This window comes from Mustelus asterias, chromosome 4 (genome assembly GCF_964213995.1).
Source record: "Mustelus asterias chromosome 4, sMusAst1.hap1.1, whole genome shotgun sequence".
Taxonomy (NCBI): Eukaryota; Metazoa; Chordata; class Chondrichthyes; order Carcharhiniformes; family Triakidae; genus Mustelus; species Mustelus asterias.
Genome location: NC_135804.1, coordinates 104,915,654 through 104,987,742, shown reverse-complemented (window position 1 = coordinate 104,987,742; position 72,089 = coordinate 104,915,654). Strand labels below are relative to the sequence as shown.

Sequence of the window (72,089 nt, the reverse complement as noted above, 5' to 3'; positions counted from 1 at the left end):
TTGTTGTCATGTTGCTGTTTGTGGGAGGATGAAATGTAGCAGATGAACTGCTGCATTTCCAACACGGCAGTCAATGACTGTTCTTCATTGGCTGTAAAGTACTTTGAGACATTCAGTGGTCGTGAAAAGATATATATAAATGCAAACCTTTCTCTCTAGTTCCAAAGTACCAAATCATCTTGCAATGAATGCACACTATGCGTTAAAAAAAAACAATCTGTGAATAAGGTTGATGGCATAGGGCATGAGGTGAACATCACTTTAGTTGACTGAGCTAATGTAAATAATGAAACCTGCACTAAATTTACGTATTCCACCTTCCTAATAAATTGTGAATGGATATCTTTTCTTTCAATTATGAAGAGAAGAATTGCTTTTAGAATTATCACTCATGTTATTTCATGCCATTCAAAGTCATACACAAAAGCAGCTTTCAGGCTAATATTTTCACCACACAAATTAATCGCAATAACTGGGGAGTGGGAAAGAAAATTGGGCTGTGCAGTGCCCATTTTTAAGTGCTGCGTGGTTACCTAATAAGTCAAAACATTAGGTCCAAGATGGAGTGCACAGGGTGCCAGTATAGTAGAGGGATTTGTATATGCACACCTAATGACTGATGGCAACATGGCAGCTCATTGCGTGAATATGTGCATTAATACCAGTATTACCATTTTCAAACTGCACATTCCAACCAGTTCTCCATCTTAACCTTGCACGGCTTAATGAATCCCACCAGTTATTTAAGAATCATGAGCAACTTAGGTCACTTTCTGATTATTTCTTTGGGGTGCTGGTGAAATTGTTTGTATTTTTGGAACTTTTCTATATTTTGCTGAAATTTGAACGGCCTCGAGGGCTGATTGGTGTTGAAATATTTTTCTCGTCATTTAAAATCTTGTGCAGAAACAAGTGTTGCTTCCAGACTTGAGTAACTTGGCAGGGCTTCCTCTCGGAATTAAAAATGACTGGGGAAAGAAGAAAGGTCTTGCAAAACAGGAATGAGTGGGGAGAGGGACTCTCAGAGGGAGGCCATATACTTAGATGGTCATGAGGTAATTTACTTTCCTCAGATTCAACGAAAGCCAATGCATGAGACATCTTCATAAAAGAAAGATAATTGCTAGACGCACATCTGTAGCCTCAAAGCAAGGCAAGGACCATCTTGCCTGTAGCTGTCAAGCTGACCGTAGCTCTTTTATGAACCTGGCTCCTTTCAGCCTACTCCCAAGAGTGAAAAGCAATTGTTAAAGAGCTAATCAAAGTTAATGAAACTTATCTTAATTGACCATGCTAAATGAATTAATTTGTACTGGGTCAGGCCATGTTCCAGTAATGCCTGATACGGATAGGCCATTACTTCCTGGCTCCCTGGAGTCACTGTTGGAGAAGGTGGTGAAGATGCCCTGGGGAATCCCTCTAGGAAGTTCATGCATAAGAATTTACTTTTGTATTAAAAGGCTAACTTAACCAGGACGATTTCACTGGGCTGGGAACCATCCGAAGAAGCGATTTAATTCGCTAACGTCTGATTGTTCTGCCAGGTTTACACTCATAGGCTGGGGTTTTCTTGCCTCCCCACGGCATCTTTCTCAGGGAAGCCGGTGGCGCGTTTGACCTGCAGCGGAGGTGTACTGTTGGCGGGACGAGAAGATCCCACCAGTGTAAACAGACAGAAAGTTCTGGCCATAGTTATCGTGAAAGAGTTAGAAGGGCAAAATGCACTTGCATCTTCAGAGCAACTATTTTAAAGACGTAGGCCAAGCCCTGCAGTGGTCGCACACCTGGCCTCCCAGAGGATCCCCTGCACCTTTCCTCTTCCTACGCACCCTCCTGCCTCCCCCACCCCACCCCCACCACCTGCCAACTCGACATCTCTCATGGCATAGCTGAAGGCATGAAAATGGGGCATGCACTCCTTTTAGACTTCACTGCTGGAGCCTTTTAGTCTCTCAGGTCTGAGTCAGGAAGGTCAGGCAAGATTGGGGGGGTGGGGGGGGCTTTAGATTTCAAGTGAAGTTAAGTCACAATACTCAGGAAGTTACAGGCCATTATTTTGGAGTAGTGTGAACATCTTTGCTACTGAAACCTAGAGCAGTTCAAATTTTATGGTTGGAGTATTTGTGACAGTAAATAATACACAAAGTAAGCTTCTTTGTCATATTTTTGGAATTTATCCCATACCTGTTGCAAGAGGAAGATATGCAATTATATTTTACCTAACTGTGAACATGATTTTTTTTTTGTTTTTGATGAAAAACCATTCATTCTCTATGTAGTTCAGTATCTTGTTGTATGTAATGAAAATTAATGTTAAAATTAGTCAAACTTTAGAGAGGACAGAAGGGAAAGATGAACACATTTGACTACAATGTCTTCCTAATAAATTAAGTGTAGAACTTGTAGTGCCACAATTTCTGCACACAAGTCCTGAAGATGTCTATATAATACTGTGTGTAGTGCTATTTCCTGCACAGTTACTGGAATTCTGTATTGAAGAGTTGTGGAAGCAATAAAGATGCTCATTATTGAATGGAAGCAAGTAATTGATGCAACAAGTCACCTGACCTGAGGAAACCGTGTTTGGTGTTTTGCAAAGATTTGCTTTTTAAATTTCTGAGGGAGAGGAGTTTCAAGTATTGTATATAATTATTTCTACATTAGGCCCATAAAGTTGTATCTAAATACCCTGGAGTTAATATAAAATTTTTATGTTTAGCCAGAATTTTGATTTTAAAATTTTTAGTTCTACATTTGGACTGAATGTGTTCCGATGGCATCAAATAAATCTGTCAGCAACCAAAAGGTGGTTCTGCCCATTATGTTATAATCCAGACTCTTCATACTGAGATGTAAAACTCTTTACGAATCTCAGTGCTGATACAACACCCAACTTTTAAAACTCAAATCTGGAATTGGTCAAAACTGCGTAATTCCTTCTTTGTTCAATCTTAGCAATGTTATGCATTTTGGATCCTGACCTGTCATTATAGTTCTCCAATGAACAATCACCAGATCTTTGTTAGTGATATTGGTGTCAGCTCAAAGGTTGTGACATTTGTGCTTCTAGACAAATCAACATATGCAGCCAATTTTTTCAATTAAATACAGCAGCCATAGTGACATTACTCAGCATCTTCAGGCAAAACAAAAACATAAGGATGCTGAATGTAGTAAATGTGCTACTTCAGATATGTGTTTGAATTTTTTAGGAAGCAAAACACAGAAGCTGATCAAATACATGCAAGTCAGGAGATGTTCACAGTGCGCCATGGATATAATTTCAGATTTAGTGATTATACCTCTCATTTAAATTTTTAAAAACTTATCCAACCAAAGCCTTCATCTGCATGCATAAAATGAGAAAATAATTTGCAACGTGTTAGCTCATAATAAACAAGAACAGTAGTATGATTTAGAGAAAAGCTTGTTTATTACACAAATGTGTATGCATCAAACAAAAGGATTAAAAGCTATTCCCTGTTCTTGTGCACTATTTTCTTCCAACTAGTGAGGTAGTTTTCTTCTCTACTAGACAAAACTTGTGATATGCAGTGCAAATTTCTACATCAATTAATTGAGAAATATTCTTAGAAAGAAAAACTTGTTGGGCTTTGTGCAGACAACATCAATGCAAACTTTGGGTGCTAAGTGCACTGGGAAAAAGAATGTATGACAAAAGTTGCAAGTCAAACTATAGAAAAAAGATCCTTTTGTTTTAATAGTGTTCACATTTATAACTGCCTGCAAACAGCAACTGACTGTCTTTCAAATGACTTGGAATCCTTTGCCATGAAAGTTTATGAATATTTTTACATTTACATTGTTCACGTTATCAGGAACCAGGTAGTTTTAAATCTATATTTGCGGCTATTAGAAATAGGGCATAACTTTAAGTAAGTTTAATTTTATGGTTCTGTACTTGAATGGGTTAATGACTTCTGTTTGCTATGATAATGAGAATTTGTGACAGGAAAGCAAACAGAGTTTAAAGGAAACCAGATTGTTGCTTAGCAACCAGAAGCCATCTAGGTTAGAAAGTGATTTTGAGTTTAGTTTTAAGCTAGATCCAGGCAGAGCTGGACAGGATCAGAGAGTTTGGAAAAAACAGACTTCGCAAAAGAAAATCCGGAAACCAGGGAGTTGGAACAAAAAGCATGTCTCAGACAGACAACTACGTTAAAGAAACACAGAACAATTGGGTGAAGCTAAAGTGAAAAGTAGAGAAAGTGCTCTGAGTTAAATAGATATCTGCAAAAAACAGATTTAAAGTGAGAGAAGCTAGATATCAGGTAAATCAAAAGTTTGGTGACATTTTAATACAGCCTGTGGAACAGTGGTGTTCTGTTGGCCTGGCTGAGAGTTTGTATGATGCTTGAATGCATGTGGCAAGGCAAAGGAATACCAAGAGGAAAGATTGAAGACATGGAAGTGGATCCTTGATGAAGGCCTCCAAGGGAAAGCATGATTTGGGAGAAGATTCCAAGACGTGTTTTTTGAGAATGAAGTTTGGAAACATTCATGTGGAAGTCAGAGTTCCAGCAGGATCAGTTGGCCCATGGTGTGATAATCATCTGGGGGATATGATGGAAATCCACAGAAGTTATATTGGGTGGCATCTGCCACTTGGTTTCAGAGTGTGGTGTGCCTGACCACATTTCACCTATGTGTTTACGTGGACTGTGTGCCTATTGATACCTTGTGCAATCCTATTAAATCTGTGTACATCTGTAAAGATATAGGTGAGGTGAAGGAGTAGTGTATATTAGTTAATATTTTCTTGTTTAATGTTTTATTTTTCTCTTAAAAGTTAATTGGCAGTCCTGTGACTGTTCATCCAGGTCTCGAAACAGAAAATAAAAGTTACAACCTATCGAGCCAGGGTTCCACTCTGGGATCTGATTGTTCCAAACCCAGCTGATATTACTAGACGATGTCGAGAAACTAAAACTTCTGCCAAGTTGTCGACCTAGCATGTTTTAAATGGCAGATGGAGTTCAATCCTGATAAATGCGAAGTGATGCATTTTGGTGGGAATAATGTAAGGAGGAGCTACACGATAAATGGAAGAACCATAAAGGGTGTAGAGACGCAGAGGGACCTGGGTGTGCAAGTCCACAGATCTTTGAAGGTGACGTCACAGGTGGAGAAGGTGGTGAAGAAGGCATATGGCATGCTTGCCTTTATAGGACGGGGCATAGAGTATAAAAGTTGGGGTCTGATGTTGCAGATGTATAGAACGTTGGTTCGGCCGCATTTGGAATACTGCGTCCAGTTCTGGTCGCCACACTACCAGAAGGACGTGGAGGCTTTGGAGAGAGTACAGAGGAGGTTTACCAGGATGTTGCCTGGTATGGAGGGGCTTGGTTATGAGGAGAGATTGGGGAAACTGGGGTTGTTCTCCTTGGAAAGACGGAGGATGAGGGGAGACTTAATAGAGGTGTATAAAATTATGAAAGGCATAGATAGGGTGAACGGTGGGAAGCTTTTTCCCGGGTCGGTGGTGACGTTCACGAGGGGTCATAGGTTCAAGGTGAAGGGGGGGAGGTTTAACACAGATATCAGAAGGACATATTTTACACAGAGGGTCGTGGGGGCCTGGAATGTGTTGCCGGGCAAGGTGGTGGAGGCGGACACACTGGGAACGTTTAAGACTTATCTAGACAGCTATATGAACGGAGTGGGAATGGAGGGATACAAAAGAGTGGTCTAGTTTGGACCAGGGAGCGGCGCGGGCTAATTGTTCCTTGTTTCTCGTGGAAGTGGAAATGACTAGGGTTGGGAAGCATTTTCCGATCAGGGCCATTGTGATCTCCTGGACTCGTTTCGATCGCCTCGGGGTCGGAGAGGAATTTCCCAGATTTTTTTTTCCCCATATTGGCCCTGGGGTTTTTCACTCTGGGTTTTCGCCTCTCCCTGGAGATCACATGGTCTGGAATGGGGGGGTGGGGGTGAGTTAATAGGTTGTAATGAACAAAGCATCGTAGCTGTGGGGGACAGCTCGGTGGATAGGATATTGGTATGTAGATAGGCTGGAAAATTGGGCGGGGATTCAGGATTCAATCCTGGACCGGGGAGCGGCGCGGGCTTGGAGGGCCGAAGGGCCTGTTCCTGTGCTGTTTTGTTCTTTGTAAATGGGAAGAGCACAGTAGCATGTGATTCCCCTCTCAGTATTGGACAGAAAGATTTTTGATGGACTCAAGGCATGTTTTCTCACTCCAAAACAAATGCCCAACATTGTTGAAGAAAGTCTTCAATGAGTGACCCTTTCATGTAATTGATTTTCTTTTGCTGCTAAGTGAAATAGTAGAGGCAATTGATAATTATACAATAGCAACTATCCTGAAAGTCAATCTACCCATAAGACTTAATACCTATGGTATCCTACCTACCACCCTAGGAGTACAATGAAAGAACCCGATTGATCAAGGTGGAACTCCATAATCAGAATTGGAAATTATATTATGGGACATATCCAAAGATCCAATTCGTAAAGAAGCTGGCTGAGTGAGATCTATAAAATCACAAAGCAACTCATTAGAGTAAATACAATGCATAGTCTTCTCAACCTCCCAAAGATGGTTATTGTTCACGGTTTCTTTCATTGTAGAAAATGGCTTTTTTGTGTGCACGGAGTTACACTTATCCTAATACATGTACATTCTTGTGTTTCTTCTCACATGCACCACATTCCCGGGTGTCAGCAAGAGAATCTTCTCTAATTAATACACATTGAGGTCATAAGCAAGATGGCCTATTCTGAGAAATCATGCATCCCTCATGCCAAATGAGGGAGAAGATTTCAAAATCTATCTTGTTGGAATTTGGCAGCCCCTGCCATATATCAAACTCCAAACATGTGATTTGCTTATCTGAACAGAGTGATTATCAAGGATGATTAGCACAAGCAGTACTCTTGTTGTAAAATACTCCAAACACTACCACTGTTCCCTGAAATTTATTCCACGTCTCTCTAAAGCTAACTCATTACTAGAATGTGCTATGTGTCTGTATGTTAATGCGACTAAAGAGTGCAATAAAAAGGTGCAAAAAGGAAGTCAAGGAATCTTAATAAAAATACAACGATGAACAGGATCATTGTTAATTATACAATAGCAACTATCCTGAATGGCCCAAGCAAGGGACTGAATTATAGAGTATTAAAGATCTCTTGACTTAGTAAATGCATTATACAGTGTCCACGTGCATTATTTTTAATTTTAAGAGTTGGTTTAAGTATTAAACATACATAAATCAATATTTTAAAGGTATAATTCGATCCCCTGAAGGTCCATTACTCAATTTATATAAAATGTAAAATATTAAGAGATGGTTAGATAGCAAAGTAACTAATAGTTCAGCAACTAATAGTGGAATAACATACTTCAGGGTTTGAGGAAGAATTTAAATTTCTCTCTCTAGTAACTCAGGGACTAAAGGCGGGGTTTTATGCACTCGCTCATTCCTGAACTGTAAAATCCTGCTCGAGGTCAACGGATCTTCCCATGCTCCATCCCTTGCCCGCTCCGATTTTCGTGATGAGCGGGATGCTAAATTCCAGCCTATATTAACAAAGCCTCATAAACGAAGGAAACCTCCAGTTTCAGTACTTGTTCTGTGCTGTATTAGTAATTCCATTTGCAGTGATGGTAGCTGTCTGAAAGTTTACTCCTGTATATCTCAATGGCCTCTTCTTTCACCTTGCTGAGGACAAATGCAAAGCACTCAGTAGCTCAGCCTTCATTTAGGTCTCTAATTGCCTTCTTCTATCCCCTTCAAACTCTTCTCCTATAGGCATCTGAATAGCAAAACCTTTGGATTCCCAATTATGTTAGCTGCCTGTCTCGTACTCTCTTTGTTCCCCTTACTTCATTTCTTGTTTTCTCCCTAAACTTTATACATTCAGCCAGGATCTCACATGTATTATCAACCTAACATCTGATGTACTTCCCCTTTTCTGTTTCATATTACTGCCTATTTCTTCCACCATTCAGAAAGTTCTAGCTTTGGTTGCCCTATCTTCCCTCCTCATGAAAATGTACCTCAGTTGTTGCCAAACCATCTCCTCTGTAAATGCAGTCCACTGTTTGATTACAGTTTGCCTGTCACTCTTTGATTCCAATTTGCCAGAGACATTCATTCTCCTCCCATTGAAATTGACCCTGTCCCAATTACGTATTCTTACTGTAGACTGCTCCTTGTCCTTTTCCCTCGACAAAGCAGAAATTCTCACACATAAATTGCTCGATCTTTGTGAGCGAACACTAATTTGCTGCTGAGCACAAAATCCAAACAAATGTACATGTGAAAAACGAAGTTCAGGAGAAGCTGGGAGAAAGATGATATTATAGTGCAACTAGCAAAATCAGCATGTTCATAAGTTTTCTGATTGCATTTGCATAAATAGCAAATTGTGAACATTAATGAAGCAATATTATGGAGGAAAGTATGAGTGATTTAACTTTAATATAATTTTTAGAACACATTAGATTACTATATCATATGATTAAGTCAATGTGTACTTATCCAATGAACCCTACAATTCTAAGTGTCGAATTCACATAAAAACTGGAGTAAAACAAAGAACAATACAGCACAGGAACAGGCCCTTTGGCCCTCCAAGCCTGCACCGATCATGTGTTCCTAACTAGACCATCCGTTTGCATCCCTCTATTCCCAGTCTGCTCATGCTGGTTTTTTCAGCTGGAGTTTCAAAATGAATCTCCCACCCACTCTGTGCGCTGTAGAGTGCCTCAGCATGAATCATGCTGAAAATCAGTGAGGGGGGGGAGAGGCCGGCAGCATTCCCACTGGAGAGGCTGGCAGCGTAGCCGCGTATGTGTGATCTGTCAGCGCCGAGATTGACACTTGTGCAGTGGCCCCACACTGCCATCCTCCCACTTGCTGGTCAGCTTGATTGCTGGTGGGCCCCACGACCCCCGGATCGCTGGCCCACCCACCCTCCCACAGCCCGATCACTGGCCCCCCGAACATGCCCTGGCCAGTCTACAGAAGCAGTGCAGTAGGCTGGAAGAATGCCCCCACCCCACCCAACAACTTTAAAAGGTAAACTGGCATTTGTCAATATCACAAAAATGCCAGAAGGAAGATTTTACCAAGTGATGAATCAGACTATACTTTAACTTCTCAAGGTGCAACGCTTAAGAAATCTCAATATCCAGATGCCTCTATGACTTGGTTCCTTTTGGAACCCGCAATTACTTTTGTTTAAATTTCTAGTACAGAAAAGTGAAACTGCACCATTCACAATAACCACCAGGTGGAGGAGCTCTGCTCGTTTATTGACAATCTAGAAACTAGTAACAAATATGTAATTAGTACATTCATTGAAATGCCTCTATTTTAAGGGGACAACAATTTGTTCATTTTAACCAGTTTAACAACACAATTGAAACAGCAGAGAGCAATCTTTCAGAATTTGTGGTAGCATTTGTGTGCTACTGGCTGATGACATTCATCCAGGCCATTTTTGATTAGTTCCTTCAAACAGAATTATGTCAGTAATTGTGTTATTGTAAGAACAAAAATCACATGATTTCTTTATTATTTCCTGTGTTACACTGCACAGTTTGCAATACCAAAAGAGATTTCAGCTTTGCATAACCTGCCGCATAAATATAATCTAACGTTTACACATTAATTAAGACTTCCTTATTTTGAGATTGGACATTTTCTGATGCAAAGAGTATTAAAGCCGTACAGCATCACACAACCACACCTGTAGTCATTTTAAATTCTTCAATAGTTTACAGTTCAGTGCAGCATGTGTGATATCTAAATACTGTAAAATGAGATATGTTAGCTTCTTGCATGTTGTCCCACATGATGCTTCATGTAAAATGTTTGGTCTGTGTTTTTAGGGGTGGTTAGATAGCGAGTGCTCAATTTATGGAAATTGGATATTCAACAGAGGAGGGAAATGGAAAACTTTATTCTTGTGAGAATATGTATTCTCATTCAATGCCCTTTCGTGCCCCACTTCAACCTCTAAATCCCATCTGGTTCCTGCTTTCATTCAAACGAAGCCAGACAATGGGTAGAGATAACACAATCTGAAATCTTGGGGCAGCACAGTGATTAGCATTGCTGCCTCACAGCGCCAGGGGCCCAGGTTCAATTCCAGCCTTGGGTCACTGTCTGTGTGGAATTTGCAGATTCTCTCTGTATCTGTGTGGATTTCCTCCGGGTGCTCTGGTTTCCTCCCAAAGTCCAAAGATGTGCGGGTTAGGTTGATTGGCCATGCTAAATTGCCTTAGTGTCCGGGGGATTAGCGGGATAAATGTGTGGGGTTACAGGAATAGGGCCTTGGTGGGATTGGGGTCAGTACAGATTTCATGGGCCAAATTGCCGCCTTATGTACTTTAGGAATTCTATGAAAGATGCTTCCCCAATTCCTGAGAGTCAGCCAATAGAGATTTCCAATTAAAGTGGGACATTAGAAAAATCTGCTGTATGTTGGGAGTCTGATATTTGGAATAAACTCTTACAACCCTTGGTTGCAGGTCTGTGGAATAACACTCCAAAGTTGCCCTGAAGTATCCAACAGCAACAATGTGTATTTTTGGAAGGCCTTTAGTGCAGTAAGATATTCCAAGGTGCTTTACAGGAGCATTATCAAATGAAATTTGACACCAGGCCACACAAAGTGGTATTCAGTCAAGAAACAAAGCTTGGTCAAAGAGGTTTAAGGGTGGAAAGAGAGTTAGCGTGGTGGAGGGGGTGTAGGGGGAATTCCAGAATTTAAGGGCCTTGACAGCTGAAGGCATGGCTGCCAAAAGTGGTGCAATTATATTTGGGGATGTACCAAGAGGCCAGAATTAGAGGAGCACAGATACTTTAGGGACAATGTTAAGGGGTGTTGAAAGATGAGAACAGGGTATGCAGAAACGAAAGGGCAAGGCCATGGAGGGATTGGAGAACAACATCAATTTATATGTTCATAGTGCCCTGAACAAAATAAAACATCACCAGGTACTTAACAGGAGCATTATAAAGTAAAATTAAACACTCTGCCACCATATGCAGGCAGATGGCCAAATGTTTGATCAAAGTGGTAGGTTTTAAGGAGCCTACTAAAAGAATAAAGGGAATTAGAGACTGGGTGAGGTTTGGAGAAGAAATTCCATAGTTTAGGACCTAAACAACTGAAGGCACAGCCACCAGTAGTGAAACAATTAAAATCAAGGACACTGGAGAGGCCAGAATTAAATGGGCACAAATATCATAGAATTATTGAATCCCTGCAGTGCCGAAGGAGGCGATTCAGCCCATCAAGTCTGAATCAACTCTCCGACAGGGCATCCCACTCTATCCCCGTAACCACATGCATGTACCCTGCTAATCCCCCTAACCTACACACTTTGTGACACTTAAGGGGCAATTTAGTATGGTCAATTCACCTAACTTGTACATCTTTGGACTGTGGAGGGGAACCAGAGTACCCAGAGGAAATCCACACAAACTCTAAACAGAGAGCCACCCAAGGTCGCATTTGAACCCAGATTCCTGGTGCTGTGAGGCAGCAGTGCCAACAGCTGTGCCACCACTCCACCTTTATCTCAGAGGATTGTGGCTAGAGGAGGTTGCAGATGTAGGGAGGAGTGAGGCCATGGAGAAATTTGAAAAGGATGAGAATTTCCAAATCAAAGAGTTGCTTGATGTGAAACCAATGTAGGTCAGTGAGCACGGGCGTGATGAAGTTTGAAGTTGACAAACTTTTAAGTCGATGTGACTTTTACCCTTTAACTCAGTAGCACATGACTCTATATCATTTTTAATACTCTGGCCATTCATCGTGGATGCTGATTCAGGTTCTGGATTGCATAGGGACTAGACTCCTTATTCAGCCACATTTCCTTCTCCCCTTGTTCTTTCTGCTCCACTCTGTCTCCCATCACAGCTGTTACCTCCGGGCTGAAGATATTGTCTGAAGCTCGGTATTGTCTCGTCAGCCGTCGGAATGAAGCATCAGAAGAGGCATCATCCTCATCATCCGAAACCTTGGTGCCCTCGTTTTCACTTTCTTGATTGTCCTGCGGCTCACTAAGGAGCTTCCTAATGTCTTGCCTCACCAACACGTGAAATCCAAAAGCACAGAGGATGAATACTAGGCCCGAACACACGCCCGACACAAAGTACAGCGCTGCTTTCTCTGGGAGACCTGGGATGAAGCAGATTCAAGAAAAATCAAACCTTTTTATTCAATCCGGAAACAGAGATGCCACCCAGCTAGCTTTTGAATGGCCTTCCTGAAAATTACTGTAAACCAGAGGCCAAGGGGAGAGTTTTAACCTCCCAAAACAGGTGGTTTGGGCTGGAATGTTTAATCTGTTAAAGATCTCAAACATGAACTCAAATTATCTCAAACTCAGTCGCTTCCAGTTTTAACAGATGTTACAGGGAGGTAGGCAACCAACCCATTTCCAAAAAGGCAGGTTGGTCATTTAAATTTTTAATAGGGTGCATGTCTCTCATTTTACCTCCATTGTAAGTTTAAACTGGCTATCCAGGTTTCTTGGACCTTGGCAACTGAATAGAAGCAAGGACTATAGGATCCAGCAGGTGACTGCTGCTTGTATGCCAGAAGAAACAATGGCGCGTCCTCTTGACCCACCTAACCTGCATCTATCTTCCACCCACCCTGTGTCTGGCTGTTCCCCAACGCCACACCCAATGTAGCAATCTAATCTTCCAAACTCCATCATACCAAGACACAATGCCTCTGAACCACAATCTCCCACCACTATCTTTCTAATCTCTCCTTTCCCTCCCATCCCTCTTTCCCAGCCCATCTGATCTCTTCGGACCACCTCTCCCCCCTCTCCTCCCCCCCCCCCCCCCCCCCCAAACTGTCTTCTTCCACCGGCCTTTTTGATTCCTCCTTCGCCCTCTTTACTTCCTGACTGTAAGCTGGTACTTTAGCTTACCACCTCTCAAACTGGCTACCTGTGGCCAGAAAAAGGAAAAACATTTTAAATCAGGCCCAGCATTGAATGCAGCAAAAGCCTGAGGGAAAGCTCTTCCTTCCTGATCCTTGTGATTCTTGAATGAAAACTGACTTCCTCTTCCTCCCTCAACTCCCCCCACCCCTTCCCCTTCCTTGTTAAAAATCAGGCTCAAACATAGATACATTTTCTCATACACAATAATGTTGTTAGTTATTAACGTTTCCAATGAATTTGCCCCAAATTTCAAAAAAAATTAAAAACCAAGCCAGGATTTCCTCCCAACGTCCCACCTCTATCTTGCGCTTAGTTTGGATTTGGTCAAACATGGCAGCATTGGAAAGAATTCCCACATTTTAGCCATTATTGCTGTACTCTTGAGCTGTTAATGGGATCTTAGGCGTGGATATTCAAATAATATCAAGTCTCGGAGCCATGCAAAATAAAGACTGGCTCATTCAAGTTACAATCAAGTTAGTTGCTTCAGATACTTTCTTTTATAAAAGGCAAATCTATATGCACCTTTGTTGAGGGGATGTTAAAACAATTGGGATTGCTATCAAGAACCTGGAGGCAATAGACCAAAATATAAATGAAAATAAGAGGAATGTTAGCAAGTTGTTGGAAAATGAATATTGTCAAATTGCAGAAAAATTAGACCATTTATCAAATGAATGTAGTTTTTTGTAAATTTTAAAGCATTATTAGAACACATTGGCAGCACAGAGAAACATACCCCTAATGTGGGCAAGAGTTGCCAGAGAACTGCTAACAATCACGACATCTTTGGCATAAAGCATGGACATTCTTGGGCCATTATACCAACCACCTGCAGCAAATAAGTACAAACTAACTCAGAGTGCTATCAAAACTGACTATCTCCGCTGTTCAGTACTGTACTGTCCAAAGGATTCACTGAAGAGTGTGTCTCAGCCAACTTTCAGCTGAAAATTATGAAAATAATGTACACGGACTTGGAATTAAGCTCTGAAAATGTTAGATTAGCACATTTGTACACAGAGCGAAATGAGTTAAAATAAATTAGTTACATTTTTCTTTTAACAAAGCAGTCAAATGAATTGTATATGGACATTGTAAATAGTAGTGCCCTACTCTCTATACCAGTAACCTTGGAGACAATGGTTTTAGAATTGAGGCATCATTTCCAATTTTTGCAGATTGCATCAGTATATATTTTTGTTTTTACTTTCAAATTTACTTTCAAGATTTTCCAATAGACAGTTTATATATTTATAATCACTATTACATTTCTTCTTATGGTTATTCTTGCCTAACTTAAGGAATGGCTTATTTTCTGATCTTTTTTATTCCCTCCCTGAATGTGCAGCTTCTTCCCAGGATACAATTTGATGCCCCCCACCCCCAGTCTCTCACTCAATGCTCATTCTTCAGTCAGCGGGGCTGTGACAATGCCAACTGTTGAAATTGGCCATACAGTTTCTCGACATATTTTATATTTGTTCCAATTATCACCACTTCCCTCCTGGAACACAAACACCAACATCCCTATAGTGCTTTGCTCAGGAGGTCAGTCTTCATGTGATCCATAATAGTGAGCACTGCAGACCATGCAACCTTAAACAAAAGGCAGTACAGTTGATCTCAGTCCTGTCCTATCTACCATCTACATGTGCACACTATAGTGATCATTGGACACCAATCCAGTCTGAGAACCCTGGCCAAATTTTCCTCTCCCACGTCTCGGCTGGAAAGTTCAATTGTGGCATCTTAGTATTGACTTAAGTAAGGTCAATTAATTGTCAAGTTGAACCTGGATCTTATTTACATTGGGATGTTGTTTTGCCATTCACGCATTCTGATCACTTAATGGACACTTTCAGCACCTTCTCAGCCTTCTGCATGTTCATTTACATTCCCTTTGTCCAATTCCACCATCCCTCCCTACCCTCATTGTATAAATCTCTGCTGACTCTCTTTCCTGTCAGCTCTGATGAAGGGTCATCTAGACTTGAAACGTTGGCTCTACTCTCTCTTCACAGATGCTGTCAGACCTGCTGAGATTTTCCAGCTTTTTCCTGTTTTTGTGTCTTATTTACATTATTGTTTTAAAGTGAAAAATGGGTTTTCCTTTTGGAAAAGAAGATCGAGTAAGGTGTAAAAGAGGCTGCCAATACACTGTCACCTGCGATATTGCCCCATAATAATTTAAATAACCTCCTTGTATGGCTCAATTACAAGTAGCTTGCAGCAATTACCAATTATATTGATGTAAGTTATTAGTTTCCTCTGCTTTTGTACAATGACTTGCGACAAGAACTATTTGTTGTTAGGTAACTCTTCAAAGTGTAACAAAACTATTAAAAAATAATTGCTATAATGTAGCACCAACATGTTTCAGTAACTAAATAACTTGCAAAGCATTCCTTTTAGTTAAATGTATAAACAAAGTCAAATGTTAGAATTGATACCATGAGTATAATCGGATATTAAGAACGGCTTCACTGCTCCTTGGCCAGCTTCTTCAAACAGCTTTTTTGGAACTGAAATTTAAAAATACAAACAATTACACATTGTTTTATCTGTTTTGCTAGTATTGTTTATAAGTCTCTGATTTTCTTACCACATGTGTATGACACTTGGAGTTGCTTGCGGACTCCTGGGAAACAGGGATCACCGAAGCTCACAGCACTGGCAATGATCGAACAATTAGGTTTGCCATGGCACTTCGATGACATTCGTCTTAATGCTATAGGTGATAAGCATTCTGAAAGGAATGGAAGTTATTCAAAGCACTTCACCATCTAATTTCTTCACAATTAGCCATCTCTGCTCCTCTCCTGTTCTCTTGCAAAGGCATTCCATAAGAACCAACTATATTCCTGTACTTACCCCAGAAATCTCCATATGTGTATCCTAAGCAGTAAATATTGGCAGTTTATTGTACAGGTGTGGGGAGAATAACCAGTTTTGAAGGCATCAGTGATATTTTTGGATCATTTTACTCTAGATATTTTTGTCTTTAGTCTTTCAAACTACTTTCACAAATTAAAACCTCATTCCCTGTGGTCTTAAGTGTGTCTATGCTTACCTTCATAAGCAAATTTGGCATGCCCACTATGACTCACCAACTTTTACAGATGCACATAGAAAGCATTCTTTCTGGTTGTATCACAGCTTGGTATGGCTCCTGCTCTGTCCAAGACTGCAAGAAACTGCAAAGCGTCATAAACGAAGCCCAGTCCATCACGCAAACCAGCCTCCCATCCACTGAGTCTGTCTACACTTCCCACTGTCTCAGAAAAGCAGCCAGTATAATCAAGGACGTCACGTACCCCGGGCATACTCCCTTCCACCTTCTTCCATCGGGAAAAAGATACAAAAGTCTGAGGTCACGTACCAACCAGCTCAAAAGCAGCTTCTTCCCTGCTGCCTTCAGACTTTTGAATGGATCTACCTTATATTAAGATGATCTTTCTCTGCACCCTAGCTATGACTGTGACACTATATTCTGCACCCTCTCCTTTCCTTCTCTATGAATGGTATGTTTTGTCTATCTTGTCTGTGCTTTGTATGATTTTTCTGAGATTGCCAAAGGCCAATTTATACACCAGCATCCAGGGGTGCCTGGTTTATTTTCTGCTGAGCAAGCTTCCTCCAGATTGTCTGCTTCATCTTTGAAACATTTGTGTCATTTATGCTGGGCTATGATTTCCCCGAGTGAAGTTATTTTAAAATTCCTCATGTACTGTAACTGAATTAAACAAATCAATACCAAGCTACAAGTGCTTCAGTTTTTAATCCCATCCTTAACCAACATCTACAAAAGAGCACTTTGCAGCATAGTGGATAATCAGCAGCAGAGTCCTGGCCAATTGTTTCTTGCTATGTAGTGCCAATACAACAATCACTTATATTTACATAGCACCTTTAATGTAAAAAAAAATCCCAAGGTGCTTCACAAGTGCATTGTAAAACAAAATATGATACTGAACCCCGTAAGAAAATATTTGGCAGGATGATCAAAATCTTGATCAAAATGGAAGGTTTTGAGGGAGTGCCTGATGGGTGGATAGAGAGGTAGAGAGTGTTCAGGTTTAGGTCAGTGGTTCCAGAGTTAGGGCCTAGGCAGCTGAAATCACGGCCACCGGTTGTGGAGGGATTAAATCATGATGCTCAGGAGGCCAGAATTAGATGGGTTCAGACATCCTGGATGTTTATGGAGCTACAGGAGAGCACAGAATTAGGGAAGAATGACAAGAATGAGAATTTTAAAACCTAGACATTGCTTGTCCGGGAGCCAACATAAGTCGGTGAGACAGGGGTGATAGGGGAATGGGATTTAGTATGAGTCACAAGGTTTTCGATGGTCTCAGGTTTACGGAAGGTAGAAAAGGGGAGGGTGGCCAGGATTGTGTTGGAAGTGTCAAGTCTAGAGGTAAGAAAAGCATGAATAAAGTTTTCAGCAGCAGGCGAACTAAGGCAAGGGAGATGTTGGACAACATAATGGAAGTGAAAATAGATAGCCTTAGTTATGGCCAGGATTTGTGGTCAGAAGTTCATCTCGGAATCAAATATGTCGCCATGGCTGCAAACAATCTGGTTTAGCCTCAGACAGGTGCCAGCTGGGAGAGAAATGGAGTTGATAATTACGGCATGAAATTTGGAGTGGAGACTGAAAGAAAATGGTTTCAATCTTCCCAATATTTAATTATAAGTCATTTTTGCTCATCTAGTACTGGATATTAAATAATCAGTCGGATTATTTGTCTGTCATCCTGCCCAAGATCAGCTGATCTAGTGTGGATTTGTACCTTTCTGTATTGGAAAGGCTTATTTTAGAAAGATCACCTCGAGGTTTATAAGGTATGAAACAATTTAAAAGAAGTAAATCCAGAACACTACTTCAAATTAAAACATGAGCAAGAAAAGGCAAACTTAGGGCTGGTGTCAGAATTTATTGTTCACACAAAGAGCATTACCAAGTTCAATGACCCAGGTATTCTGTTGACACCATAAGGCAGTTGGTGTGAGCCAGTGGGTAGGAATGGGCAGGCCATTTTTTAAACTAATTGCTTAAAAGGCAGGAAGGAAAGGGGATATGTCCTTTAGGAGGTGCCCTATGCACATCCAAGGCCGTACCCCCTAAAAATACATCTCCCCCGCCCCCCAAAACCCCTGCCCCCTCCTTTCCCCACCCTCAAGGTGTCCCAATCCTTCCTCTTCAAAATCCCCCAACTTACCTCTACAGTGGCCATGCCCTCTTCAGCGGTGGGATTGCTTGCAGTCCCAGCAGTGCCCATTACTACATTCTGGCACTGCTGGGACTGCCAGAGCTGCTGGTCCATGCCACCTGAAGCGTGTTATTGCTCTGGGGTTGGGCGGCCTTGTTTAACGTGGGTCGGTTGATGCCTGACATTTCTCCCTCGGGGGGTTGGAGGAAAATAAGAAATACACCCCAGCCCCCCAGAAAGATTCAGCCCTATGAAACAGAATTAACAAACTAACTTACTGCAATGTGAATCCTAAAGAGTTCTCTCATTCTCACTGAACATGGTCCTAATTCAGATTTGTCAAGCATTTTACACTTTTTGAATGACTGCAATATTTCACCACTTGTTAATGAAAGAGTTATCACTTAATTTAACATCTATTGCATTCACTTGATCTCAGAGCAAATTGGACAATTAAAACAAAGTGTAGACTGTGTTAGAAAAAGTTTAATTAGGTTTAAAGTCAATTACCAGTTAATAAAAGCTGTGAACTCCCCAATCACTCAGTAAGCTGTGTCACTGGGTGCAGCACTGAGATATATGAACCAAACGGACTTCAGATCTCCATACCCAAAATGTGCTGTGTTAGTTAATCTCAGGAAGGGTGATAATAAGACTCAGGAAGAGGGGGAAATAAACCAAAGGGTTCTTGCTCCTTGCTGGAAGGTGCCTACGTGACAGCAGAGTGGAATAAAAACTAAAATACTGAGGATATTGGAAATCTGAAACAAAAGCGGAAAGTGCTGGAAGCGCACAGCAAATTCCAACCCCCTGGTTATAGACTCACCGATATCTGGCGTTGTGTTATTCACTGAGGGGCAATCCATGTTGCCATGGAGGGTTCGTCCAAAACTTGCAGCGTAAATGACAAGGATGCTTTGGTTCTGACACTGGAGTAATAATTCCTCATTCTCACACACAAGTTTACTTTTGTGTCCATCTGTAACATAAAGGAAGAAAAAATGAGCTCAGACTGGAAAACAGGAATGGGGATTGGGATGAGTGGCTAAGTCGTGTCCATTTGTTAGAATTCAAACTTCATGTTGCCTGAACAAACTCCCCTGTTTCCTGATCCTGGTGCGGCGACAATAATCTCTCCCTCAATGTCAACAAAACGAAGGAGATTGTCATCGACTTCAGGAAGCGTAAAGGAGAACATGTCCCTGTCTACATCAACGGGGTTGAAGTAGAAAGGGTTGGGACCTTTAAGTTTTTAGGTGTCCAGATCACCAACAACCTGTCCTGGTCCCCCCATGCCAACACTATAGTTAAGAAAGCCTACCAATGCCTCTACTTTCTCAGAAGACTAAGGAAATTTAGCATGTCAGCTATGACTCTCACTGACTTTTACAGATGCACCATAGAAAGCATTCTTTCTGGTTGTATCACAGCTTGGTATGGCTCCTGCTCTGCCCAAGAACATAAGAAACTACAAAAGGTCATGAATGTAGCCCAGTTCATTACACAAACTGGCCTCCCATCCATTGACTCTGTCCACACTTCCTGCTGCTTTGGAAAAGCAGCCAGCATAATTAAGGACCCCACGCATCCCAGACATTCTCTCTTCCACCTTCTTCTGTCGGGAAAAAGATATAAAAGTCTGAGGTCACGTACCAACAGACTCAAGAACAGCTTCTGCCCTGCTGCAAGAGACTTTTGAATGGACCTACCTTGCATTAAGTTGATCTTTCTCTACACCCTAGCTATGACTGTAACACTACTTTCTGCACTCTCTCGTTTCCTTCTCTATGAATGGTATGCTTTGTCTGTATAGTGCTTGAGAAACAATACTTTTCACTGTAGGTTAATACATGTGGCAATAAATCAAATCAAATCAAATCAAAGCAAGGTAAGTATGGCACCAGGAGCGGGTACGCAGCTGTGTGAGATCAGAGCCATTTGTGTTGCTTGCTAAAAATCACTATCTGCTTTTGGACTTACCAGGTTTGCATTTAAATGAAACAATCAGATATTTGTTGGTCCCAGGACAGGGATCGAGACCAAAGACTCGACTGTTGACTGAAAACTGGCAGGAGCGCTGGTCCTGACATTCATCAAAAACTTTCTGTAAAAAGGACAAATGTGTTTACTATCCAAGGTGCACAAATCTGATCATGATGAACTAAACTGCCAATAACATTTCCCAATTTTTCCTTTTTCCCAAGCAGGTCCCAGCTAAAGCAAGAGATACTACAGAATCCAGTTTTCAGTGTGTTCCCAGGTTAGAGCTTGTACCTGAAACCCCCAGTGCCACTCTGCACATGTGGTGATTTCTCAGCATGCAGTTGAGCCAATGCATAACAAAACTGATTTTTAATATAATCAGTAAATTATCTGAAGCATCAGAAGTTTATCCAGTCATGGCTGAAAGTTGCTGAAACCATTTCAGTTAATATTTAATAAACCCCACAGCAAGGGCCACCCTGGTGCCTCTTGCATCTATTTTTGCTCCGGTACATTGATCGGGACAATTCTCCGACCTCTCCAGAGGGCCCACAGGAATTCCGATGTCCCGGTGAATGGGGCATCGACCGAAAATTGAGATTCCCAACAGGCGTGAGGGCTCTCGGGATTCACTCCACCCGCCCCGCCAGTCCTGATTGGGTACCCGCCCAGAGTGGGTGGTAACCCAATTATTATGCAAATAGAATCATAGAATCCCTACAGTGCAGAAAGAGGCCATTCGGCCCATCAAGTCTTACCAACTGCAATCCCACCCAGGCCCTATTCCCATAACCCCACCTATTCACCCTGCCAATCCCCCTGACACTAGGGGCAATTTAGCATGGCCAATCAACCTAACCCAAATATCTTTGGACTGTGGGAGGAAACCGGAGCACCCGGAGTAAACCCACACAGACATGGGGAGAATGTGCAAACTCCACACAGACAGTGTACCGAGGTTGGGATTGAACCCGGGTCCCTGGTGCTGTGAGGCAGCAGTTGAGCCACTGTGCCACCCCAATTGCTTCATTTAAATGTCATTAATGGGACTGACCCCAGATACAGCAGCCACGTAATATTCTCCCCACCCCCTTCTTGCTACCGGAAGTCATGTGGCCGAAGTCATGTGTTGCTTTTGAAAAGCGGGAACCTGGCAGCAAGGCATCTGAGGGGGATCTAGGACGTAAGTGTTCACTATTAAATATTTTTATCTTTGTTGGGGGGCATGACGTCCGGCTCAATGGGGGCAACCGGGGTCCAAGTTGGAGGAAAGTGAAGTGGGGGGGTCGGATCAGGGAAGCTTCCATTGACTCTTTGAAGTATTGCAGCTAATCAGATCCATATCAGCTTCAGGCATCTGAATGTCAAAAGTGTTGGGAACCTGTCTCGGGGGCAGGGAATTCAGATGGTGTTCGTAAAGCAGAAGTGGAAATGAATAGGGTTAGGAAGCATTTTCTGATCAGGGCCAGTGTGATCTCCTGGACTCGTTTCGATCGCCTCAGGGGGTCGGAGAGGAATTTCCCAGATTTCTTTTCCCCATATTGGCCCTGGGGTTTTCACTCTGGGTTTTCGCCTCTCCCTGGAGATCACATGGTCTGGAATGGGGGGGTGGGGGTGAGTTAATAGGTTGTGATGAACAAAGCATCGTAGCTGTGAGGGACAGCTCGGTGGATAGGATATTAGGATGTAGATAGGCTGGAAAATTGGGCGGGGATCCTGGATTCAGGATTCAATCCTGGACCGGGGAGCGGCGCGGGCTTGGAGGGCCGAAGGGCCTGTTCCTGTGCTGTATTGTTCTTTGTTCTTTGTTGTTCTTTGTTCTCTATGTCCAGTCTCAGCTCTCACCTTTTGGCTCCATGGGAACCATGCACAGAGGACATCCGGGCCCCTGCATACCTGGACCTGTTAACCTCTCACTGTCTGGCATTGTCCTGTCGGCATGCATAGACCCCCAACTCAGGCCAGCCCTGTCCTAACTCCCCTCACACCCAACAAGTGTCACTGACCCAAGACCTCTCTCCCTTCCAATCCCACATGAGCGCTGGACCTTGGCACACCTCATGGGATTCCCTTCATTCACAGTCCCACACCAGATCAGGGAGAGGAATGGGAAGGTGTGTGCACACATGGATCAGGCGCCCCACTAGCAGCTGAAAGACGTACTGCCAGGTAACCCATATCACAGAAACAGCCACAGCGCTGAGACACACAGGGGAAGCTTCAGAAAGGATGATGGTCACTGCCCCTGAATGCCTGCTGCTGCCTCATGTCTCATCTTTGTGGTCTCTGTCCACCTCAGCCTCTGCTCAAAAAGCTCAGCTTGGATTTTATGGTTCTTTAGGCATTCTACAAACATATTTCGGTGCTTGATTTCCATCAGGCCATACCCACAGTGACAAGAGAATTTTTTTAAATTTGAGGATGTCCTTGTCACAATCTCACTTGGCAACTGCTTCCTTTCATAGAATGCAACATCAGAGCAATCTCATTCTTAGTCACACCATAACATCAATCCAGAACTTCATTTGTTTCAGCATATTCCATTGAACTGGGCTCTGTTGGACAACCTTGGTTAAAAACATCATAAGCATGTGGCCCCATCATATCCTCAACTAACCTTATCAATCATTATTCCTTTCTTGCTCATTGGCTTATCTTAGTGTGCGGTGAGAGTGTAAAACAAACATACTGGGGTGATTGGGGGCCTGCTCTCTGTGTCTGCGGGAATGGCAGCCTCATTATAACGAGGCTCACGCTGCAACGCACATGCTGCTAAGCAGGCGATTGGCCTGCTGAAGATGCGGTTCAGCTGCCTGCACCGCTCAGCGGGGGGTGCTCTACAATACAGCCCCCCGGAGGATCTCCCGCATTTCTGTAGTCCGCTGCACTCTCCACAACTTGGCGCTGCAGACGGGAGACCTGGTGGAGATGAGGAGGATGTCGAGAAGGGCAGTGAGGGTTACACACAGGAGGAGGCGGAAGAACCCTGGTTAGTGGTCAGAGCCCAACTGGGCCGACTCGCTAGCAATGGCCTCATAGTGTCTCACTCCGGGGACGAGCAGGAACAGGAGCGACTAGCTCTCCCACCATGGAGACTAACATCTCACCAGTTATATGATGCCAGCAGTATGTTGCCAGGCATCATGGACAGGGCGCCGAAGTTAATGGCCAGACTCTGCAGGAGAATGACGATAACTTGTATTGAGGACAGAGAGAGCGATGCTCCTCTCATCCTCAGCGATATGTCTGACTCCAGCCTCGGCACTCACCTGTGGAAGGGACAGCGCTCCAAAAGCTCGTGATTCCAAATAAACCTGTTGGACTTTATCCTGGTGTTGTGAGACTTCTTACTGTGACTCTAGCCTGACTGAGAGCTGAACACATCCGGCCATCGAATGGGCCTATCATAGGACTTAGAAATGCGGGATTCACAGTGTCAGCTGCTACAATCCCCACCCACCTCAGGGGGGTGGTGCTCACATCCATCTTCTAGCCAAGATGGGCAGTGTGGCAGCACCTCGACAGTCCTTGGCCTCGTGATCATTAGGGAACACTGTTAGACATGAAAGGGGTGGGCTTTGATGGAGGGGGGTGAGGGGGTTCACTCATCCATGGATGAAGATTGGGAGGATGGGCTCCCGTGAGGTGGGGTGGGGGACTTAGCAGCAGCGTCTCCTTACTGCGTTGCCTGTGGCACTGCCATTCTCACATTCCACAGGAATGAGGCACTGGGTGAGTGTGGTGGTTCCCCAAAGCTTGGTGGCATGGACAGACAGGGTGGAGGCTCTGTGGGTGAACAGAGTGAAGTTTAATGCCAAACATTCAATACAATGGTGACCTATCTACACTAGTGTCTATATTCACCCTGCCCACTAAAGGCCTACGGTTTCTCAATCTTCCTCATGCTCATGTCAAGGTGTATCCCCATAATCCACAGTTGATGTTGAGGCATCCTGCTGACTTCTACACCCCTTTGCCTGAGATGACCTTGGCAGGCATCCCAGGGGGGTCGGGACCTTGAGCGACAATGCCTGCCTTCGGGCGGCACAGATGTTTGACTGCTTCCCTCCTCGGGGTCCGGGGCTGAAGGTGTGTCGTTGACAGGGAATGAGTGCCAGATGGGCTGAAGATGTCTAGTGTCCCCTGGCTGGAGGACCCCAGGATGTACTCCTGCAGATCCTCTTCCCTTTGGGTTTTCCGGGTGCTCCTGTGCTCCGCCATGGGATGGAGAGGCAGCTGGAGTGAGATCCAGTTGTCCTCTGGCGCTGACATTCATGGATTCCCACCAGTGCCTGCACCATGCAGTTAAAGCCCTGCACCCTGGAGTTCATGCCCCCAGACATAGCGGTCATGAGCTGAGCCACGGTGCAGACATCCCCTGCCATGGAGTACACATCCTGCCCCAAGGTCTCCACTGTGGGTGCCACCCTCGCAGTGTTTGCTTTGTTGTGCTACAGTAACAGCACATTCTCCTCAGACAGAAGGTGATGGGACTCCTCCAGTCAGCATTGAAGTCCAAGGAGGGATGTTGTCATCCCCTCCTGATGCTCACGACTCTGCCTTTGCAGCTCCAGCAGCTCGGGAATGAGCAGGTCCAGGGACATATCATTGGCCAGGGAACCAGCAGTGTCCTGGGCCCTGACATTCCTCTGAGTGCCGGTTCCCTGGGATGTCCCCGCCTCCGCCAGCTGTGGATCTCCAGCTGTGAGGTGCTCACCAGTGAGTGACCCAGAAGCCTGTCTGCTTAGTGATCCCACCGAGGTGTGAGTATCTGCTCTGGCGCTGGGTGTGGGTGATCTGTGATGCCTCTTCAATGGTGGAGTTGAAGAGGTCCACCTCGGAGCTACTGGAGTCTGGTGTGTCTTGGGGGTCCGAGGATTGCCCAGCCAGTTTGGCTCCTTGGCCTGCAAGAGAAGGCACATGGCATCAGTGCATTACAGGGGATACGGAGAGAACATTGGTTACTCACTTGAGGCTTTGGGAATGGAAGCTTGTCTTGGGGTTCTCACATTTATCTGCTGTCCCCACTTCACCAGCAGTACAGCCATGGCTCCTCCCCGGCCAGCTCGAGGGCACACTTCTCGAAACATGTGAGGGTTCAGAGCCCGGGCATGACTCCATCTGGCTGCATCCGCTCACACTTGTTGTGATTTTGTCCAGCAATGACACAGAGTGTAGGTGGGAGTGGTGAGAGTGAAGATGATGAGATATGGCAGACGTGGGGCTTGGGTGGGAGCTGGAGTGTGCGGAGCATAGCAGCTACTGGGGGAAGATGGTGATTATGGGAGGGAGGGGGGAACCTGGTGCCTGATGTTGGCAACTCCTGAGGTGGGGTTGGAAGTGCAAGGGGGTCCAGTGGGAGACTGGGGATGGTTCACTTATCCTGGCTGAGTGAAGAAGATCATTCATCTTCCTCCAACACTGCTGCCCCATCCTCTTCTGGAGTGCGCTTGCACTGACCAGGGCTGCCATTGCATCCCAGGCAGGGGTGGTAACCCTGCTGGAAGTCCGTCCCCTGGAGTGGGGGTGAAGTGTATCCCACCTCTGCTCCACTCCATCAAACAGTCTGATAAGGGCCCCCTATGAAAAGCGAGGTGCGGACTTGCTGGCTGCCATCCCCTGCAGTCATTCTGGAACAAGTGCTGTCTGTATGGAGCTCCCCAGTGATTACAGCGATGATGTTATTGCAGGGCGGGTGAATCCGAGGGAACGTGAATCTCATGGGCATAATATTTTCACTAATGAGGCATAAGATTCAGTCTGAAATCACGTTGGCGCCTTCAGCAGGAAACACTCTGGGGGCAATCTTACCGACAAGTCCCACCGGTCAATAGACCTGGTCAAGCCAATATGTTCACATAAGAGGCGAAAAACCGGGTTTGCGCCCAGTTTCTCACTTCTCGCGATCTTACTGGCCCCAGATTTCCAGCGTGATCAACCTCGCTCCTGGGAAGGACACGAGGCTGATTTAAATATTTAAATCTTCATTTTAATATAATTAGTGAGTCCGGAACTGAATTGTCTGAGCTGACTTGCCTTAACGGTCTCGCTGATGGGACTGTTCAGGGCCAGGGGGAAGTGCCCCTTGGGCAGTGCCAACCTGGCATTGCCAGCCTGGGGACCCTGGCAGTGCCAACCTGGGACCCTAGCACTGCCAGTCTGGCACTGTCCACTGGGCACCCAGGCACTAGGCGGTGTCAAGGAGTGGGGCCATGATAGGGACGGGACCTGTGGGGATGGGGTGGAGCCATGATGGGGTGAAGCTTAAGGGGAAGGGGGGGTGGAGGAGCTGCGCACTCTGCAATTGGCAATCTGCCGGGGTGGTGATCAACCCAACCGGGGGAGGTTGGGGAAGGGTGCGATCAACCAGGGCGGCAATCGGCCGGGGGTAGGGAGATTATCAGAGCAGTATCCAGCGGGGTGGGGGGGTGATCAGCCAGGGAGGCCAGTGATTGGGGGTGTGGGTTACATCTGAGGGTGTGGGTGACTGACAGATCTCTCTGGTCTTGCACAGAAGAAAGGATCTGCGCATGTGTGATAGCATCCTCTAATGTGAGCAAGGGGCTTGCGGGAGAGCTTAGGTCCCCACCACTCCCCCAATTGCAGGAATCAGATCGTGCCAGCGACAGAGGTTCAATTCCAGCCTCAGGTGACTGTGTGGAGTTTGCACGTTCTCCCTATATCTGCATGGGTTTCCTCCAGATTCCCCTCTCAATCCAAAGATGTGCAGGTTAGGCTGATTGGCCATGCTAATTGCCCCTTGGTGTCAGGGAAATTAGCTGGGTAAATACTTTAGGTTACGGGGATGGGTCCTGGGTGGGATTGTTGTTGGTGCTGGTTCAATGGGCCAAATGGCCTCCTTCTGCACTGTAGGGATTCCTTTGCTCATCTGCCTCATTTACATTCTTACTTTCCAAGTTAAATGTGGTCTCCTTATTTTCTTTGCCAAACTGCACACATAACGGTGTGCACGGTAGCACAGTGGTTAGCACTGCTGCTTCACAGCTCCAGGGTCCCGGGTTCGATTCCCGGCTCGGGTCACTGTCTGTGTGGAGTTTGCACATTCTCCTCGTATCTGCGTGGGTTTCCTCCGGGTGCTCCGGTTTCCTCCCACAGTCCAAAGATGTGCGGGTTAGGTTGATTGGCCAGGTTAAAAATTGCCCCTTAGAGTCCTGTGATGCGTAGGCTAGAGGGATTAGCGGGTAAATATGTGGGGGTAGGGCCTCGGTGGGATTGTGATCGGTGCAGACTCGATGGGCCGAATGGCCTCCTTCTGCACTGTAGGGTTTCTATGATTCTATGAACACCGCTGCCTCACAGCATCAGAGACCCAGGTTCGATTCCCGGCTTGGGTCACTGTCTGTGTGGAGTTTGCACATTTTCTCCGTGTCTGCGTGGGTTTCTGAGTGCTCCGGTTTCATCCCACAGTCCAAAGATGTGCGGATTAGATGGATTCGCCATGCTAAATTGCCCCTTAGTGTCAGGAGGACTAGCTAGGGTAATGCATGAGGTTATGCGGATAGGGCCTGGTTGGGATTGTGGTCAGCTATGATTCTGTGATAACTGTGTTGAAATTCATTTGTCAATGATATTCCTATTCTGTAAGTGAATCAGTGTCACCTTTCAATTTGGTGCAGCATTGACAATTCCACCCCCCCCCACCCCCACCACCTCCCCCCCCAACCCCCGCCACCCCACGCCCCCGCCACGCAATTTGTTGTCCTCCACAAATTTAGAAATTGTGTTTGAAGTAATTAATTTGCATTTTCAAGCTGTGTGCAACAGTGGTTAGCACTGCTGCTTCACAGCACCAGGGACCCGGGTTCGATTCCCGGTTTGGGTCACTGTCTGTGTGGACTTTGCAGGTTCTCCCCATGTCTGCGTGGGTTTCCTCCGGGTGCTCCGGTTTCCTCCCACATTCTGAAAGACGTGCTGGTTAGGTGCATTGACCCAAAAAGGTGCTGGACTGTGGTGACTAGGGGAATTTCACAGTAACTTCATTGCAGTGTTAATGTAAGCCTTATTTGTGACTAATAAATAAACTTTACTTTACTTTACTTTACCCACCGGTAGCGCAGTGAGTGCAGCACAATTAGTGCTTTCAGCTGAAGTATTTCTAGTACTGGGACATAGGTGTTCACTGGGAACACGCCGACCATAGAAAGCCGACAGAACGCTGATGGCTGTCTGAGGTGGGCAGCTCACTGAGAGGCGATCTCCGTCACACGCATGGACTGTGTGGTTCTGCAGAATCTTCAGAAGGTAGCCTGGAAAAAGAAAGTCGAAAGACTGAGTGATGCTCCTATGCTTGAAGCTGCGAAAAAAGCACGCAATAGTCACTTTACATAAGCAGCCAATATCATAATATAAGCAAAGTACTGGAATCTGAAACAAGAACAGAGGACACTGGAAACACTCAACAGCTCTGCAAGCATTTAATAAGAGAGATAGATGTTGACAGAACTGCTGAATTATTCAAACATTATATGTTTCTCAGAGTAAAGGTTCCTCAGGGTAGTGTCCTCGGCCCAACCATTTTCAGTTGCTTCATCAAATACCACCCTCCACCCATCATAAGATCAGAAATCCAGATGTTTGCTGATGATTACACAATGTTCAGCACTATTTGTGACTCCTCAGATACTGAAGTAGTCCATGCCCATATGCAGCAAGACCTGGACAATATCCAAGCTTGGGCTGACAAATGGCAAATAAAATTCAAGCTACAAAAATGCCAGGCAATGACCATCTGCCGCTGCTTGATGGCCCACAGTGCCTTATGGTTGCCCATACTTGAGTTACTAAATCTGTTCAAAATCTATTACATTTGGTACGGTGGTAGTGCATGACTAGCTGTGAGACAGTTCTCCCAATTCTGGCACAAGTCCCCAGAATATTATCTTGGGTCTCTGGATTATTAGTCCAGTGACAATACCACTATGCCTCTGTCTCCTACTGACTTTCCAAAGCCTGTCCACCATCTACAAGGCACAGGTGATTAAATACTCTTGACTTGCCTGGATGAGTGCAGCTCCAACAACACTCAAGAATCTTGACACCATCCAGGCAAAGCAGCTCACAGGATTGGCACCCAGCCAAACACCTTTAACATTCACCCCTCGACCACCAATGCACAGTGGCAGCAGTGTGTACCATCTACAACTCACCAAGGCTCCTTCAGCAGAACCTTCCAAACCCATGACGTGTCCTACCTAGAAGTACAAGGGCAGCAGATATATGGGAACACCACCACATGCAGGTTCCCCACCAAGCCACATACCATCCTGACTTGGATGTTGCTTCATCTGCTTGTTGTTCCTTCACTGTTTCTGGGTCCAAATCCTGGAACTCTGGGTGTACCTACACCATATGGACTGCAGCAGTTCAATTGGTTGGCTCACCACCATCTTCTCAAGGAAAGAATGTGGAATAAACGCTGTCCTAGCCAGCGATGCCCACATTCAGTGAAATAATTAACAAAAAGACATTCTTGTCAGTCCTCACCATTCCCACTGCCCCACCTCTGCTCTCTCAAATACTATGTTGAAACAAACATCTGCACCTTCATCATGTTGAGGATTGATTTCTCAAATGTTCAAATTACCAACTTTCATCCTGTTACAACCTGCCCTAGGTGGGGTTCCCTAAAAGTTATTGATCTGGGTGAGACCCTCGATTTGTCACCGTCCGACTGGGATATCTACTAAGTGTCACAAACCCGGTTGATGGGATGACTGGCTCTGTGTGATATAGTAACTGAGGCAGGGCCCCTGCAAACTATGCTGAGAACAATTGTAATGGACGCAAAGTGTCATCACCTACTCCTCAAAACTCAAGGACTGTTTATTCAATCCATCCTCTGCTGTAGCAACGAACGTTTAACCTAACAAGAATCCCTTTCCCTTGTTATACAGAACAGTTCTTGAGTTTCGAGGTATAGATGATGACACTTTGCATCCATTACAATTGTTCTCAGCATAGTTTGCTTCTGCTGGTTCGGGTGTCCCATAGTTCGATAATCTGGTCGAGATTTCAGTTCTTTTCCAGCTGCGGTCCATCTGTGCCTTATTGATTTTCACAGAAGGAGAGAGAATTTTGGATGTTCCTGCAAAACCTGGCTACCTTTGCAGGGAGCCTGCCTCAGTTACTATATCACCTTCAATGTGGCAAGCTTTCAGCTGCTTTTCTCACAGCACACAGACTGACAGACAGACATAACAGCACAGGCTGGTAGCACCAGGCTTTTAACCCCAAGTAGGTGTATTCCAAGAGGACTGGAATGTACTAGCCTGTCTTAGCCATTATTCCCAGGGTCTTGAAAATGAGAAAGCACTATGTCCCTTTATCCTAACTGGAGACGGTAATCAGTCTTTGGATGGTTTTGCAATACCTTATCTGGAAGCACAGGGAGGGGTTCCACTGTTCCTTAGAGAAACCCCTTGCAGCCATTCCTGTCATTGACTAACTGTACATTCTCAGCCATCTTTGGTGTCTATGTCCATTTTTAAAAATATATAACACAGACCTATTTTAAAATCCAATATTTCCTTGTATAATTCCAAGGATTTTCTCCATCATCGTGACAATCCTCAGCAAAATCCTATCCTTGACCAAGATCCTAAGGTTTTCAAATTCCTCGCTATTTTTTCCCAAATGTAGAGGAGTCTAAAACTAGAGGGCATAAGTTTAAGGTGAGAGGGGAGAGATACAAAAGGCTCCAGATGGGCATTTTTTTCACATAGGGGGTGGTAAGTGTCTGGAACAAGCTGCCAGAGGTAGTAGTGGAGGCAGGTACAATTTTGTCTTTTAAAAAGCGTTTAGAAATTTGCATGGGTAAGATGGCTATAGAGGGATATGGGTCAAACGCGGGCAATTGGGACTAGCTTAGTGGTTTAAAAAAGGGGGGCGGCATGGACAAGATGGGCCAAAGGGCCTGGTTCCGTGCTGTAAACCTTTATGACTCTATGACTAATAGACTTGCCCTCCCCTTCCACTTAACTATAGGATCATTTATAACCAAGCTTCTGAGCTCATCCCTCTGTTCTGCTGAATTCACATTACTGCTTGATTTCCATCAGAGGTTCACGTTTGAGCCACTATGCCTGTTCCAATTGAAGTGCTCTCCCTATCTCTCTCGCAAAACTTATCTTTTCAACCATGCCTCCTCAACAAATCCATTGCCGCTCGGTGTTTAACTTGCTCCTTAAGAATTACACTGGGAGGTTCTCTTACTCATGCAATGGTATTTAAACACAAGTTGTTGCAGCCTGCTGTAATTATAAAAATAATTGAAGGGAGAGAGATTTTTCCTAAAAAAAAAATCAAGGACATTCTGATTTACAATGTTCTTGTGTAAATCACTTCTGCGTGAACTCTGAACAGGCCAAATCTAAAGAAAGGCGGCAAATGCAGCAAATCTGAAATAAAAACAGAGAATGTTGGACATGCTCAGCAGGAGAGATGACATCTGAAAGAGAAAAGACAGATTAATGTTTCGGATGTGATTTCTCAGTAGAAATCATCTCCACCCAAAACAATCTATCATTTGTGTTTGGGTATTGATCAATCTGTTTTGTTCCCAATGTTGAAAATTCTTCTGTTTAATAGAACTGAACGATAAATGATGGCCTTTTAAGAAAAGAAGGTATGGATTTTAACAGAGTATGCATGCAACTAGTGTTACATTTCAAATTTTCTACTCCCTTGGCCCTGAATTATTTTTGGGACATGTAAAATAGCAATTTAACAAAATCTGTATCAACAGGTTCTGTAAATATTGGATGAGTACAAAGCATGTTCACTGTGTTTCCATGGAAACCAGCAGTCCGCTGGAGAAAGCTTTCATGGTTCTCCACACTGCGTTTGTTTTTCATTTCCCCAGCAGCTGCAGCTGGCGTGTGTTGTTCCCAGGCAAACACGCGCTTGGATACAATGCACATTTGCATTCTGATCAGTCTCCTATGTGTGCCATTGATGGGCACATCGCATCAACCTGATACTTACTCAGGAGAGCTACTTTCTTTTTGATTTCCATCTATCTTTCCCTTTTTTTGAGAGGCTGAGTATCATTTCTTTTAGAGCTGTCAGTGTAGGAGGAACATCCAACACGTCCTTGTGCCAGAGCTATCTACTTGCTCTTTCCCCATACCCTTTGGGCAGAATTTTCCACTCCCGCCAGCAGTGTAATTGTGGAGGGTGTTGCCACCAAGTTTGACACGGTCAGTTTCCCACCGGCGGGAAATTAGTTTGGAATTTTGTTCTCCCGACTTTGATGGCGGGTTAAAAACAGGTTACAATTCCTACTGATCCATGTTGGGAACCACATTTGCATGTATTTGTATCTCAGGAATGTTCCTTAAAAGGTCAATTCACCAGAATTACGTTCCTCCCTCCAGAATAAATTCCCCAGCAGTGGACAACTAGAATAGTCTGTTTCCCAACTCTATATAAGTGGCATGCACCTGGCAAGTTTCACTTCATCAGTGACTTGTAGGTATAGATATTGCTTTCACCTATCTTTAAGAATATTGCAGCAAGACATTGGATACTTGTATCAGAAGTTGTGCTAAGGCTGGTCTTGAGAGGCAATACCTGTGGAGAGGGGAGACATGGAGGAAGGACCTGGGATGGGGAGGAAACACAAGATTAGAGGGGAGGAAACAGAGTCAAGACTAGGGAGTGGTAAAGGAACAGAGTGGAGTAGTGAAAGACTGCCCTGGGGCTGAGGCCATGCTGTCTGGGGTATATTGAAGAGATTGTCCCGCGACTGAGGCCAAGCTGTCGGAAGCTTATTGAACAGACTGCCCTGGTATTGACATTACACTGTCAGGGGCATAGTGAACAGATTGTCCTGGTGTTGACATTACACTGTCAGGGGCATAGTGAACAGATTGTCCTGGTGTTGACATTACACTGTCAGGGGCATAGTGAACAGATTGTCCTGGTGTTGACATTACACTGTCAGGGGCATAGTGAACAGATTGTCCTGGGACTGAAGCCATGCTGTCTGGAGTATATTGGACATACTGTCCTGGGGTTGAGGCCCTGCTGTCTGGAGTATATCGAATAGACTGTCCTGGGGCTGTGCGGGCCATGTTATAGGACTCAGCATGGTACACATACCTCTCTGGACAATGACAGTCATACACAGTAGGTGTGCAGGATGTGGTCAGTGGCCAGGAATTTGGCCCTGAAGGTTTGGGTCATTGTATTGGGAGACAGGTGGCACAATCATATTCAAGGGAGATATCTGCACCCTGTATGCCTGTATTTGAAAATTCATTTGGGGTATTGAATGGTCTCATTGGAGGGGTTCCCAAACTTTAAGGATGCATATGGCCTTGCAAAGAAGAGGGGTCATGTTGACAAAGGGCATGGGAAAATCAACATTTACTAATGGTGCACATTCAGGCCAGAGTCCATTAAGTTTAGGTGCTGTGCTGCATATAGTCTTGATTGGCATCTAAACTTACAGAGGCATTTCAGAATGGATGTAGGGTCAAAAACCCAATGGCCATATCTGCTGCACAGAGACAGCCTGGGCCTTCCCAATGAACTGGTTGTGGCATTCAAGGCACCATGTTTGTAGTCAGGATATAGGTGTAAGGAATGGGTATCAATAGTAATTGTCAAGGCCACTGGACAACAACCACCACAAAGCAGACTTTGGTCCTGGGACTTGGGTCTTTTGACCCTAATTAAGACTCTCATTGTAAACGTGGAGTCACATCTGAGGGGAAACTTCTGCCATGTGTGGTCCTCCAGGATATCATCAGGCAAGGGGTGGCTTGGTATGCAATGTGCAAACTGAAGGAAAGTCAAGGTCTGGAGACTGCATTCCTTGTATATGGAGTGAAAACATTCAGCCATAACTACCATTAATTGTTCAGTTGTTCACATATACAAGGAGGAGTGGAAATTGTAGGCTACAGGCAATGCTGTCTTCTTGATAGATTGATTAGAATAAGGAGAAGGTGATTGGTGGCTGGAATAGAGAGAAAAAATAATTCATGATTGACTGGGCAGGCTCCTACATAGTAAGTCACTCAGTCATTGTCCCCATGTTGGTGACATACAATGGATGGGGAGGTCAAGCTCGTTTCCCACGTAGGAACAGTGAGCTTATTCTTTGAGGGAGAAGAATGCCAGTCTTCACCCTCTCCTGTCTGTTCTGAGGAGGTCTTGTGCAGCCTAATGACAGACGGATTGACTGCGAGCACTATGGATGTAGCAGCAGTTCAGAGGCCTGCATTCCTGATGCGTGTGCTGAGGGCCTCCAGCAAGGGATTAAGATATCATGGAGGATCTTACATGAAGTGGTGATGTTAAAGTGGCTGACAGATATTCAGTGTTGATGTCCAATCTGCTGGTTGTGTGAGATCCTTATGGACTCTAAGCCTTAGATTGCCTGATGCCCTAATGGGAGCGTGAGCTTAGAGGGAGTAGAAATTTCACTTGCTCTGGTGGAACCCATCAGATAATTCATTCTATTCCTCTACTGCAGGGCAATCCTTTCCTGTTGGCCATGACCACTGAACTCCTTGGTGACCTCCTCCCTGGTTGGCATAGTCAGGTAAAAGGACCTCCTGCTCCTATCACAAGGACAGAGGAGCTCCTTGCCTTTCTCGGATGGCCTGGAGGAGAATCCCCAAGGAGACTTCATTAAACCGTGGAGCCGCGTGAGGGTTTTGCACATTTGGGCACCCTGGTGAAGCAAAGGTTGACACCACACCTGACCTGTAGTGAGTGAATATCTGTGTGGGTGGCATTCAATATGTACCAGGACCTTCGACCCCTAACAGCTGGGTGGCTGATTCATAGAATTCCTACAGTGCAGAAAGAGGCCATTCGGCCCATCGAATCTGCACCAACCACAATCCCACCCATAACCCCATACACTTACCATAGCTAGTCCCCCTGACACTAAGTGGCAATTTAGCATGGCCAATCCACCTAACCTACACATCATTGCACTGTGGGAGGAAACCGGAGCACCCGGAGGAAACCCACGCAGACACAGGGAGAATGTGCAAAGTCAACACAGACAGTGACCCAAGCCGGGAATCGAACCTGAGCCCCTGGCGCTGTAAGGCAGCAGTGCTAACCATTGTGCCACCATGCATCTCATGAATTCCTGCCCAACCTGCCACAAAATTCACCAAGCTCCTCACTGATCCATAATTAATGAGCTGAAATGTGGAAAATCGAGTGAGTAAATCTGACCCACTGCCGAGCGGGAATCATGCCGATGACATTCCCGGCCACCAAATCACTTAGTCTCCAGAATGGAAAATTCCACCTTTTAATATGTCTTCTTAAATGGTATCATAGACTCATTTCCGCTTGCAGTAATGTGTTCTATATTCTAACCATCCTTTGCGTCAGGAACTTTTTCTAAATCTTCCCTTTTACATTCTAATATTAATGCTGAGGTTATACCTTTGTTCAGATTTACCCGACCAGTAGAAATAATCTTTCTCATTTATTCTTCTAAAACTTTTCAAAGTTTTGGACACTTCCAGTAGGTACCCTGAACCCTTCCTTCGCTAATCAATGCAACCCTAGTTTTCAAATGCCCCGTCACAATTATTCTTCCTACTGAATTCAAGGTGCTGGGAGTGCGCACTTGTTTGTGAAGCCAGCTTCCACCTCACATTCCTGAAAAATTGCGCTATCACACTGGAGGGCCAAATAAGGCCCAACCAGCATGGAACGCACCTATTGGTCTGAGGTGTGGGGGTGGGATGTTGGGCTCTAGGTCCAATAATATCCCCCAAGACTTTGGTAACTTCAATTAAACTTCCAGTGGAAACACAGTTAAATGGTACAACATGGAAACAAATCTAGTGCAGCTTTTTGGCTATGAACTGATCCTGCTTAAAACCTTCACTGACTCAATGTATTTGTATATAGTAGCTCAGAAATATGCCTTGAAAATCTGCAGGGCCTGCCCAGCATCACTGCCTCCACCACTGGTACACATTGACTGCTCTGTGCACGACATACAAGACACACTGCAGTAACTTGCCAAGGCTTACTCGACAACGCCTTTCAAACAAACAAAATCTACCAACTAGGACAAGAACAAGGGGCACACCTGAACACCCAACCACATGCATGCTCCCCTCCAAACCACACATCACCCTGACCTGGAAATACATTGCCATTCTTTCAGTGTCGTTGGGTCAAAATTCTCGAACTCTTTCCCTGATATTGGAGTAAGCACATCACACAAAATAAAGCAGCTGAAGGAGGTGGCTCCCCACCACCTTCCCAAACCTAATCAGAAATGGGCTATAAATGCTGGCCTTGTCATTGTGTGTATATCCTGTGAATGAATTAAAATAAACATTGCCTGCAGTACTTGGTGTCAGACTCTCAAATCGTCACTGTAATGCTTTGTTTTCAGACGAGGGAGAGATGTACAAGGAGGTTTTTGTTTCGTGTTGTGGGTGGACAAAAACACATCTGCATTGATCATTAACTAATGAGTTTCTAATGTTGAAGAGCAGAAAATAAAATCAAAGAATTGGATGTGGGTGGGTGGGGGTGTTGAGGAGTGGGGGAGTGGACTCTAATCTGAAGGATTTAAGGACAAACTTCCCCATAGCTGATCTCAGCTTGGATAACAGTAGTGGTGCTAGTATTGGCCTCAGTATCCCAGGAGTACTTGTAGAGGGAAGACTGTCAGTCTGTGTTGTTGCTCATTACTCAGAATTTTCCACTTCTGTGCACAGCAACCAAAAAAAAAACACCTCCTTTCATATAAACAAATTAGTGGAGAATTGTGAGCTGTTAGAGAAAATCTGATGCTTTTCTATTATCCAGAGATAGCAAGCACTCCCCACCCACTGGAAAGTCTGTATTAATAAACACAGAACGTGGACAGGATCAGGCTCAATTGTGACACCTGTATCCATTTAGGACAGCACAGTGGCACAGTGGTTAGCACTGCTGCCTCACAGCGCCACGGACTTGGGTTTGATTTTGATCTTGGGTGACTGTCTGTGTGGAGTTTGCACGTTCTCTCTATGTCTGCATGGGTTTCCTCCAGGTGCTCCGATTTCTTCTCACACTCCAAAGATGTGCACATTAAGTGGATTAGCTATGCTAAATGCGTGGGGTTACAGGGGTAGAGTGGTGGGGGGTGGGGTGGAGCATCCTTTGGAGAGTCGGTGCAGACTTGACGGGCCAAATGGCCTCCTTCTGCACTGTAGGGATTCTATGGATTTCCAAAAATATAAAATGCTCGCAGTTCACATTCAAGTGATACAAGTTAACACAAAATGTGTGCATGACTGGCCTCTTTTGCTGATTTGAGAGCCCTAGCCCAGAAAATGATAACATTAGTTAATAAGCAATATGATGTGACAGGTCTATTGATGCAAACATCGATATTTTTAAAAAAATCAATCCTTGAATATTCCCAAGGATTTTTAAATATGTGAAAAAAATATGTTGCTCCTATGGCAATATTGACTTTTCCTTAATTTATTAATCTACATTGTAAATCTTACAGTATTCTAAAGATAAAGACAAACCAGAAACTTTATCAAACAATGTCAGATGATGAAGACCCTTCAGCTCAAAGGGTCCCTCTGTCTTCCCGTTACTGAATCGAGCACTTACCCGAGAAATCCGGAGTGGCTTCAAGCTGACCCCGGAGATTAAACCAAAAGAATATGACAAATGAGAATCCCACTTGACATCTAAGCTGTTTCAATATAATCATATTGAAGACTTGATAAGACTTCTGAGAGCATGTATATTTTCATTCTAATGGGTGAATAATCTTTTCAGTTTTTCCATCACATTTTCTGTCAGTTCCTAGCAGCTGTGATGCTTTCACTGGTAAGCGGATGAGTTGGCAGCTTGCGTCTGACTGTGTGGTGGTACACAGGACTAGACACCAATTATTTGTCATATATTAGATCATGACAGCTGCTGGTAAACACTGTCACAAGGCAAGATTTATAACAAGTTCAATGCAACCCTTTGATTTTGATTTGATTTATTATTGTCACATATATTAGTATACGGTGAAAAATATTGTTTCTTGCACGTTATACAAAGCGTACTGTACATAGAGAAGGAAAGGAGAGAGTGCAGAATGTAGTGTTACAGTCATAGCTAAGGTGTAGAAAAAAATCTACTTAATGTGAGGTAGGTCCATACAGAAGTCTAATGGCAGCAGGGAAGAAGTTGTTCTTGAGTCGGTTGGTATGTGTCCTCAGACTTTTGTATCTTTTTCCTGACAGAAGACGATGGAAGAGAGTATGTCTGAGGTGTGCGGGGTCCCTAATTATGCTGGTTGATTTTCCAAGGCAGCGGGAAATGTAGAGAGTTAGTGGTTGGGAGGTTGGTTCGAGTGATGGATTGGGCTTCATTCACAATCCTTTGTAGTTTCTTGCGGTCTTGGACAGAGCAGCAGCCATACCAAGCTGTGATACAACCAGAAAGAATGCTTTCTATGATGCATCTGAAAAGTTGGTGAGAGTCGTAGCAGACATGCCAAATTTCCTTAGCCTCCTGAGAAAGTAGAGGTGGAGATGGGCTTTCTTAACTACAGCGTCGTCATGGAGGGACCAGGACAGGTTGTTGGTGATCTGGACACCTAAAAATTTGAAGCTCTTGACCATTTCTACTTCATCCCCATTGATGTAGACAGGGGGATGTTCTCCACTATGCTTCCTGAAGTCGATGACAATCTCCTTTGTTTTGTTGACATTGAGGGAGAGATTATTGACGTCACACCAGAAGGCTAAAGACTGAAGACTCTGCTCTTCCCGAGATGTTCTTCAATATGCAAAGGCAGCCCTCATGAACCTTGTCTGAATGGCTATACTGAACATGATTGTGAGTGTTGGCAGGTTATACAAGCATTAAGATGATAATTCCCTATTCATTCCTCATAATTATCCTCACATAGACATTTTCTATCAGGAGTCAATATATAACCATAAAAAGCAGGAGCCCTGACTGATTCCACATGATGTGGACAAGGTTCCTTTGCATATTGAAGAACATCTCGGGAAGAGCAGAGCCTTCAGTCTTTAGCCTTCTGGTGTGACGCCAATAATCTCTCCCTCAATGTCAACAAAACAAAGGAGATTGATCCCACATGGTGAGAGTAGGGATGTAAAACATTGAATGTCACAAAGATTCTGATGAAAGGTCATCGACCTGAAACATTGGAGTGAAGTTTCTAGTGGACAAGGGGACCCTGACTTCAGGCACATATGGCAATCTGCAGCTTGCCCCTGATGTCAGCATGTAACCTCCCAGAAAGTTATCTAGGATTGCAACAGGATCTTGATCAATTGGGCCAGTCGGGCTAATAAATGGCAGATGGAGTTTATTTAGATAAATGAGAGATGATGCATTTTTGTGGATCGAACCACAGCATGGCCTATTCAGTTAATGGTAGGGCGTTAGAGAGAGTAATAGAACAAAGAGACCTAGGGGTGCAGGTTCATAGCTCCTCGAAAGTAGAGTCACAGGTGGACAGGGGGGTGAAGAAGGCATTCGGCATGCTTGGTTTCACTGGTCAGAATATTGAATACAGGAGTTGGAACGTCTTGTTGAAGTTATGGAGGACATTGGTAAGGCCACACTTGGAATACTGTGTACAGTTCTGATCATCCAATTATAGAAAGGATATTATTAAAGTAGAAAGAGTGCAGAAAAGATTTACTAGGATGCTACCGGGACTTGATGGTTTGAGTTATAAGGAGAGGCTGGATAAGCTGGGACTTTTTTCCCTGGAATGTAGGAGGCTTAGGGGTGATCTTATAGAGAACTATAAAATAATGAGAGGCATAGATCAATTAGATAGTCAACATCTTTTCCCAAAGGTAGGGGAGTCTAAAACTAGAGGGCATAGGTTTAAGGTGAGAGGGAAAGATAGAAATGGGTCCAGAGGGGCAATTTTTTACACAGAAGGGGGAAAACTGCAAAGATTCCTAAAAATAAAAATGGACCTTTGTTTTTTTGAAAAAGAAGCAGCCAGGTTTACGCGAAAACGTCAAAAGTACAGAAAAAAGAGTGAAAACCAGCAGCTGTTGACAGCTCAGTAAAAAACTGACAGTCTTAAAGTGGTAATGCATTTAAAGTGGCAATGCAGGAGAAGAAACAAACAGCAATGGACAGGAAAATTGGAGAAGATTCTAGATAAAGGTTCACTCTCAAAAAAGCAATAAAGATCTCAAAGAAGAGACAATCAAGACCTCAAGGGACCTTAAAAAGTGGGCAAAAAAGAACCCGGAAGGAGAGCAATGAAAGACTCTTGACCTAGGGCAGTGAAAATCCCCTGACTTTGGACAATGTAAAACCCAGGAGTGCAATGTAAAACTCCAGAAGGAGGGCACTGAAAAACCCTAGAAGGGCAATTAAAGACATCAGAAGGAGGGCAACAAGAAAGCCAAGGGAATTTCAGAATGAAAACAAATCAACACTTCATTAGAGCGAGAGACCTGACCAAAGATGAAGCCAAAAGGGTTTGGTTCAAGTTAAGACAAGTAGAAATGAAGATTCCATTGTGAAATGCATATGCCCAGTAAGAATATGATGGACTTGCCTCGGAAGAAACGCAGAAATTAAAGACTTCAAAATAAATGAGGAACCTTTGAACATAAAGTGGAATCAGCAAAAAGAATTAAAACTCCAGAGAAGACATTAAAACAACAAGATGAAACGACAGATAAGAAACTTGAAAAAAAGTTGCATAAATTTACAAAATGAAAGTTAAGAAGGGGAATTTAATGAGGCAATGTAGAATAAGCTGAACACTGTGAAAAGAACTCGAATACACGAACAAGAATTGAATCGAGAGAATAAGAGCTTGAAGAAGGGAAGCTTGGCAATGAGAAATTAACTTTTTTTCTCTTTTGATGCCAATACAAGATTGCTGAAATGGTCACAGTAATAGAAAATCACAAGAACCAGTATGATAAAATGGTCGATGAAAAAGATGCTGAATTGAAATGTTGGAAAGAGAAGAAACTTTATCTCCTGACCTAAGTACCAGAAACAGAGTACTATGACCATTCCTTCGCATGTGACAGACCGAGATTGTGAAAAAAACTCGCAAGGCCATACTTGGAACTGTGCATAGCGACAACCTACCAAAACAGTGTTTATGTTTAAACACAAGTCTCAAGATCTCATCGATGAGCAGAGTTGTACTGCAACAATAAAATAAAACATATTACATATATAATAAGAAACTCCGGTAGTGGATCAAGTTGGATCCCTGGAATTATTGTCTCTTCGACTGGATTCTTATACTATGCAGTAGACATGGAGGGACAGATCATTTGTAAACATGTGCATCACCTGAGGAGTATAGTGAGACACTCTGACAGTCAATGTAGACATCAAGATATGCTTTTGAACCTGTTATGCACCAAAGCACCTGACCAACCTGTTGTAGACATAACTGATGTCTCCACGGAATCAAAGTAGTAATGAGTTGCCTGTGCCCAGAAGAGGTACCAGTTATTGCAGTTCCTGTTAATGTAGATCCTGTGGACGCATCTCAGACTACAGAATTACACTGCTCTACAAGAAACAGAAAACCCCCTCAAGACTCGATTTATAACTGGCCAAATTTTCTGTATAACGTTTAGTTAGAATTTAGGACTGAGTAACTTAGTTATTGAAGATTATATAAATGAGTTAAAGAGGGAGGAATGTGGTGATTGTCTCTTTAAGGCCAACACAACAGAACAGTGTCACGTGGTTTGGAGGACCAATTGGACAGGAGAGTGTGAAATCACCCCAGGGGATGGAATCATCTCTCCAGCAGAAGATATGCAGCGGACTGGGGCAGTTGTGTGGTCTGCTAGCCTCTGTACAGTTTTTCTTATTCATAGATCAGAGGATCATAGAATTCCTACAGTACAGAAGGAGGCCATTTGCCCATCAAGTCTGTACCGATCACAATCCCACCTCGACCCTATTCCCGTAACCCACATTTACCCTGCTAATCCCCCTGACACATGGGTCAATTTAGCATGGCCAATCCACCTAACCTGCACATCTTTGGACTGTGGGAGGAAACCAGAACACCCAGAGGAAACCCACGCAGACATGAGGAGAATGTGCAAACTCCACACAGTGACCCGAGGCTGGAATTGAACCTGGGTTCCTGGCACTGTGAGGCAGCAGTGCTAACCACTGTGCCACCGTGCTGCCCGTTTTATTTTAGGCGATCTTCTTCGCTCTTGAATTTTTTTGCTTATTTGTCTGTAAACAACATTTCCAAAAGTTTATATTAATAAATACTAAAAAATATTTAAAAATATAGTAAATTCATTAAAAGTTTATATTAATAAATACTTCTTGTGTTTCTAATGAAATCTGTGAAAGTGCAACATTACACTACCTGTCTCTGTACCTCACTTCCCTCCTTTAGAGCACTCCACAAAGCCCATTTTTTTGGTAAAGCCATCTGATCTAATATCTCATGTGCTTTAACATTATATTTTACTTTATAATTCTACTGTCAAGGGTTTTGCAACATATTGCTTTGAAAGCGCTATACAAATAAGTTGGTTTGATGAAGTGGATGAGAAGGTTGTTAAGGATGTTGCAGTTCATGTTGTGTACATAGACATTCAAAAGGCTTTTGATAAAGTCTTACACAATTAACTTGTTCACAAAACTGAAGTTCATGAGTTTAGGACCATTGCTCTGGGGTATAAAATTGTCTCACTGACTGAAAGCAGAAAGTACTGGTGAATGGGATGTATTTTCAAGCTGAAGGGAAGTAATTATACAGTGATGGAAAAACAGGGGTCAGTGTTGGGAATCACTGTTATTTCCAACATACATTAATGACTTGGATATACAGGTCGCAATTTCCAAAGTTTGCAGATGACGTGAAACTCAGAAATGTAGTAAACAGTGGAGGACTATAATAGGTTTCAGAAGGACACAGAGAGACTGGGAAAATGGGTGAACACATGACAAATAAAATTTAATGCAGAGAAGTGTGAAGTGATTCATTTTTGTAGGAAGATGAGGCAAGCAATAGAAATTAAATGGTACAGTTTGAAAGGGGTGCAGGAACAGAAAGACGTGGGAGGTTGTATGCTTACAAATATTTGAAGGTGGCAAGACAAGTTAAGATGGCTAATAAAAAGGCACATTGACTTTTAGAAATTGAAGCGTGGAGTGCAAGAGCAAGGAAGCTATGCTAAGCATTTGTTAAGAAGTTTAACAACACCAGGTTAAAGTCCAACAGGTTTATTTGGTAGCAAAAGCCACACAAGCTTTCGAGGCTCTGAGCCCCTTCTTCAGGTGAGTGGGAATTCTGTTCACAAACAGAACTTATAAAGACACAGACTCAATTTACATGAATAATGGTTGGAATGCGAATACTTACAACTAATCCTGATACGCTGCAAGAAAGGATGTCCCGAGGCATGGTACATTGGGGAAACTATGCAGACGCTGCGACAACGGATGAATGAACACCGCTCGACAATCACTGTTCTCTTCCTGTTGGGGAGCACTTCAGCAGTCACGGGCATTCGGCCTCTGATATTCGGGTAAGCGTTCTCCAAGGCGGCCTTCGCGACACACGACAGCGCAGAGTCGCTGAGCAGAAACTGATAGCCAAGTTCCGCACACACAAGGACGGCCTCAACCGGGATATTGGGTTTATGTCACACTATTTGTAACTCCCTCAGTTGCGTGGACCTGCAGAGTTTCACTGGCTGTCTTGTCTGGAGACAATACACATCTTTTTAGCCTGTCTTGATGCTCTCTCCACTCCCATTGTTTTGTTTCTTAAAGACTGGATTAGTTGTAAGTATTCGCATTCCAACCATTATTCATGTAAATTGAGTCTGTGTCTTTATAAGTTCTGTTTGTGAACAGAATTCCCACTCACCTGAAGAAGGGGCTCAGAGCCTCGAAAGCTTGTGTGGCTTTTGCTACCAAATAAACCTGTTGGACTTTAACCTGGTGTTGTTAAACTTCTTACTGTGTTTACCCCAGTCCAACGCCGGCATCTCCACATCAAGCATTTGTTAAACAGCAGTTAGACCCCAACTGGGCTTTCATGGCCTGCCTTGGGCATCCACCTTTGAGGCAAGATTTCAAGGCACATAGGAAATTTATTGGAATTGTATTAGGGATGCAGGGCGTCATCCCAGCTGAGTGAAACTAAAGTTAAGGAGTGATTAGTACAGATGCTCAAAAGCACAAGAGAGTTTGAGAGTAAATAAGGAGAAACTGCTTCCAATGGCAGGACATGTACCCAGATGGCACAAATATAGGATCATTAGCTAAAGGAATCCAATCTGACAAGGAAAAGATATCCTGTGAATATGGAATAAGTGGTGCAAGCAAGTTAGTAACTTTCAAAAAGGAGTAGGATAAATACTTTAGGGGAAAAATGTCAGAGTTATAAGAAAGGAATAGGGGAGTGGGTAATTCTTTCAAAGAGCTACCCTAGGTACAATGGAATCAGTGATCTCCTTTTGTGCAGTCTCATTCTTCAATTGTATGATTCTACCATTGATGGGTGTGAAGTGTGATATATTCAAAGTCTGCACAATCTTACTAGTTTTAAGTTTAAGGTTATATTCATAAGCAATGACTGCTTGAGATCCAACTGCCTGAATACTGAAATGTAACGGCCAAAGTGTTCAAACAGATTTACCCACGTAAGGCGTTTCTGATTTCAATCACAGAGTGCAGTTGATGTTGTACACTTGAGGAAAGTTGAAGCAACAATATTTGAAATGACGAAGGGTTGGTGCAGGGTATATGAAGCAGACTGTTTCCAGTTAGAGGGGTCTAGAATAAGGCAATAGGGTGGCACGGTGACACAGTGGTTAGCATTGCTGCCTCACAGCGCCAGGAACCCGGGTACGATTCCCGGCTTGGGTCACTGTCTGTGCAGAGTTTGCACATTCTCCCCGTGTGCGTGTGGGTTTCCTTCGGGTGCTCCGGTTTCCTCCCACAGTCCAAAGATGTGTGTGTTAGGTGGATTGGCCATGCTAAATTGCCCCTTAGTGTCAGGGGAACCAGCTAGGCGTAAATGCGTGGAGTTATGGGGTTAAGGTTTGGGTTGGATTGTGATCAGTTCTGGCTCAACGGGCCAAATGGCCTCCTTCAGCACTGTAGGATTCTATGATTTCTATGTAAGTGATTTAGAACAGATGGTAAGATAAACTTTGTTTTAAAATGGACATTGTGACCTCATGGAGCAAAGTTAATACTTGGAGCACACACATTCAAGAATAGGTTAGATAGGTGGTTGAACAAAATCAATTTTCCCATCCCACTGGCCACAGGAATTGTAGTGGGCGGGGGCGGACCATGCAAAGGTTTGTTGACCTCGGGCAGGATTTTCCGGTTTTGGGACAAGTTCAGCCGGAAAATCCCGCCCTATTGTGCTATGATATGAATATTTTAAAGTTAGGCCAATGTAAAACATGAGGCAACAGTAAAATTTCAGCTGTTTAAAAAGTAAGTCATGCAGCCAGAACTACAGATTTTGCAAAACAGGCAAGTTTTTTAAAAATTGTAAAATAGACTCCTTGGGGGGAAATCTACGGGGGGGGGGGGGGGGGTGAATATTGCAGTTCTGAGACTGCTTTGCATTACAAATGCAACCTTGACTCCCTCCCCACCCCAAAAACTCAAGAACCATTTTCAAAGCATTTACGTTTCATATTTTATTTTTATTCTTCATTTTCTTTTAAATTAGAAACAAGTTACATTGAATTAAATTACAGATGTGCCCTGCTCTTGGCGTATGTCAGTTATAAAGAATTTACACTAACTACAGTACAATACTTCCATCACTACAGTATCCTTAACATTTACTCAGGCTCAGCTCCATTTGCCATCAAACTCTAGAGTTTAGACACTGACAAGTCTTGTTTGACTGTACAATTCAAAGCATCTGTTTGCACATTTTCAAACATGGGTCCATTAGTACTGAACTGTAAAGGTATATTTCATGTGCCATCATTAGAAAGAGCCTGCAAGTATGGGGGATGCTAAAGAGAATTATTTCAACTGTTCATTTAAATCCACTATTTAATATCTTAGTTTCTAGAATAGATATTGGTGTTTTCTTTTTCTTTCATCTTTTCAGACATTTGACTGTCAAATTCTAAGAGAAATGTGTAATCTTTTAACTAAACAAAGCACCATTTTAAAAATGAAAGTGCTGAGCAAATCAAAATGTGGAGGGGGTTGTACTGGAGTACAATCTTGTTCCCTTTTCCTATACCACATCCCACCTTTTTGTGATATTTCTCAAAGCAAATTGAATGGACGATCCACAGGCTTGACTTTTAACGATTGCTAACCATTCTTCAGCCACTTCTTATTGGATCACAATTCAAAGTGTTATGACCTGGCAATAATCATAATCTTATCTTTAGATCAAATATTGTGGGGGGAAAACAAACTAAAACTGGTTGGCGTTGCCTTTCCAAGTTCTAGTAGGTTGATCTGGCTAAAAGGTTTATTTTCTTCACCAGCTCAAAGTATGAGACATTTGCAACAGCTCCATCATTCACGCAATTCATTATCGTTATCTTCTGCTTCACTCCAAGTTTGCCAAACATTTTCAGTGCAGCTGGACCAGGTCTCTACCAACTCAGTAGCAGAGGCTTAAACCCAAAGCTTGAACAGGAACCAGAGTCTGAACTCCTAATGAAGATCCAATCAGAGAAGACTACTGTGAATATTTTCACTGATCGCTCCCTCCCAGAAAACCATTTCTTATGTTTAGTTAAAAATGTTCTGGTGTATTATAACATCTACCCATTTACAAATATTGCCACTAAATATATACTGATATTTGGCTTTTCAGAAGAGTGGTACCTTTCAAGAATCACAGTTCCTAAGGAACAGCATGCTCTAAATCTCAAACCAATGGCTATGATGGAACCATTGGATGGAGTAATTCAACAATGCTGTGTAGGGAAAACAGGTTGAAGAGTCAGGTTGCCGCTTAATCTCTGACCTGCATTCGCTTTTAACATGTTTTCCAAGAGAGCACAGGATTGTGGGAATAGCCCTTTTATTTCATGCATCCCGAACTTTAACAATATAGTTGGCAATGTGATCTCACCACCTTAATACCTTGCACGTTGCTGTGTATTTATAAACTTGACAGCTTTTCACAAGACACTTTTCCAGGTGGCAATGTTTATCTCAAAATTAGCTTAAAATCGCTGAAAGGGTTCCAGATTTATTAGAAAAGAACTGTGATTAAAGTGAGCTTTTTGGACTTGGGAATCCCAAAAGTTCACTGATTTTTCTCAAATGTCATATACAGTAAAGAACAAGCAGTTTTAACAAACTGATGCAGGCACAGTCTAAAGCTTCCGCCTCACTCAGCTCCATGGACTAAGCCACTCAACATGGACACGTATTCTTAGCATTGGACTGTACGTGAACTTTCCCATCTCTTTTCTCCATCTCTCGGAATGTCAACGTTTTTTGCGCCTTCAGCTTGCATGCCAGAGACATGAAAATGGATTCCACGTGGTCACTTTCTTTTGGATCCTTTGCCGACGTCTCAAATAAAAGCATGTTGTTGGCATCTGCAAATCGGAGGGCGATGTTGGAAGATACTTGTATCTCATGAGTGAGATCACATTTGTTACCCACCAGGACCCTTGGCACACTGGGCGAGACTGAGTGGCTGTTACATTCTTCAATCCATGCTTTGAGGTTTTCAAAGGAGGCCAGTTTTGTTACGTCATACACAAATACCACAGCATGCACGTTTCTGTAATAATGTTGCACCATACTTTTTCGGAATCGTTCTTGGCCAGCTGTGTCCCAGACCTGAATCTAAGAAAAAGAAATAAAAGAAACAATAGGGTGAATGGAATAATTCTATCCATCACTCCTCCACTCCCCACACACAACCCTTTGTAATTTCCCCCTCTTCTTTTGAAAGAACTGAATCATGATGGAAAGCAGCCATAGTGAAACCAGCAACCCTCCAAATGATTAATGCTGAACCAAGTGACTGATTTTTATGTATGATAGAATGAGAAATGTCTCTTGGGTCAGGAGTTGGGAGGTGGATCGATATGTGGGTGGGCCCTTTGCTTGATTTTCCAATTACAGTCAAGGTGAAGAGAGACAAACTGTAACACCTACTGTTCTGCCATCAGCTAGGGAAAGGAAAAGAAAAACAAGTCACTTACGCAACATTTCTATCACATCTTCAAAGCAGTTCAAAGAACTCCACAAGGTCAATGGCTTTTAAATACAGTTGCTACATGGAGAAACATGGCAGACATTTCAATCTTAGCAAAGATCCCATTCATACAAGGCAATGAAATTAAATAAAATCATAAAGAGCTGGAAAGACTCAGCATGAATGGCAGTGAATGACAGAGTTAACATTTCAGATCAATGACCTGCCATTAGAATCGGAAAACATTAAAGATAAACAGATTTGAACCAAATGCTGAGAATAAGTTTCTTTAGCGTGGTTGAAAGGAATGTTGCGGAGGGAAAAGGATATCTCTGTACTCTTTGAACGGTGCCAAGAGATTGTCAACATCCATCTGAACACTTAACTTAACATGGAATAAAAATCAAACTTGTCAAGGTGTGTATAAATGTTAACACACACAACGACCAACCAGCATCCTTTTTTGATACTGCACGAAAAATAAGCCTTCTTTCATTAGGTCTTCCCAAAGCTTGTGACATCCCTAAACGCAATCTTTTCCCAAACTGCCACCTTTACACTATCAAAACCAAGGTTTGGCACAATGCAACCATGGCCAGAACTCCTTCACTGCGAGAATAATCATCTTCTCACAAACAAGAACGTTTCTCCATATTGTTGCAAATATACAAGAAAAATTCAATGGTTTGAACTGCTCAATTTCAGTAAATTCTTGACATTGAAGTGAATAGCCTGTCAGTCCTCACAGTGCCGATTGAAAAATGAAGAGCTGTCACTCAGATGAGATACCAGCTGGCATCAAGAATGTATTACTTAATGGACACAGATGTCAACTTTTGTCTCAGTACTTTCTGTGGCAACTATTATATATTTGAAGTACTTCCAGAAAATCACACTCGCACAGATGCAGGATATTGAAAAATGTCTAAGAAACAATAGAATGTTTAACTACGGTTTCAATCCTCCTTGCTATGCATATTATGCCATGGGACTGCAGAGCAGCCAATGCTAAATCTTTCTTCAAGAAGAGATGAAGAACAGTAAATAAGTCTGTAGGTTCATAGTCAGCTTTGGGAATAATTTTAAAATTTAATAGTAAAATTTAATTAGTAAGCATCTGGCAATGCATGGGTTAATTATAACTTAATATGAAATGATTATGCATTTTTGAAACCCATTTGATGAATTGTCTCATGAAAGGCTCATTAGAAAGATTAATATCCAAAGCAAATATGACAGCATGAATTGGCTAATGGTTAGAAAATGTGTTAGGGTGTTGCTCAGTTTGGAAATGGCATATTCCAAAAGTCCATCTTTGTTCTAGGTATATCTAAATAATTTGGGCTTGACAATAGAGAACACAACCTTAAAATTTGCTGACTACATAAAAATGGGAGATTTCACAAACAGCGATTATAAAAGACTTCAAGAAGGCATAGCCTGAATGTATCTGCCAGATGTTTGCCCAATTTAATGTGGATAAGTGTGCAGTAATACACCGTAAGAGAAATAACAAAGAATAGTAGAACATACTCAATGGTACGATGCTAAATGATGCAGATGAGCAAAGAAATTTCAGGGCTCAAGTACATAATTCCCTAGAAGTGCTAGTGCAGGCAGATAAAGTCATTATAAACCTAAAATTTAATTGAGCTTTTTAAAGAGAGTGAATAAACAATGATGGATTTTAGCAAAACATTGATTTGGACTAGAGTGTGTGTGTTTCATGCCCCATTAACGAAAGGATATCTAAACCTTTGAATGTTAAGTCAGAACTTCACCAGAATGATGCAAGAGTAGGAAAGTGGGTTTCCTTTCAAAGAAGAAGAGGAAATTTAATGAAGATATTTTAAAACATGTTGATAGTTAATGCAGAATAGCTATTAAATATAAAGTACATATAGAAAGCAATATCACTTTCTAAAAACTCAAACTGCATTATATCCAACTCAGGAGTGGGAGAGGGGGAGTCAGCCTGGTCGTAACAATATATTTAAAAATTACTAAAAGGAAAGAGGTAAGGAGAAATGTCTTTTACCAAATTAAAGGAGAATAAAATACTTTGCCAACGACTTGACTGAGGCAGAGACCATTGCAGCCTTGTGATGCAAATAACTTATTTTTTAATTGACTTCAGGGAAATGGACTTCACTAACTAGGCCAGCATGCATTGCACATCACTAATTGCCCTTGAAAAGGTGGTGATGAACAACCTTCTTGAACCACTGCAGTCCATGTAGTGTAGGTACACCCGTAGTGCTGTTAGGGTGGGGTGTAGGGGTAAGAGTTCCAAGATTTTGACGCAGCAACACTGAAGGAATGGCGATATATTTCCAAGTCAGGATGGGGAGTACCTTGGAGGGGAACCTCCAGGTGGTGGTGTTCCCATGTATCTGCTACTCTTGTTCTTCAACTGGTAGTAGTCGTTAGCTTGGAAGTTGCTGTCCAAGGATCCTCTTGAGTTCCTGCAGTGCATCCTGTAGATGGTAGACACTGCTGCTATAGTGTGTGGCTCGTGGAAGGAGTGAATATTTGTGGGTGGGGTAAAAATCAAGCTGGCTGCTTTGTCTTGGATGGTGTCGAGCTTTTTGAGTGTTGTTGGATCTGCACTCATCCAGGCAAGGGAGAGTATTCTATCTCACCCGAGATGGTGGACAGGCTTTAGGGAGTCAGAAGGTGAGTTGCTCACCACAGGCTTCCTAGCCTCTGACCTTCCCTTAGAGCCACAGTATTTAAATGGCTAGTGCAGTTCAGTATCTGGTTAATGGTAACCCGCAGGATGTTGATAGTGGGAAATTCAATGATGGCAATGCCATTGAATATCAAGGGGTGACGGTTAAATTTGCTCTTGTTGGAGGTGGTCATTGCCTGGCACTCGTGTGGTGCAAATGTTACCTGCCACTTGTCAGCTCAAGCCTGAATATTGTCCAGATCTTGCTGTATTTGGACATGGGACTTCTTCAGTATCTGAGGAATCGTAAATGGTGCAATGAGTATCCCTAGTCATGACCTTATGATGGAAGGGAAGTCATTGATGAAGCAGCTGAAGGTGGTTGAGACTAGCACATTACCCTGAGGAACTCCCAAATCAAAGAGTCAGATCACAAGCTCACTAATGACATTAGTGGAGTTGAGTTCACATTACAACCACTAAATATAGTGTCGTCAATTTACTTATGTACTGAGGAGGAGCAATTAACTTTTAAGCCACATGGCCCATAACTGTGTCAAAAAGGACAATCAACAACTCCCTTGTGTTTAATTCACAAGGCTTGATGGAACTGCACAAGAGCATTATGTTGCTCCTTTTGAATAATCTATGGATGATTTAAAGGCCTGCTCAAAGATATTAAATTAAATAATCACACAAGCAGCCTTCATTCTAACCTAGCAATTAACATTTTGTTCACCCGGCTACGAAGTTGGAGCTGTCACTGTGACTCTCTCCATCTGCTCACCAGATGACTGAAAACTAAATTTGCCAATGATCGAGCAGTTAAGAGCATCACAAGGCCAACAACACAATCCAAACAAAAACAAAAGGGGAAATACTCTGGATTGGGCAAATCAAAGTCAGCCAACATTTCATGTGTTAAGACCTTTACTTGGGACTCAGCAACTGTAGTGTTTTGACTTTCATTTAAGCAAAAAAGTAACATTTGACTATGAGGCATATTAGCCAGTGGATGTTTTTCCTGGAATATTAACTGCCCACATAAAGCAGATCTTCCTTGTGCCACGGAACATAGACCTATGGGATGGGGGTGGGCTACCAAACAAATGGCACCAACAATAGGAGACTGGAGTACACCATCCTGTTGTATGGAAATAGGACCCATTTCCAGCAGTATTGCCAACAATATTTCGACCAGTAGATAAGTAAGATACCACACACAGATCTAAAGGTGCCAAGAGTAGTTGTAAAGAGCTGTGCTTTTACTACACATACAGAGGCAAGATTCCTCCCTTTATACACAGTCTAAATCGTATCACCTTATCTGGTTAAAGGCAAAATACTGCGGATGTTGGAATCTGAAACTAAAACAGCAAATGCTGGAGAAACCCAGCAGGTCTGCCAGCATCTGTGGAGAGAAAATAGAGCCAAGGTAGCGAGTCAGGTTTCTTCCTGACTCGTAACATTGGCTCTATTCTCTCTCCACAGATGCTGTCAGAACTGCTGAGTTTCTCCAGCATTTCCTGTTCACCTTATCTGGACACTGACAGACTGAGATGTTGATCCTTTTCTTTGATCAGTATTATTATCGTTCTGCACGTACCTTTGTTTTCTGTTGCAAATTTTTAAAAGTAGCTGAGTCGGCAGCACCAAAAGCCTGGTTTGTTACAGAACTGCTTCTTGAAGCAATTTTCAAACATAAATTGGCTATTAGTCAACAGCCCCAACTGAATGAAAATGCTAACTGGTCCAAGTTGAATGGAATTGTAAAATTCAAGCTCACCTCCCCTCCAATGACCATTTAATTTTTTAACATTCCATAGAAAAGGTACATAATTTGGGGGATTTTGCTGAAATCTGGCTGCAGAATGCAGAGCAGACATGAACAGTGATCAGAAGACTGTCATTCTAGTCATACACAACACATAAGGGTGAGCAAGTGGTGATTAAACAGAAATATTTGGCAAACTACTCTCACTAACAACTATCAGTGGAACATATGTCTGACAAGCAGAACACAACCAAGACAAAAGAGAAAATGCTGGAAAATCTCAGCAGGTCAGGCAACATCTGTAAGGAGAGAAATGAGCTGACGTTTCAAGTCCAGATGACCCTTTGTCAAAGCTTTGACAAGGGATCATCTGGACTTGAAACGTCAGCTCTTTTCTCTCCTCACGGATGCTGCCAGACCTGCTGAGATTTTCCAGCATTTTCTCTTTCGGTTTCAGATTCCAGCATCCGCAGTAATTTGCTTTTACTTAGAACACAATCAAGCAACTGAACAACAAAATAGTTTCATCCCCGCATTACCTCAGTCTTCTACATCCTTGCCATCCGATCTTTGGATAACAGCATTTTCAAAGGGGGAGTCAAAGGAATCTTAATATTCATAGCTCAAGCCTAACATGGCCCCAATCTCCGGCTGGCAGTTCAAACATGCACACAACAAGGAATCCCCTTCAGTTGGCTGGTTACTATACAGACTGAACTGAAAAAAAACACCCGAATGACTAACCAGTGCCTGGTAACAGGGGTGCACATAGGTTATATTGGCACCAACATCAGCCAAATCTAACCTCAGAATCGGCAGTAGAATACATCCAAATTGATGCTGGGTAACTGGGAGTGTTTATTTTTACACCAGCATTGCCTCAGACAACAATAATAACCACACAGCAGACAAGGGCCAAGATGAGAAATGATGAGCCCTGTTTCTGGGCCCCTTATTCACATCCCCTCAAATTTTTGGGGGTGCCTAGAAATGGGAACCACAGTGCACGTGTGTTTTTATAGGTTTACCAAAACTTATTTGCTTCTGTACTCTATGCTCTATTCATAAAGCTCATTGAAAGCTCAACTTCTTTAGGAATACAGAAACATTGAAACTAAGAGCAGCAGTAGGCTATACGACCCTTCGAGCCTGCTCTGCCATTCACTATGATCGTGGCTGCCATTGGCTCAGTATGATACACTTTACAACCAGGGCTTTATCATAAAATTACAAATGTTTGGTCATTCACATTACACAACCAACTCCACTTCTTTGCAGCTAGCCCTATGCAATATCTGGATAGCAACATCCAAAAGACTTGAATCTCACAAGCATCAGAAACAATAATCCTACGTACAAATGAGAATATCTTGAATTAATCATGACATTTTCTATTGGTCCAACAGGTTTATTTGGTAGCAAATACCATTTGTATTTGCTACCAAATAAACCTGTTGGACTTTAACCTGGTGTTGTGAGACTTCTTACTGTGCTTACCCCAGTCCAACGCCGGCATCTCCACATCATTTTCTATTGGCGCATGGTTTCACTTCCAAGTTTTAAAATGGCAAAATCTTCCAGTAAATTAGCACTAACCAATTCACCTGCAATAATGTGCTATTTCTATCCACACAAGTGGGCTTTGTTAACTGAAAACTTACACTTTGTATTAAGTGTTAAATACGTAATCATCTTGAATTGAAACTAACCGCACTTACAATGCCCAGCATGGAGCATGTAATAGGAAAGTGAAGTACCTCAGATACTGGAAATCTGAAATATTACAGAAAATGTTGGAAATACTCAGCAGGCCAGGCAGCATCTGTGGAGCAAGAAACAAAGTTAATTGCTCAAGCCCAGGATCTATACTAGTTCTGACGAGAGGTCACTGACCTCTGCCTCTCTCTTCACAGATGCTGTCAGGCATGCTGTGTATTTCCAACCCAAAAGAGAAAATGCTGGAAAATCTCAGCAGGTCTGGCAGCATCTGTAAGGAGAGAAAAGAGCTGACATTTGGAGTCCAGATGATCCTTTGTCAAAGTAAATTTCTGCAGATGCTGGAATCTGGGTTTCAGATTCCAGCATATCCGCAGTAATTTGCTGTTATCCTGTGCATTTCCAATGTCACCTCCCCCACCCCCCCCACCCCCTCCACCCCCCCAACCGCTGCCACTGGAGCAAAATGAACCCTTTCTGCCAGCCCTCCAAAAAGCAACCTGATATCTTGCGAGCCTTTCAATGTCCTTCAACAAGAAACCCAGCAGCAACTGCCTCCCGGGTTCTGCTTTGGCACAACGTTAAACATGAATTTCAAAATAAGTTAAGATAGCAGTAAACATAAAGGCCGGAATCTTACCACCGTTCACGCCAGCGGGATTTTCCCTTCCTGTTGCAGTGAACGGAGATTTGGCAAGCTGACAAAATCTCTGACCTCGCTGCAGTGGGAGCACGGTGTGAATGGCAGGTAACATCGCTGAGCAAAGAAAATAAATGGCAAAGCAATATATTGATAATTTTAAAAATGTGCAATGGATGAACATAGAGTCATAGAGGTTTACAGCATGGAAACTGACCCTTTGGCCCAACTTGTCCATGCCGCCCTTTTTTTTAACCCCTAAGCTAATCCCAATTGCCGCATTTGGCCCATATCTCTCTATACCCATCTTACCCATGTAACCATCTAAACGCTTTTTAAAAGACAAAATTGTACCGGCCTCTACTACTACCTCTGGCAGCTTGTTCCAGACACTCACCACCCTCTGTGTGAAAAAATTGCCCCTCTGGACTCTTTTGTATCTCTCCCCTCTCACCTTAAACCAATGCCCTCTAGTTTTAGACTACCCTATGTTTGGGAAAAGATTTTGACTATCTAGCTGATCTATGCCCCTCATTATTTTATAGACCTCTACAAGATCACTCCAAGCCTCCTAAGCTCCAGAGAAAATCTATCCAGCCTCTCCTTATAACTCAAATCATCAAGTCCCAGTAACATCCTAGCAAATCTTTTCTGCACTCTTTCTAGTTTAATAATATCCTTGCTATAATAGGTGACCAGAACTGTACACAGTATTCCAAGTGTGGCCTTACCATTGTCTTGTACAACTTCAACAAGACGTCCCAACTCCTGTTTTCAATGTTCTGACCAATGAAACCAAGCATTAAATGACCATCAAGAAACAGCAAAGCTAACTAAAACCTTTCTTGCCTTTACGCAAGATGAACAGGTAGCAAGAGAGACAGACCTGGTCCCAAGTCCTGGTCACCAGGGAAAAGGGAGGACTCTGGCACTGAGCTAAGGAATTAGGTTTAACTGATACTGACCTTGCATTTGCCTCCTGTGGCGCACACACCAAGCTGGCCTCAGCAGAATTCATATGAAAGTGGATGCTGGAAGTGAGTTGCCTTTTCTGCTATCCCAGCCCGGTCTGTCTTTGGTGAGGAAGAAGGAGCAGGAGAAAGGGGAGCTTTTGTGTCCTCGCACTGAGAAGCATGCGTGTGTGGGACTGACAATCCAGCTCATAATGTGAAAAAATGTGAGGTAATCCACTTTGGTGGGAGGAATGGGTGCAGAGTATTTCTTAAATTGTGCGAGATTAGAAAGTGTAGACGTACAGTTGGATTTGGGTGTCCTCATCAATAAATCACTGAAAGCTAACATGCAGGTGCAGCAAGAAATTAGGAAGGAATCGAAGTATTATGCTAATATAGAATTGCATAGAACCTTGGTTAGACTACACCTGGAGAACTGTGTGCAGTTTTAATCCCCTTACCTTAGGAAGGATGTTATTGTCATAGAGGGAATGCAATGAAGGTTCACCAGGCTTGTTCCTGGGATGGCGGGACTGTGCTATGAAGAGACAATGGGGAAACTGGGCCAGTATTCTCTAGAGTTCCAAAGAATGGTAGGTGATTTCACTGAAGCCCAGCAAATAGCTTGAAGAAGTAGACAGGGCAGATGAAGTAAGATGCTTCCCCTGGTTGGGGAGTCTAGACCAAGGGGACACAATTTCAAAATAAGGGAGAAACCACTTTGGGCTGAGTTGAGGAGAATTTTCTTTACTCAGAGGGTTAGTATCTTTGAAATTCTCTGCCCCAGAAGCCTAGCCTGTGAAAGCTTTGTCATTGAGTATGTATAAAGCAGAGATTGACAGATTTCCAAATATCAATGACTGTTATAAAGGGAAATGAGGACGGATGATCAGCCATGATCATATTGATGGTGCATGTAACAGACTCAATGGGCTGAATGGTCTATTCCTGTTCCTATGTTCACCCCCAGTCTCAGGGTTCTCTCCCACACTTTAACCCACAGGGGAAGCCTGGCCACAGGGGAAGCCTGGCCCAGGGCCACACTATCATTGAGAGGTCGGCAAGGGCAATGGGTCACAGACATCATCAACTTGAGGGGGAAAGAAGTTGGAAGGCGCAGTCAGACCTGGGCCACATTGAGGCTTCACCATCATTGAGGGGCTAAGGAGTGGACAGGAATCCCAGGGTCTGTTTTAACAGTGGATAGATCTCCATGTGAAATACCTGTGGTGCTCTGGCCAGAGTGCAGAGGTTGTATCTTAAACGTAGTCATTCTGCTCACTTCCATTTCCTGCTCTTTTTCCGGATTCATACCACACAATACAAGGAAGCCTTTTGGCATCAAAAAAAGGTAACTTCAAGTGATCTATCAAACAATATTTCCCTTGCTTCCTCAGAGAAGGAGCTAGCTTTCTGACATAAAAACCTTCCCGTCACAACAATGAATCACTGGCAGTCTGAAATCTCTGTTTAGAACATGATGTAATCATGTTTCACTAAGAAATTAGCAAGTTGATTTTATTCAAGGATTGGTGATGGAATGTCTCGCCAATGGCACATCCACATCAGAAAGGTAATTGGTTAATTCTTGACCTGCACAGAGTAAATTGATCGCGGCTCGGGTGGGAATGGGAGCGCGCTATAACTCCCTTCACTGTATATTTTCTGGTCTATATGGTGCTGTGCCCGTGTGAAAAGTGGATTTAGCTACTCAACTAAATGTCACTTCTCTAAGATTACAATATTTTGATTACTAAATGCATATCATTTGTGGTGAGAATATGAATGGGAATAAGTAACCTGCCACAAGAACAGTGCAGTGGGCCGGGCAGAACGCTGTGACACAGAATGATGAAAGGCAGTTCCATAACTGAGTTTTTAATCTCAGTATATTGCTGTTGTCAGTTTAACCTGTGGCCCAATTTAACAGAAGGGTGGATATTAACTTCCAAAATGGAGAGAAATTACAGCTGCCTCACCCGGCTAATTCTAACAGCTGGGCTTCACTTATACCCCGCTTGCCATCTCTCTGCCCCAAACTGGTGACAAAAAGGTAGCTGGCCAGCTTCAGGCAGGTCACAATGAGAGGATCCACAAGCCTCTCACCAGCACCAAGGAGGGGGGTGAAACTGGGATGGAGTGGAAAGGATAAGGGAACTGCCAGAAACCTCAGAATAACTTTGTGGAGTCAGGAAATCACTCCTGCTCCGCCTGGCCTGACTAAGGAAAGTTTTAGGAACATAGGAGCAGGAGTAGGCCATTCAGCCCATCAACCTGTTCCATTATTCAATGGGATTCTGGCTGATCTGTGGCCTAACTCTATATGCCAGCTTTTATCCACATCTCTTAATATCTTTAAACCTGAGATAGATACATTTTTGTTAAGTAAAGATAGCAACTGATCCAGCATCAACTGCCATTTGAGGACGTGAGTTCCAAACCTCTACCACCCTCTATGTGTAGAAGTGTTTCTAACATCTCTCTGACCCTAATTTTTAGCCATGATGTGGAGATGCTGGCATTGGACTGGGGTAAGCACTGTAAGAGGTTTCACAACACCAGGTTAAAGTCCAACAGGTTTATAAACCTGACTTAAACCTGATGTTGTGAGAATTATGCAGTGAGGGTTAAGTTTCAGGTTCTCCCCATTTCTGTTCAGAAATTATCACAATTTCCTTCATTTCCCATACATGCCTGACTCTGACTGTTGCACTACCCAGCCCCATAATACATATTGATAACACTACGGCAGATTTTTTATCTGCTTTCCAAACAAACATCTTCAGTTAGGGGGGCTGCCAGCCCCTGCAGATTATCTCAGAATCGATAATTGATCTCCCAGGTGCTGCTGCTGACCTCATGGAGAAGGGTACTTTGGATATCGCATTTGGATTGTGTACCTCATTACTCAGTTGTGTTTGGACAGTGTAATTCATTACCCGGTTGGATTTAGACAGCGTACCTCATTATCCAGTTGTGGTTGGACAGTGTACCTCATTACCCAGTTGTGTTTGGACAGTGTACCTCATTATCCAGTTGGATTTAGACAGCGTACCTCATTATCCAGTTGTGGTTGGACAGTGTACCTCATTATCCAGTTGTGGTTGGACAGTGTACCTCATTACCCAGTTGTGTTTGGACAGTGTACCTCATTATCCAGTTGTGTTTGGACAGCGTACCTCATTACTCAGTTGTGTTTGGACAGCGTACCTCATTACTCAGTTGTGTTTGGACAGCGTACCTTATTATCCAGTTGTGTTTGGACAGTGTACCTCATTACTCAGTTGTGTTTGGACAGTGTACCTCATTATCCAGTTGTGTTTGGACAGTGTACCTCATTACCCAGTTGTGTTTGGACAGTGTACCTCATTACTCAGTTGTGTTTGGACAGTGTACCTCATTATCCAGTTGTGTTTGGACAGTGTACCTCATTACTCAGTTGTGTTTGGACAGTGTACCTCATTACCCAGTTGTGTTTGGACTGTGTAGCTCATTACCTAGTCCTCTCAATTGCTGTCTAACGCCAAACCACCCAGCATCTATTACCAATGTTGATGCTGTCTCAACAAGTGCCACAGAAACTACTTCTTTTGGTGAGTCCTGGATTTCCTGGTTTGTTTTAACATGTTTAGTGTTACTTTTAGCCCGGTAACCAGCCTCTGCAGAACCTTTTACTGGCTGAAGGCACTATATAAATGCAAATCAATGTTGTTGCCACAATGCAGGGGCTGTTACTGACAGCATGATACAGAGCACCAGAATTACCAAGTTCCAAAGTTAATTTAATTTGGATACGTAAAGTAAATTTAACCTCTTTTCCTCATTAAACACCAAGGTTTTTGATTCAAGAAACAATGCTTTTGCTATTTTCCAATAATCTTGTAATGAAATTGTTGAATCGCATCTTGTAGCACAGTATAGAAAATGACAAGGTAAATCAAAAGGTTATGCATTCAAAACAAATATAATGCAAAGCTAATAGATATTTTTATGCAGTGATATTATCTGTAAGATTATGAGATTCAGACGAAATCAGTAGCAGCAGATGTCAGATATCTTTAGCTTCTGTGCGAAAACAGTTCGCCAGCCCACCTACTATTGATGGGAAAACTCTCCAGATTAAAGCAGCAAAACAAAGGGCGTTCTCAGTTTGAATGTGAAGCCAACAGCTGGTTAATGGTTTGGCCCTCTGGGGTTAGGTGGGGGAAAGGGAGGATGATCTGACACCGTTCTCTCAGGACCATAATTGTAAGCAGTGTTGCAAAGAGTGGTTTCTGGTTTCTGTGCTGGGGCGGCGGAGTGGGGGTGGGGGTGGGGGGTGGGTGGAGTCATTGCACAAACGCCATTCCTTTCACAAAACATGCTGCCACCTAGGGGGCATAGGTTTGAGGTACACAGTCCAAACACAACTGGCTAATGAGGTACACTGACCAAAGGGATCTGGGTGTATAGGTACACAGGTCACTGAACGTGGCAATGCAGGTGGAGAAGGTAGTCAAGAAGGCATACTTGCCTTCATCGGCCGGGGCATTGACTTTAAAAATTGGCAAGTCATGTTGACGCTTTATAGAACCTTACTTAGGCCGCACTTGGAATATAGTGTTCAATTCTGGTCGCCACACTACCAGAAAGATGTGGAGGCTTTGGAGAGGGTACAGAAAAGATTTATCAGGATGTTGCCTGGTATGGAGGGCATTAGCTCTGAGGAGAGATTGGAGAAACTTGGTTTGTTCTCACTGGAGTGACGGAGGTTGAGGGGAGACCTGATAGAAATCTACAAGATTATGAGAGGCATGGACAGAGTGGATAGTCAGAAGCTTTTTCCCAGGGTGGAAGAGTCAATTACTAAGGGGCATAGGTTTAAGGTGCGAGGGGCAAGGTTTAAAGATGTACGAGGCAGATTTTTTACACAGAGAGTGGTGGGTGCCTGGAACTTGTTGCCGGGGGAGGTAGTGGAAGCGAATACGGTAGTGACTTTTAAGGGGCATCTTGACAAGTACATGAATAGGATGGAAATAGAGGGATATGGTCCCCAGAAGGGTTGGGGATTTTAGTTAAGTCGGGCAGCATGGTCGGTGCAGGCTTGGAGGGCCGAAGGGCCTGTTCCTGTGCTGTAATTTTCTTTGTGCTGACCCGCATGAACTGACACCAGCCTCATGAACCGCCTAACTTTCCTGACCCAGTGCCAGCAGGAATCTCCAGGGAAATAATAACACTTGAAAATGTAAAATTGAGCATTTTTGAACTGGAATCTGATCAGATCATTTTCTTTCAACAAATTGTGATACCACAGTTTGATTAAATGCATGCAAATTAATTTATTTGACCCCAATATGATTCTGGTTCATTGTTTGATCACTGGTGTTATAAATCAGACAAATGTTGCCACCAGTCTAATTTGTTTCAAATGAAATGCCTTCCTTTTGTCAACACTGCTAGGAATCTGGAGAAAAGTAAAGCTTTTTACCTATGCACTTTCTTCAGCTCCTTACAACCTTTGGGTTCTCAAAATTTCTCACAAATACTAACATGAAATCAGGAGTAAAATACTCAAATACAGGGGATCCACTTTTATAAAGCAAACCAATAGCACTTGTAGAATTTTTGGCGCCGGCTTGGAGGCGTGTTCCTGTGCTGTATTCTTTGTTGGTTCAATTCAATGTGGGCATATGTCATGTGATCAGATATCACATGATCAAACCTCCAATGGGAGTTGGCAACCCTACATCCCATAGTAGTTGCCTTTTTTTCCTCTTGTTGCTGGTAGTTTTTAGGAAAATGCTTTATTTGTTTTGTTCATTTTTAATCCTGGGTAAAATCCCAAGTTTTCCACACACTTTTCTTTGACAGGATTTAGCTTAAAACAACCCAGCATATTTTAGTAAGGGATGTTTTTTCCTGATGCTGAAAAAGCACAATGGAATTTGATAAAGTTATTCTTTATTCTTTAACCTCTGTTTATTACTGTCCTCGACAGTCATGGCACCTGTCCATTGGCAGACAAAAGGAACCTGGCGAGTTCAAACTCTTTATCAATACAGTTCCAGTCAGAAGCTCAGATGTACACAACAACAATATCCATTTTGTCCTCTTTCCAGGAAAGCATTTCACATCTGTTCCGAGCTTGTGGATTACACTACATGATACAGCATGGAATCATACCAAAGAGTGATGTCACTGTCTCCCTTGACTATATTGTTCACGACACACTTGGCACTGGAAAAGAAAATTGTATTCTGCCCAAAACTTAACGATTCCCAAGGGAACTGCTCATAACATTTGCAACTGCAACTTCCATTAATGCACCACAGAGTGTTTGGAAGCTTGTGGTAGAATTCCCCATAAAACTCTCAATCTCATCCACAATAACACTCAAGGTTGGGTGTTTCCTATAGAGAAAGAGTTGCATTTAACCACTCTTGCTCAATGCCCAGCAATGTCAGCAAACACTCAGAGAGGTTGGAGGAGACTACCTGCCACCCAGCCCTTAAATAAGGAAGGATGTTAACTAACTAAAGAGGGATTTTTTAATGTTTATCCAGTACATTATTACATGTACCCAATAAAACAGATTTCATAACCATTTGGAATCTTTCAAGTGACTTCTATTTCAAGAATGTTTCTTGACCCCAAATTCTGGGTTGTATTCTCCCAATGGGCAAAAAAAGCTTAAAAGAAGCGAATGCTTTGTGTACCAAGGTTTTCTCAACATTTATATGAACCATATTGTTTGCACAGTTCGAGTGGTCTTTCACCAGTAGGTTATTCTACAAGTCTATTATCCACTTGTTGTAAAAGTTCAGCTGAATTCCATCACAATGCCTTCAATTTTCAATCAAAATAGATAAGGACTTATTTGGAAAGAAATTGCTGCAATACACCTGGGTGGGCAAAACTTTAAGCTACACATTAAGCAGTAATAAGTAAGAGCAAAAAGACCTCAGATGTTCTGTTGTTTTAGATCCTTGAGCTGTCTGTAAACTCAGGTCCACTCTATCGGGAACAATAATATAAAGAACAAAGAACAAAGAAAATGACAGCACAAGAACAGGCCCTTCGGCCCTCCAAGCCTGCACCAATCATGCTGCCCAACTTAACTAAAACCCCCTACCCTTCCGGGGACCATATCCCTCTATTCCCATCCTATTCATGTATTTGTCCAGATGTCCCCTAAAAGCCACTACCGTATCCGCTTCCACTACCTCCCCGGCAGAGAGTTCCAGGCACCCACTACCCTGCTTCTGACTATCCACTCTGTCCATGCCTCTCATAATCTTGTAGACTTCTATCAGGTCGTCCCTCAACCTCCGTCATTCCAGTGAGAACAAACCAAGTTTCTCCAACCTCTCTTCATAGCTAATGCCCTCCATACCAGGCATCATCCTGGTAAATCTTTTCTGTACCTTCTCCAAAGCCTCCACATCTTTCTGGTAGTGTGGCGACCAGAATTGAACACTATATTCCAAGTTCAGCCTAACTAAGGTTCTATAAAGCGTCAACATGACTTGCCAATTTTTAAAGTCAATGCCCCGGCCGATGAAGGCAAACATGCCGTATGCCTCCTTGACTACCTTCTCCACCTGCGTTGCCACTTTCAGTGACCTGTTTACCTGTACACCCAGATCCTGGGTCCCTGGCGCTGCGAGGCAGTGTCAGAAGTGTGGCAGTTTAAGATGACATTAAAACCAGTTTGGCACACCTTTAAAGAAATTGAAATCTTACCTCCACCCACATCCACTAGAGTTACTTCTGGTCCACTTACATACACTTAAGAAGTTCGAAACAAATAGAAGCACAGACCTCAAAATGAGATGAAGAAACAGGGCATGGTTATGGAGAGGAGGTGAATCATGAAAGAAATTCCACAAATTCCTTCTTAAATCTCTTCACTATTGGTCATTCGGGATGCATAATAATTTATGGAGCACCTACCACTGCAGTACAAGTTTCGAAGACACATATTATGGCACATTACATACTGAAAAAGGATGTGTTGAATATCTCACCTATCAACAAAATAATAAACAATGTCGGCTTGTAATAACCAGCTGTCCCCTTATTAGGGCTGGAAGCATGAATTTTTCCCCTCTCCCCCAACTCCACATCCTTGTGCTATTCACCTTGCAGTGGCCCACTGGAACAGATCAGAAGCATTGATTGATCATCTGGGATATTAGACTATCCACAGACAATGTGCAGTGCCATGAATTGGTGATACGCAGGTTCAATTCACCACCAATTTCATATAAAAATCACAGTGGAACTCCTCCAGTCATAGAGTCATAGAGGTTTACAACATGGAAACAGGCCCTTTGGCCCAACTTGTCCATGCCGCCCCTTTATTGAACAACTAAGTTAGTCTCAATTGCTTGCATTTGGCCCACATCCCTCTATACCAATCTTACCATATAACTGTCTAAAAGACAAAGCTTTTCAAAAGACAAAATTGTACCTGCCTCTACTACCACCTCTGGCAGCTTGTTCCAGACACTCACCACCCTTTTATGTGAAAAAATTGCTCCACTGGTTCCTTTTGTATCTCTCTCCTCTCACCTTAAACCTATGCCCTCTAATTTTAGACTCCCCTACCTTTGGGAAAAGATATTGACCATCTAGCTGATCTATGCTCCTCATTATTTTATAGACCTCTATAAGATCACCTCTAAGTCTCCTACGCTCCAGTGGAAAAAGTCCCAGTCTATTCAGCCTCTCCTTATAACTCAAACCATCAAGTCCTGGTAGCATCCTAGTAAATCTTTTCTGCACGGGCGGCACGGTGGTACAGTGGTTAGCACTGCTGCCTCACAACGCCAGGGGCCTGGGTTCGATTCCCGGCTTGGGTTACTGTCTGTATGGAGTTTGCATGTTCTTCTCGTGTCTGCATGGGTTTCCTCTGGGTGCTCTGGTTTCCTCCCACAATCTGAAAAATGTGCTGGTTAGGTGGATTGGCCATGCTAAATTCTCCCTCAGTGTACCCGAACAGGCGCCAGAGCGTGACGACTGGAGAATTTTCACAGTAACTTCATTGCAGTGTTGTGACTAATAAATAAACTTTAAAACTTTACTGCACTCTTTCTAGTTTAATAATATCCTTTCTATAATAGGGTGAGCAGAACTGTACACAGTAATCCAAGCGTGGCCTTACCAATATCTTATACAACTTCAACAAGACATCCCAACTCCAATGTTCTGACCAATGAAACCAAGCATGCTGAATGCCTTCTTCACCATTTTATCCAACTGTGACTCCACTTTCAAGGAGCTATGAACCTGTACCCCTAGATCTTTTTGTTCTATAACTCACCCCAACGTCCTACCATTAACTGAGTAAGTCCTGCCCTGGTTCGATCTACCAAAATGCATTACCTCGCATTTATCTAAATTAAACTCCATATGCCATTCGTCAGCCCAGTCATTCAATGATAGGCCAGAAATGTCCCAAATTTGTGAACTTAGCTGATTTCTACCAAGGTAATACTGAGGGGACAACAACTGGCTTCAATGTCCCCGAGTTAAGGAATGAAAAATTCAGTAAGAGTTCCCAATCCTGATTGCTAGCCAATACTTTAGATCAAAATGCATGTGTAAGCATACATCAGGTGAAGACAGGTTTGGGCTTCCCAGCATAGAAATAATATCCATTCAGGCAAGATTTTGGTGCTCATGGAATCATCCCCAACATTCTTGGAAGAGAAGCTGAGGTGAGAAAGTTACTGACAAAAGGAAAATAATTGCTGCAACGTGCCAAATCCTACAGTTATTGTGCTTTGGTCAATGCACTACTGATGAAACAGGGATGCCGGTTGCTTTGGTCAAGGCATGGCTTTAACTCAAATCTTCCTGGAAATTTAGCTGAGCAGCTTGAAATGAGCATAGCAGGATCCTGACAAAACAGAACACAACTCTGCCATTACAGCCATGAATAACATTCTGCAAGATCATGCTCTCAGTGAGTACAATAAAAAAGCTATAAAATAAAATATCACAAAATTTTAAATATCAGCAGCCAAACAGCAATTTAATACAGAGAATTGTGGGATGATGCATTTTTGGCAAAAGGATTAGGCAGGGGCAACATAGACTTAATGGCACAGTTTCAAAGATTGAGCAGGAACAGATATAACATGGGTTCATGTGCATAGATCTTTGAAGACAGGGCATGTAAAGAGAATAATTAACAAAGCATACAAAATCTTGTATCCAGTTCTGGTCACCACACTTTAAGAGGAATGTGAGGGTCTTTGAGAGAGTGCAGAAGAGATTTACCTGGATTATTCCAGGGTTGAAGGGTTTTAGCTACAATGTTAGGATGGAAAAGTTGGGGTGATACTCCTCAGAGCAAGTGGCATTGACAGGAGATTTGATAAAGAAGTACAAGTGCATAACAAATTTAGATAAGGTAGACAAAGCTGATTCTAAGAACTAGGAAACACCAATTTAATGTTTTTTGGCAAGGGATAAATGGGGGATCTGAGGACAAACACTTTTTACAGTGAGTGGTAATGACCTGGAACTTGCTACCTACAAGGGCGATGGTAGTGAAGACAATGATTTCCAAAAGAAATTAATGAGCACTATTAATGGTCTGTAAAACTTAATAGTCTATAAAATAATGAGGGGCATAGATCAACTAGATAGTCAATATCTTTTCCCAAAGGTGGGGGAGTCTAAAACTAGAGGGCATAGGTTTAAGGTGAGAGGGGAGAGATACAAAAGGGTCCAGAGGGGCAATTTTTTCACACAGAGGGTGGTGAGTGCCTGGAACAAGCTGCCAGAGGTAGTAGTAGAGGCGGGTACAAATTTGTCTTTTAAAAAGCGTTTAGACAGTTAGATGGGTCAGATGGGTATAGTGGGATATGGGCCAAATGTGGACAATTGGGACTAGCTTAGGGGTTTATAAAAAAGGGTGGCATGGACAAGTTGGGCCGAAGGGCCTGTTTCCATGCTCTAAACCTCTATGACCCAAAGAAGATTATTTGCAGGGCTCTGGAGATAGTGCAAGGGAATGGGACTGAACAAGTATTCACCAGTCAGCACAATGGGGAGAATTACCTGTGAACTGACTACAATCTGTATTGTTAAACCAATATGGAGCTCATTGTCCACAGTGTAGGATGACCAGTGTATTTTTGCATCAAGTGATCAGGTGGTCTATTTTCAGTACAGAGCATTGAGAACAATTGATTTTTTCCACGGTACAAAGCACTCAATTTCTTTGCTGTGCAAGTTGTTTGCAGCAACTTGCATTTTTTCTTTAAAAATTACTAATTCTTTCACAAGTCCCGATAGTCCACCCACAGATGGCTCTGTTTTAAATCCCATTCAGGAATGAAGTTGACAGTGAGTGAACAGTGAGACGATTCCAGTGGTGGAAACACATTATGGAATTCTAGTAGTACTGACCATAGAAGGAAAGGAAACTAATTCTGTACACAAGCTTCAGCTGCACCATCGACAACAGCTAAATTTATTGACTTTTTTTAAAAAATCACTGAAATAGTAAGGAACTAAAGGAATACAAACACTGTTGCTCCTAAAACAGCCCAATGTATAATCAATGCCCTCCTGCCAAACTATGACAGCTGCACATCATTACCGTTTTATTCTCAGTATTTATCAGTAGATAAACATGGATAAGGCAGGCCAGTTGGCCCATCTTAGCTCATCGGTTCAGCAAAGGCTAGTTCCCCCCTCCCTTGATTATCTAACACTTAAATGATTCCAAAGTATTTATGTCCATTACTGTCACCAGAAGCCCCATCTCACAAGGCAATCACACTGCATAAAAGGCTTTCTGACAATCTTTCTGAACATCTTTGCCTATTATTATTTTAATCTGAAGTAGGGTTCCCATTTTACCCATTTCTACATTTTTTACCATCTTGACTTGGCTTTGATTCCTCTGTCAAGGATGAAGAGGCCCTAATTTCTCCAATCATTCTTCAGAATCCAATACACTGATATTAGGAATCAATTCAATCAATGAAGTTTCTCAATGGTTTGAATATTTCTACTTTGTCTCGATAACCACAAATTTGTCATTATTTGCAAAGTGCAGGTTGACCGGAGCACTGGATAGTTTCAGTATGGCATTCTCTGACTTGTCGTCTGCTGATTTTAGAAGCATAGCAACATTCTATTGACAAGGCTAATCAAAATTTGTGAAAAATGTAGTGTGTCCATAAACTGGATAACTTCATCAAAATTTTAGTATATGTTCACATTTGTGCATTAAATAAGTCATACTTTTGGTCAGCATGTTGAAGTAAAAATAATCTATCCAGTATAATATTTAGGACTCTGATTAAGGGTGGATGTGGGAATACAAGAGCATTGGTACAGGGGCACCAATGTTAATCCCTCAAGCCTGTACCATCATTCAATGATTGTAGCTGATCTCCAACTTAATTCCATATAGTTGGCCATGCCACATATGCCTTTGTACCTTTGGATAACAAAAATCTATCAATTTCAGATTAAAAATTGATATACTGCCGTTTGTGTAAGAGTTGCAAATTTCTCCCACCCTTTGTATATAGATACATTTCCTAATTTCATTCCTAAAAAGTTTAGTGCTGATTTTTAGACAATGTTTCAGTGGAATAGTTTATTTGTATCTACCCTATCTCTTCCCCTTGATGTCTTTGATCTAATGACCCTTCTAAACTCCATGGAATGTAACAGTTATTTGTGTAAACTCCTAATTTAGTCATTGGAGTCCAGGTACCATTCGAATCAACGACCTACATTACATGCCCTCCAAGTTCAATATACCATTCCTAAAATGTACTTTCCTAAGCCCTACTTTCTCAGGAGACTAAAGAAATTTGGCATGTTTGCTAAAACTCTCACCAACTTCTACAGATGCACCATAGAAAGCACTATTTCTGGTTGTATCACAGCTTGGTATGGCTCCTGCTCTGTCCAAGACCACAAGAAACTACAAAGGGTCGTGAATGAAGCCCAGTCCATCACTCAAACCAGCCTCCCATCTATTGACTCTGTCTACACTTCCCAATGCCTCAAAAAAGCAGCCAACATAATCAAGGACACCTCGCACCCCAGACATGCTGTCTTCCACCTTCTTCCATTGGGAAAAAGATACAAAAGTCTGAGATCACAAACCAACCGACTCAAGAACACTTCTTCCCTGCTGCCATCTGACTTTTGAATGGATCTCCCTCGCATTAAATTGATCTTTCTCTACACCCTAACTATGACTGTAACACTACATTCCACACTCTGTCCTTTCCTTCTCTATGTACAGTGTGCTTTGTCGGCATAGCACACAAGAAACAATACTTTTCACTGTATAGTAATACGTGACAATAAATCAAATCAAATCAAAAAGGTATAGGTCTAACATGAACTTGGACACCCGAAATTTGATTGCATTCCTAGTTTTCCAGATATAGTGGCCAGCATCATGTTTTCTTTTCTGGATTATTTTTCTATACCTATCCAGTACATTTTAGTTATGTACCCGCATCCCCAAGTCATTTTGGATTGCCACCATTTCTAGCTTTACACCATTTAGAAACAATTCAATTCTCTATCCCTTTAAGACCAAAGAAGGTGATCTCACCATTTGCCTTCACTGATATCCATTTGACACAGCTTTGCCCATTACCTAATCTATCAATATCTCTTCATAATTTCTTCCATCTCTTTCTCTTATCTTTCTCATCGGCAAGTTTAGATGTGAGGCTTTCTATCCCACGGGGAGGTTTGAAATGAAGACATCACTAGAACCTTGGTTCTGTCTCATATAGTGGTCTACTCCTACTAAGACTGGCATAGTGATGAAATCAAGTAGACTGGGCTAGTCAACATTTCGCCAATGGGGAAGGGAAATGGAATTATCATGCCCGCATACATCAGGAAACACATTAGTTATCATGTCAAAAATTAACCTCGGTCAATACGTCCCTAATAATGCTGGTTACCTTGATCGTTTCTCCTTCTATGTTCACCGGTTTCTCTCGAAAATCTACTCCTATGGTAGCTTCGGTCTTGTCGGGAAAGGTCCCTCCACAGAACCTGAAGGTCAGACATGTCTTACCAACATTGGAGTCGCCGATTACAATAATTTTAAATATCCGCGCTTGCACCGAGAGTTCCAAAGACGATTCATAATCAGTGGACACCTTTTTAGATGTGAAGCCCCGTCTCTCGCCATTCGCCGCCACTTGATTTGCCATGTTGGAAATTAACCTCTTTGTACTGTTAACGAAAGTGAGACAAATCTTCACAAAATGATCTGTTCACGCTGAAAAGGGGACCAGGAGCCCTCACTTGTATCCACCGGTGGAAGGGCGAAGGAGCTGGTCAAAATATCCAACATAAAAATTAAACACAAGACATAGGGCTCGGGGCTGGGATTGTCTGAAAGAGCATCGTTAGCAGCAGGTCGAAGCTTGCTGCTGGGGGTGATTTCTTTGCCCCCACTTTGACTGAATAGAATTGGATTGATGATAAAAGCTGGGAATGTTAGAAGGCTGCTTCTTTTTTCCCCCTCTGGCTGTGGGCGCGTTGTTTTTTTGTGCTGATTAATGGAGCCACGCAGTAATTGATCAGGTGAAATTGACGCAGTGATGGAGGCTGAACGCCAGGACAAAGCACTGCTCATAATATAGCCCAGAGTATCCGTCACTGACAAACAGGCCACCTTAAAGCTGGATGTGCCACCCAGATAAATATAACATCTCTCTGTCTACCTAAAGCATTTCAAAGTATCTTCTGTTTTTTCATCTTTGGTGCAAATTATATTTTTCATTGTTAAAATGTGACAACTGCTACTTGATTTGTTCCCTTGCGGTTTTTCCTAATGAAAGCAGCGACTGGTGCAGTTCCACGGGAAGAGAATCCTCCTCCTATGGCTAGATTTTCTTTTAAATCCGTGGACTAAACTGGGAATGTTACAGAACCTCATTCTACTGTGATGAGTTTCAGAGGTGACCTGTCCTGAGACAGACCGCGTGCAATTTCCAGCAAGTGTCAGGAGACTAATCAACAGTGCAAACTTTGGCTGATTTTCCAACCCTCTTTATTACTCAGGATTCGCAAAGTTATTTGTTGAATTCCTAAATGGTGTCCCTGCGAAGATTTAAAAAAACTGGACCCAGCACAGGAATACAATCTGGCTTGTATGGTTTTGTATTCAATAACAATCAGCGTTTAAATAGCGCCACGTAGAAAACCCGCCAAGAGATATGAGGACAGCATATACCAAGCCAAAGGAAGAGATTAAAAGAAGGGACCAAAAGATTGACCAATGGGTTGAGTTTTCGGAAGGATTTTAAAACTGGTTAATTGTTGCCTTTACTTGATATGTTTCTCTTTCTTAAAAAAGAATTATCATTCCTGTAATGAGAATCAGGTCAGGCAGCATCTGTGGGGAGAGGAAGTTCCTGATAACATTTCAAATCATTGACCACCTTTTGTGTAGCAGAGTCATAATTTTCTTTGTGAGATATCATTCTATTGACTGCACCCAACATGAAAAGATTGACATGCAGTTCTTCTGGTGGTGGCTCACAAATCTTCAGTGTTGCTTGCAAGACAGAAGCATAGAAACTAGGAGTAGACCATTTGGCCCCTCCAGTCTGCTCTGCCATTCAGTTTAATCATGGCTGATCCTCTATCTTAACATCATACTCTTGCTTTCTCCTCATACCCCTTTGACGCCTTTCAAGCCTAGAAATCTATTTCTTTTCTTCTTAAATAAATTCACTGAATTGGTCTCCACAGCCTTCTGTGGATGAGAATTCCAAAAGTTCATCACCCTCTCCTCTTACTCCTCATCTTAATCCTAAATGACTTATCCCATATCCTGAGATTGTGACCCCTTGTTCTACACCCTTCAGCCAGGGAAATAATATCCCTGCACCTCGCCTGTCCAGTTTTGTCAGAATTTTATACATTTCAATTCAATTCTCTCTCATTCCTCTAAATTCCGGTGGATGCAGGCCCAGTCAACCCAATCTCT

At 42.9% G+C, this 72,089-nt stretch overlaps 2 protein-coding genes across 2 annotated transcripts; both read right to left on the bottom strand.

The window, feature by feature from the left end:
- Positions 1-11,565: 11,565 nt before the first annotated feature.
- LOC144493155 (protein eva-1 homolog C) lies at positions 11,566-30,219 on the bottom strand. The gene is made up of 7 exons (XM_078212054.1): positions 30,050-30,219; positions 28,229-28,475; positions 20,159-20,282; positions 19,005-19,157; positions 15,568-15,711; positions 15,416-15,487; positions 11,566-12,181 (listed from the first exon to the last, which is right to left on the bottom strand). Exons 1-7 carry the CDS (start codon positions 30,217-30,219, stop codon positions 11,811-11,813), a joined length of 1,281 nt encoding a protein of 426 aa, XP_078068180.1. The 3' UTR covers positions 11,566-11,810.
- A 15,698-nt stretch (positions 30,220-45,917) lies between these two features.
- Positions 45,918-70,548, bottom strand: rab33a (RAB33A, member RAS oncogene family). Its single transcript, XM_078210358.1, has 2 exons — positions 70,048-70,548; positions 45,918-47,992 (listed from the first exon to the last, which is right to left on the bottom strand). The coding sequence occupies exons 1-2, from the start codon at positions 70,300-70,302 to the stop codon at positions 47,552-47,554; spliced, it is 696 nt and encodes a 231-aa protein (XP_078066484.1). The 5' UTR covers positions 70,303-70,548; the 3' UTR covers positions 45,918-47,551.
- Between the last annotated feature and the right edge of the window lie 1,541 nt (positions 70,549-72,089).

What these genes read in the sequence shown, in the direction of transcription:
- LOC144493155 (XM_078212054.1), bottom strand. Translation starts at nt 30,219, where the DNA reads ATGGACCGCAGCTGGAAAAGAACTGAAATCTCGACCAGATTATCGAAC. An exon ending in CTGCACTCACTGCGCTACCG is followed by an intron (nt 20,283 to 28,228) that starts GTGGGTAAAGTA and finishes TCCTTTTTACAG; the next exon opens with AAAGTTTTTGATGAATGTCA. An exon ending in TAACACAACGCCAGATATCG is followed by an intron (nt 15,712 to 19,004) that starts GTGAGTCTATAA and finishes CATTCCTTTCAG; the next exon opens with AATGCTTATCACCTATAGCA.
- rab33a (XM_078210358.1), bottom strand. Translation starts at nt 70,302, where the DNA reads ATGGCAAATCAAGTGGCGGCGAATGGCGAGAGACGGGGCTTCACATCT. An exon ending in TAGAAGGAGAAACGATCAAG is followed by an intron (nt 47,993 to 70,047) that starts GTAACCAGCATT and finishes TCTTTTTCTTAG; the next exon opens with ATTCAGGTCTGGGACACAGC.